This window comes from Myotis myotis, unplaced genomic scaffold (genome assembly GCF_014108235.1).
Source record: "Myotis myotis isolate mMyoMyo1 unplaced genomic scaffold, mMyoMyo1.p scaffold_m19_p_1, whole genome shotgun sequence".
NCBI lineage: Eukaryota > Metazoa > Chordata > Mammalia > Chiroptera > Vespertilionidae > Myotis > Myotis myotis.
In genome coordinates this window covers 149,215,633-149,276,903 of record NW_023416313.1, presented here as the reverse complement: position 1 = coordinate 149,276,903, position 61,271 = coordinate 149,215,633, and the positions used below count along the sequence as shown (strand labels likewise).

Below are 61,271 nucleotides of genomic sequence, written 5' to 3'. Positions count from 1 at the left end.
TTTTGACATTTAAGTCTTTTATCCAATTTGAGTTTATTCTTGTGAATGGTGTAAGTTGGTGGTCTAGTTTCATTTTTTTTTGCATGTACCTGTCCAATTTTCCCAAGAAAATTGAAGAAACTGTCTTTACTTCATTGCATGCTCTTGCCTCTTTTTTCAAATATTATTAGTGTAGTGGCTTGGGTTAATTTCTGGGTTCTCTGTCCTGTTCCATTGATCTATATGCCTGTTCTTGTACCTGTACCAGGCTGTTTACATTACAGTGGCTTTGTAGTGTAATTTGTTATCTGGTATTGTGATTCCTCCAACTTCGTTCTTTTTCAAGATTGCTGCAGCTATTGGTGGTCTTTTTTGGTTCCATACGAAATTTTGAAGTGTTTGTTCTAGATCTGTGAAATATGCCATTGGTATTTTAATAGGGGTTTCATTGAATCTGTATATTGCCTTGGGTAGTATGGATATTTTAATGATGTTGATTCTACCAACCCATGAACACGGTATATTCTTCCACTTGTTTATATATTCCTCTATCTCTTTTTTCAACATCCTGTACTTTTCCAAGTATTGGTCTTTTTACCTCCTTGTTTAAGTTTATTCTTAAATATCTTAATTTTCTTGTTGCAATGGTAAAATTAGAGTCTATTTTCTTTATTTCCACTGTGATTTTTTAAAAAAATTCCTGTCTCCTACTCCATTTGTGCTTTGCTATTTATTGTTTTTCTAATTCTTCTAGGTGTGAGTTTAGATGTTTATTTGAAATTTTCTTATTTTTTTGAAGTAGGCTTGTATTGCTATGAATTTTCCTCTTAGGACTACTTTTTCTATGTCCCATAGATTTGGGGTCATTGTGTGTTCATTTTCATTTGTCTTAAGGTATCTGTTTTTTTTATTTTGTTTGTTAATCCTCTCCTGAGAATATTTTTTCCACTGCTTTTTCGAAGGGAGGGAGGAAGGGGAAGAAATATTGTATTTCAATATGGTAATGATTCCTCAATCAAAGACTGATTATTATTTTTATTTAATAATTTGTTTTATTTAACAAATATTTAGTGAGCACATTGTCAGTTGCTGTTCTACATGCTGGGTGAAAATGCTGAAAAACATAGAACCATTCAATAATGACTCTACTTCTTTATCCTTCCTCTCATTTCACCCCAAATGTCTGTCTAACATTCATGGGTTATAGGCTGTCACACAGGATACATAAGAATATAAAAAATTGTATAAAGGATTGTATTAAAATGATCAAAATGTTATCTTCCCAGTTACAGAAATATCATGCTTTGTTAAAGAACTTCCATGTGAGGTGGTGCCCTAAGGACAAAATAAACCTTAAAGGTTATGACAGCTCTTGTTCAGATTTACAAGGGCCATGTGAAGACTTACATGTGCTTGGAACATATTGTTGACTTTGGAAGACTGAGAAACAGGCATCTCATTTTAGTCCCTGTCCACCAGGGGGTGCAGCATCCCAACACAAACATTTTTTGTGTGAAATGTAGGCTTTGATTTATCTTTTTACTGTGACTTCAAAATTTCTTCATATTAAGAGTCAAGAACATTATTTAGGTGACACTCTAGAGATGAACTCTTCTCTAGGCTTGGTCACTGTGGTACTCTTAGTGCTTGGTAAGTAACACAACTCTCAATACATGGACTCTTTCTTCTGTTATGTGAGCCAATTCTTTAACCATAATTTTATTTAAGAGCTTTATGCCCAACTTGAAGAGACACAGATCTCTTTTATTTTTCCCCAGGATAAACCCGTGGAGACTCGGTGACCCAGACAAAAGGTCAAGTGACCCTTTTGGAAAGAGCTTCCCTGACTGTGAGCTGCTCTTATGAAACCACAAGGTATCCCATTCTTTTCTGGTATGTTCAGTTTCCTGGAGAAGGTCCACAGCTCCTGAAAGCCACAAAGGCCAATGAGAAGGGAAGCAGCAAAGGATTTGAAGCCACATCCCATAAACAACTAAATACCAACCACTTGGAGAAAGGCTCAGTCTGCGAGTCAGATTCGGCCATGTACTACTGTGCACTGAGTGACGCAGTGACAAACTGCAGGGGGAGCTGAGCACAAACTCTGAGCAGCAACAAGGAGGCTGGCTATTGAGGGTCTCTGACTGTTTATCCACTATGGTGAATTTATTATTTAACATCAAATACACAGTACATTTAATTCAAATTTCTGACCTTTTAAGCAAATCAATAGAGTTGTTAGGATAATTAGATATCCATGCACAGTTATCTATGGGAGTATCTAAGACAAAGGGACACTTTTATTTGATAAACTAGAGGCCCCGTGCACAGATTCATGCACCAGTGGGGTCCTTGGCCTGGACTGTGCTCTCTCGCAATCCGGGACCCCTCGGGGGGATGTTGGACTGCTGGTTTCGGCCTTATCCCCACGGGCCAGGCCAAGGGACCCCACCGGTGCACAAATTCATGCACTGGGTCTCTAGTATGCATATAAGATCTTTGGTTAATCTCTTCCTGCTCTCCCCCTCCCCCTTTCTCTCTGAGATTCATCAGTCTGTTCCATGTTTCCATGCCTGTGTGTTCAGTGTCTGCCCCCTGGTGTTCATCGCGTGTAATAGCTACTGGTTGAATGGTTGAACAGTAGGATGGTCAGTCACTTAGGGTTTTTTATATATAGATAATGCACTAAAACATGGATATTAAAAACAGATAAATTGCTAAAATGTTTAAGATATTTTATATCTATTGGTATGACTCCAATTTTTTTTTACATACTAAATTTTCTTTTTTTTACTTTAACACACATTATGAAACATAGATGTTTATTTTCTTTTTTTATTGTCTAAAGTTTTACTTATGTCTCCCTTTTCCCCAATTGACCCCCTCCTCCAGCCATTCCTACCCTGGGCAAACCCCCACCGCCCCAGTGTCTGTGTCCATTGGTTATGCTATTATACATGCATACAAGTCCTTTGGTTGCTCTCTAACCCCCTAGATTTTCTTTTTTTTTTTAAAAAAATATTTTTATTGAAAGTATTACAGATACCCCCACCCCCATTTTACCCCATTGAGCTCCTCTACCCTGAACCAGCCCCTCCCAGGCCTTTACCACACTACTGTCTGTGTCCGTTGGCTAAGCATATATACATATACATTCCCTGGTTAATCTCTCCTTTCCTATCCTCTCACCCCTGCCTCCCCTCTGAAATTTTCCAAATTTCTTTTTGTGATATATATCACATAGTAGGATATTAAAATTGACCCTTTTAGTAAATAAATGTGAGGTTTATAAAGACAGTTAATGCCTCCCTTGATTCAACTTTCCACTAATTACTTGTGCACAGAATAATTATACGCAATTGATACTGAGTGTTTTCCACCTTCTCTTAATGTGTTTTTAGAGGGTTTAGAATGTACTTTTATAAATAGTTGATAAAAAATTCCAAGTTGTAAAATAATGAAGATTGAGGGACCACTGAAAAAAAATGTAAAAGTTGTTATTAACACTTGGCTTCTTTATTCTCTGCTATATCAAGTTATAGAATTTTCTTAATTTTATTTCATCCACTTCTTATTTTCTACGTGGTGTTTCAACTCTACCAGTTTTCCTTTATTTGTCTTCCCTTTTCTATCTGGTTATTCATTTAAAAGTACTTTTAGCATTCAATTAGAGTTGAATTTCAATATTATATTAGTGTCAGGTGTATGACACAGTGAACAAACATTTATAGAACTAATAAAGTGATCCCCCCAACAAGTCTAGTGCCCACCTGGCACCATACGGAGTATTCCAATATTGTTGACTATATTCTCTATGCTGAACTTTACATCCCTGTGATGATTTTGTAATTGTCAATTTGTACTTCTAATCCTTTTACTTTTTCCACCCATCCCCCAACCACCATCCCTTTGGCAACTATCTGTTTGTCCTCTGTTTGTTTGCTCATTTATTTCATTTTTTAGATTCCACATATAAGTAAAATCATATGTATTTGTCTTGCTCACTGACTCATTTCACTTAGCATAATGCTCTCTATGTCCACACAAGTTGAATATTAATTTTTTGAATCTCTTTCTTCCCTTCCCCCTCTGATCTCACCTATGTAGGAGTTAATGTAGTTCACTAACTTGGTGTTCTCTTGGATTCCCCCATGACTGTCTTCAGCAGAACTGACCCTTCTTTGGGATAGCTCTTTGGTGGGTGTGGTGGGTGAGGGAGGGGCCTCAGTTTTCACAAAAGGGGAAGAATCCCATCCTATCTTCTCAGTTTTGATGGTTATTTTCTTTTCTGATTGTCTCTTAAGTAATATGGCAAAATTTTTAATTTCAATTCAATCAAATAATCTCTTTTTTATATAATTTTGATTACTGATATATTTGGACTCATTTCTAATATTTTGTTTTTGCATTACATGCTCTTTTTTTTTCTTTTCTCTTGTAGTTTGTCTGCTATTGCATTGTTAACATATTCTTTTTTCTTTCTGTTGACTTAGGAAATGTAAAGTATCTCTGTTCTTAGGCCAGCATTAATATATATAAAAGTCTAAGCGACTGAATGACCGAATGACCGAATGACTGGTCAACTGGTTGCTATGATGTGCACTGACCACCAGGGGACAGACACTCAATGCACAGGATAAGACTCCCTCCTGTCTGGATTGGGCCTGCGGGGATCCGGCTGAAACCAGCTATCCGACATCCCCCAAGAAGTCCCAGACTGTGAGAGGGCACAGGATAGGCTGAGGGACCCCACTGCTGCACAAATCCATGCACTGGGCCTCTAGTCTTTAAATAAATGTGTATGTGTTATTCTACAACATTTTCCCCTACTATATCCCACTCCTAGTCCTTGGGTTACTTTTTCTCTTGCTGATTTATTATCTTTAGAATGACTCCAGTGGCTAGTTGAACAAATTACAAACCAGCTATATATAGAGCTGTCAAACTATGCAGTTTAGGAACTGGGTCATTCTTCTTGGGATTCTTCAAGTTTCTACATAACCCATTGAAACACTGATAATCTAGAAACACCATCTACCCTTCCTCATACACTATTCCATAAACTTCTCTTATAGAATGTGTCTTAAGAGAAATCACCAGCTTATACCTTCATTTATTGGAAACGTTGACTGCTACAGTCCTGCACTGTTTGTATTCACAATTTTGGAGAGATGACTGTGCCATCTCACTGGCCAGTGTGGGTGGAGTTTGCGGTTAAGATGAATGACAGAGCTGAGAGGTGATTGGGCCTCAGTGAGTCTGGTGAACACACTGAGTGCAGGAACAACATTTGCCTTGGTCCAGGACCCTGTACCCTCCAGGGCAGGGACAAAGGCACCGCAGCACCTTGGCAAGACGTCATGGGGAGACACGTGGGGGCTCTGCTGGGGCTTCTGTGGGCCCAGGTTTGCTGTGAGTCCCAGATGGGGAGGGGGGAGGGATCCACCGCTGTCAATAGAAGGGGGAAGGCAGAGCTGACACAGCTCCTACTCTGGTGTTTCTTGGGATATTTTACCGGTTTAGAAACTGTATCAGTCATCCCCAGCGACCTCATGTGTGTTTGTTTTTCTCTTTCCAAGCAGGGGTGACAGGGATGAAGGTGCAGCAGAGTCCTTCAGTCCTGAGCCTCCAGGAGGGAACCCGCTCTTCTCTGAGGTGCAATTTTTCTACCACAGTGACCAATGTGCAGTGGTTCCGACAGAATCCCGGGGGCGGCCTCATCAATCTATTTTATTTAGCTTCAGGGACAAAGCACAGTGGAAGGTTCAGCTCCACACTGAATTCTAAGGACCTGTACAGTACCCTGAGCTTCACAGCCTCCCAACGGGAGGACTCAGCCACCTACCTCTGTGCAGCGGATGCACAGTGCTGCCAGGGGATCTGCAGCCTGTACCCAAACTGCAGCTGGGCCTGCAGCCCCAACCTTTCCATGGGCAGGCATGTTGCCCCACAATAGCCTTGCACATCTTTGAGTTTTCAAATTTATGCTCCAAACCTCTTTTCTGTCCTAAAATTAGACTCTTCAGCTCTGTCATTCACCTTTTTGGGGCCTTATTTTTTCCCTGAAAACACTTTATAGGTAAAAAACTCTTATATGGAACCATTAAGATAACCGATAAAAATGCCAAATACAATGCAGGCAGAACATAAATGACATGTAAATTACTTTGCTGGAAAAGGCTTGGAAAAATGTAAGGTGGTCAAGAAGTAGGAAGAGCCTTGGCTGGTTGCTCAGTGGTTAGAGTGTCAGCAGTTGGATTCCTGGTCAAGGGTTGCAGGCTCCATCCCTGACCCTAGTGTGTGTGTCGGGGTGCATATGGGAGGCAACCAATTGATGAGTCTCGCTCACATCAACGTTTCTCTCTCTCTCCTGTCCCCTCCTCATTCCCCTCCACTCTTCCAAAAAAAAAAATAAATAAAAAAAATCAATGGCAAAAATATCCTCATATGAGGATTAAAAAAAAAAGAAGTATGAAGAGATTATTCTGCTTTTTCAGTTAACTGAAGATGGTTCTACTTTCAAGTAAAAAGGAAGAGAGACTGTGAAGTGTTTTTTAAAGTTTGTATTAAGCTTATTCACTCCTGGAAATATCAAATATAAAAAAAAATAATTTTATTGAGTGGCAAACACTCTATCTAGCTTATTGCATATATTATTTATTTAGTACAAATAGCACCCTGTAAATATGCACATTCTCATTTTATGTATGGATAAAGTGAGGGTTGTTGAGTATAGGTGACTTGCTTAAATTAACATTATTAATTAGTTCACGGGTAGGGTACCTAGGCCTGGCTGGTGATCAGGGCCAATCTGAGGGGCAACTAGCAGGGTGATCGTGGGGCCCTCGCTGGCACCCGCCTGGGCTGGCCTGGTGCTGCCAGCTCGCCTGCCCCGCCCCTCGCCACCATTGCAGGTCAGGGCCTGTGGGCTGGGGGCAGCTCCTGCATTGAGCGTCTGCCCCCTGGTGGTCAGTGCATATCATAGGGACCAGTCATTCCACTGGTCATTCTGCCGTTTGGTTGATTTGCATATTAGGTTATTATTATATAGGATAATTAAAGACGGGGTAACATGAGAACTTATACTTTGAGCTACCTGATATAGAACAGTCTTTAAAACCACCTATTTCAAGTGATTTTTTTTAATAAATTTGTACAATGTGTTTATATACATTACCAACAAAATATCATATTTAGATCATTTAAAATTAAATTTATTAGGGTGACATTGATTACTAACATTATATAAGTTTCAGGTTTGCAATTTTATAACACTGGTGCTTTTAAAGTTCCATCCACTTATGGGATGGAACATGTGTGTGAGCAAAGGAGGTACATGGGGCAGCAGGACACAAGACAGGAACACTTTCTGTTTATACTATTCCCTTAGCAGACACAGACAATATTTACTTTCTCCTGGATTTATTCTCACAGAGGTAATCATAAAATTCCAAGAAATTCAAATGGATGAGAAAGGGTTTTTTGTTTTTTTTTCAGCAAAAGATAATTCTGGAAACTCACAGGACTGAGGGACATTATCAATGTCTAGGGAAAAGAACATTGCAGTGGAGTTTGGGAGAAAAGTGGTAGAATATGGAATCTGATCCAGCAATAGCCAGGGAGGCAGGAATCCATGCTAGGAGAGTTGGCTTATACTTTAGAAGAAATTCCACTAAGGATATGAGTCAGTAATTGCATTTTAGGATATGCCATCCATTTGATCTGAGAAAAAGAAACCACCTCAAGAATAAACTTCATGTGTTTATATTTTATGAATCTGCAACTTTCATTTTTTTCTTGTGTAAGAGAGTGAATCACGGTGCTTTCCTGATTTCAAACATGTAATCCCAGGCCATTATTGAACAAACCCAACAGCTTCTGCCTCTTTACAACATATTAACAATGACTGAGTTGTGTTCAGGGATATAAATCTTAATCTCTACATTCTTCCTTAATCTCTGGTCTAAAAGTTGTCTCACTTATTGCTGCCTTCGCATGTATGAATCATAGGAAACAGGGTAAGAGAACATTTAACAGCAAGCTCAGTAGTTATGAATGTAACCACAAGAAGGCAGTGCACCTCTGCGGATGCAGAACATGTGGAGGGTGCATTTTAGTGGATTCTGAATGAACAGGCTTTGGCAGAAGCACAGTCTTTTCCTTATTGGCTGGGTAGAATGTGAGAAACCCCTATGATGGTCAGAGGAAAGGAGGGGTAACTTGATAACAGCAGTAGCTCCCCTGGCTGTGATTGCAGGTCCACAATTGATCCTGAGTAGGAAGAATGATGAAGACGTCCATTGGAGCTTTGTTCATGTTCTTGTGGCTGCAGCTGGACCGTGAGTTGAGGGTTTATGGGAAACAATATATTAGTGGATATTCTTTAGAAGCAACACTGGCTTTATTCAGGGTTCCTTAGTTACTGTAGAAAAAGAAAATGATAAAGTTTAATGATCTGGTCACTGTTCTCTTCTCTGACTCTTTCTTTCTGCATAGGGGTAAGCTATGGAGAGAAAGTGGATCAGCATCCTTCTACCCTGAGTGTCCAGGAGGGAAACACTGCTGTTATCAACTGTTCTTATTCAGACAGTGCCTCAAACTACTTTCCTTGGTATAAACAAGAACCTGGAAAAGGTCCCCAGTTCATTATAGACATTCGTTCAAATAAGGACAAAAACCAAGCTGGAAGACTCACCGTTTTTTTGAATAAGGCGGCCAAACATCTCTCCCTGCACATGGCAGCCACCCAACCTGGAGACTCAGCCATCTACTTCTGTGCAGCGGGTGCACATTGCTTCCCAGGCACCTGCATCCTGCACACAAACCTGCGAGTGGGGCAGTCCCCTCTGCCTGGGACAGACCTGCAAGCACAGCATTTGTGAAATTGTCTGCAAGTGGAATCTAATGTGTTGTATGTTAAAAACACATAATAGGAAGGTTAGTTTCAAGATGATCCAGGAAGTGTTAAAATATTTTGTTGAATGGCTATTGCATATGGATTCTTGAAAGGAGTTAGTAATGTTTTATGTTGAAATTGAGGCTTTAAAGATGAATTTACATTTGATATTTAGATACCACTCCTATATGAAACTTCTTACCATCATTATCATAATCCTTACTGTGGATGGACATTTAAGTATTTTATTTTAAAAATAGTATTTATTTATTTTATTTTATTTTTTTAAAATATATTTTTATTGATTTTTTTTTTTTTTTTTTTTTTTTTTTTACAGAGAGGAAGGGAGAGGGATAGAGAGTTAGAAACATCAATGAGAGAGAAACATTGATCAGCTGCCTCCTGCACATCTCCTACTGGGGATATGCCCGCAACCCAGGTACATGCCCTTGACCAGAATCGAACCTGGGACCTTTCAGTCCGCAGGCCGACGCTCTATCCACTGAGCCAAACCAGTTTCGGCTATTTTAAAACATTATATGCTAAACATTGAAAATATGTACAGTACAAAACCACAAAATTGATAATTCTGTAATGAGGTAAGATTAATATTATTTGGATCACTCTTTTCATCAATTTTTATTGTAATTAGTATCATTTTTTTTCACTATTATACCTTGAATAGTGCATTTCCATTTCATAAAGTATTTCAAACATCTGCTTTTTAATAGCTGTATGAGAGATTTTAATAACTTATAATTTTACTAGTGTCCTGGTGCATGAATTCATGCACATTGAAAGGAAATTAATTAGAAGAAATATTATAATATTGCTACTCATCCTTTTTCTGTAATAGAAGTGTCAGAGATGAAAGAAAATTAGTAAAATGTATATGAAAATAATATATAAATTGATTAACAAATAAACAATAACAACATGATATAACAATAACAAAGACATGATATAAAAACATGATATAAAACAACATTGATAAAAACAATGACTGATAAATTTATCAATGACTGATAAATTGATTAAACTTATTCTAACACTGAGGCCAGTGTCAGATGGGGACAAATCAATTCTTGGAATCAGAACAACCTCTCCTCCACAGATCCTGTTAATACTTCAGCTTTGATTATATTAGTTCACAATCTTTTGATAATAAACCTAGTACCATTACAAAGACCCCATTTACTATTAAGATTCCTCAGTAGCATGATGATTGTGCCTTTCAATTCTAATTTATGACACGGCATTTCACGAAGGAGTAATACTTTTAAGAAATTTGATGGGAAAGTTTTTCTTTCTGGCATCATCTGTTGAATCTAGTATTATTGTCGATTACACTATCCTCTCTGAGTCTTAGTGCAATATCCGTTCCCCAGCCTTTTTCACCATGTGGGAAGAGAACAGGATGCATCATTGCATCTAATGTAGGAAAAGGATGCTGATTTGTTTCATTTTAGTGGCATTCAGGTTATTGGGATCTGGTTTACAATGAATGAGCAAGTCCCTTTCAAAACGAGGTCCTCCATCTTCGTGACGGCAACTTTGGTTACACGGGGATAATTATATCTACCTGGATCACTATTATGATCATATTTAATTGCCATTGTTACTTCCGTGTGATGACACCACTTTCTTTCAGCTTCAGAATGTCAACAAAAATAACTAAATTCATAATCGACAATGACAGATCGAAACACATGCATGTGATTGGTGCCAGCAAAAGCTTTATATTTATTGCACATGTGCGAGTCAACTTAGCCTTTTATAGATATAGAATAAACTTGCTTAATTAGTCCTGCTTTCTAATTTAGCTAAACTTTTTCCAGCCCAGTGAAGCACCCCAACTTCTCTTTCAGGTAATTGTCAGCAACACAGCAGTAAATATCAACATGAAGCAGATTATTATTGCAGATCACGCAGGAAGAAAAAAAGGTAAAATATTTAATTGCAGCAGTGTTTGACTATATTCTGTGCAGTGAGAAAACCTGAAGTCATTTTCAAGGTCCACCATTTCTTACTTCTTTTCAGTCAGATCAAGTTTCTAAGCTTTCTAAATCTCTGTTTTCCAGCTAATGAAAAGAAAATGGGATTCCACTGAGTCTCCTGTCTACCTACTCCAGGACTTCTGTGAGGATCAAATGAGATGAGGCATGGGAAAACACTTCACAGACATATGGTTACAGTGTAAAGTGTTTCCACCTGAGGCTAGTCATCGCTAGGGAGAGGAAGCCAGGTATTGCTACTTGATGTCATTACCCGGACAGTCGGACACTCAGCATATTAGCCTTTTATATAGATAGCCTAGAGTCCTGGTGCACAATATTCCTGCATGGGTAAGGTCCCTAGGCCTGGCTGGTGATCAGGGCCAATCAGGTTCTTCCTTCCCCCAGCTGCTGGCTGCTGACTGTTGCCTGCCGGCAGGGGCCTTCCTTCGTTCTGTGCCACGCCCTGGTGGTCAGCACACATTAGCGAGCAGTTGAACTCCTGGTTGGTTGAACTCCCAAGGGGACAATTTGCATATTAGCCTTTTATTATAGGACTAGGGGCCCAGTGCACAAAAATTTGTGCACTCAGGGGGGTCCCTCAGCCCGGCCTGTGCCCTCTCACATTCTGGGACACCTTGGGGGATGTCCACCTGCTGGCTTAGACCCGCTCCCCAGGGGATTGGGCCTAAGTTGGCAGTCAGATATCCCTCTGGAAGCCTAGGAGCCCTCAGGGGATGTCCACTTACCAGCGGGGAACAAGCCTAAGCTGCAGTTGGACATCCTTAGCGCTGCTGAGGAGGCGGGAGAGGCTCCCGCCACCACCGCCATGCTGGCAGCCGTCAGCTTGGCTTGTGGCTGAGCAGAGCTCCCCCTGTGGGAGCGCACTGACCACCAGGGGGCAGCTCCTGCATTGAGCATCTGCCCCCTGGTGGTAAGTGTGTGTCATAGTGACCAGTCATTTCTAGTTGTTCTGCTGTTAGGGTCAATTTACCCTTTTATCATATAGGATAGAGGCCTGGTGCATGGGTGGGCACCAGCTGGTTTGCCCTGAAGGGTGTCCCGGATCAGGGTGGGGGTCCCACTGGGGTGCCTGGCCAGCCTGGGTGAGGGGCTGAGGGCTGTTTTCAGGTTGGCCACACCCCCTTAAGGATGGGGGTCCCACTGGGGAGCCTGGCCAGCCTGGGTGAGGGGATGAGGGCTGTTTGCAGGCTGGCCATACCCCCTGGCGACCGAAGTTCTCAGCTTCTCCTTTTTTTTTTTTTTTTTCCTGGGATTTATTTATCTTCTATAATTGAAACTTTGTAGCCTTCAGTGGAGCCCAGGTCCAGCCAGAGCAGGCGGGAAACTTGGCCTCCTCCATTGCTGGGGGCAACCCAAGCCTCCTGCTTGCTCCAGCTCTGTGGCCTCTGCCATCTTAGTTGGGTTAATTTGCATACTTGCTCCTGATTGGTGTGTGGGCGTGGCTTGTAGGTATATGTTTGCATTTACTCTCTCATAGAATTTAGAAGACAGAGTTGTGTATTATTCACTGCAGTAGCTTCAGTACCTAGAACAAACTTTTTCACATATTTGATAATCAGAAGATAGTTATTTAAGAAAGAAAAGTGAATTCTGGTGTTTATTCATCATTTTAATTCAAGGTTTGTGATAGAATAAATTTATGAGTTGATTCATGAATAACAAATATTTTTAATGTCTATCTTTGATTATTTAAGTATGCACTATATCTTTTCATTTATATATGACTTTCTCAATAAAGCTCTGTTGTTTTGAGATATTTAAATTTATTCTTAGACTTGTAATTTTTTGTTCCCATTATGACTTAAATCCTTCTTTCTGTGCTACGTAGGATTTTTTTTAATAGAAAGTTGGTTTATTGGTGGGTGTAAGGTGGGGAGCAGCACCGAGACTCTCACCAGTGCAGGGCCCGCCATTTGTCCAGGGGACCAAGACTAGAGATATATTTGACCCTATAGCCATCTGGGATGAGGTGCTTCTCAGCCACCATGTCTTCAAACTCATCCACATTAAAGTTAGTAAAGCCCCACTTCTTGGAGATGTGGATCTTCTGGTGGCCAGGGATCTTGAATTTGGCTCTGCGTAGGACCTCAGTCACATGCTCCTTGTTCTGCAGCTTGGTGTGGATGGACATAATGACTTGGCCAATGTGGACTCTGGCCACTGTGCCCTGGGCTTTCCAAAAGCACCCGCATACCTGCCTGGAGCCTGCCGACCCCAGCACAAGACAGCATCTTGTTGATGTGGATGCCGTGGAAGGGGTGCAGCCTCACTTGGATGTGAAAGTCATCTTTGCCACAACTTCTCACCACGTACTTGTTGGCACAGATTCACACGGCCCCCAAGGCTTCGGAGGAGAGCTGCTCATCTTCATCTGACACCATGTGGCTGCAGAGTGGGAACTCATCTACTTCTGCCTCTTCCGCCCCAGGACAAAGATGCGGATTTTGGCATCAGGGATACTGAGGCAGAAGCAAGAATTTGGGTATGGCTTGTTCTTACAATACCAGTAACACTGGGCAGGGCGGTGACCCATGGCAACACCAGGCTCTTCAGTGGCATACTGAAGGAAAAGAGCAGGATATTTTTTTTTATTTATTTATTGCTTAAAGTATTACAAAGGGTATTACATATATGTCCATTTTTTCCCCCCGCCCTAGACACTCCCCTAGCCTCCCCTATCCCCCAGTGTCTTATGTCCATTGGTTATGCTTATATGCATGCATACAAGTCCTTTAGTTGATCTCTTACCCCCCTACCTCCTGCCCCCCAACCCTTCCCGGCCTTCCTGCTGCAGTTTGACAATCTGTTTGAGGCAGCTCTGCCTCTGTATCTATTATTGTTCAAAAGTTTATAATGGTCTCTATTATCCATGAATGAGTGAGATCATGTGGTATTTTTCCTTTATTGACTGGCTTATTTCACTTAGCATAATGAAGAGCAGGATATTTTTGATATGTATTCATCAGCCACCTTATTATTAGTGTATTGCACAAAGGTATTGGACTAAATTTAAAGATAATTTGTTACAAATCTCCCTGCCTAATCTACATGTTTTGTTTTGACTGAATGAAACATTACTGACCACAATCTTCTCATTAAAAAAAAAGTTTTATTGATTTCAGAGGAAGGGAGAAAGAGAGATAAAAACATCAATATGAGAGAGAATCATCCATTGTCTGCCTCCCACATACCCCTACTGGGGATGGAGTCTGAAACTCAGGCATGTGCCATGACAGGGAATTGAACTGCAACCCCCTGGTTCATGGGTCCACACTCAACCATCCAACCACATCTGCCTGGCCACAATCTCCTTTAAAAATATTATTTTTTTTACTGTTATAAATAAGTCAGTGGGATGAAAGATATTGAATAAATAATTAATTCCCTAATTCTCCCACCCTGGTCAAGTGTACACTATTTTTAAAGAAGGATCTTGCCGGAGTCCAACCCCAGCAGGTCCAGGGGTCCCCAAAGGTGTGGATGGAGTCGGCGAAGAAGGAATGACACGGAGACGGAGTTCAGTTGATCAGCAGCCTAGCCAGGATCTCTAGCCAGGATCTCCAGCCAAGTTCTGGTCTGGATCTCCAGCGAAGTTCTGCTGTTTATTGTCTTGTTACATCCGTATTTATCCCAGTTGATTTTAATCCTGTCAATTTCTATTACAAAGGTTAGGGCGTTTCTTATCTCCATTCCAGGGAGTAAAGATTATGTAGCTTAAGCATGATTGTTTGTAGTGATTAACTACCCGCCTGGCACTTAGTTAAGGAGTTTCATCCCCTCCCTGACTTCAGGGAAAAATTCCTACCTGGGGAAACAACCTTTCTTGGAGAGGTGACCTTGGTTAAAACACACAGCGCTAAGGGGAGCAAACATATTAAGAACAGTATGCTATATACGCCAGGTCCCTTGAAACATATGCTGTGCAGATGTTTCTTTCCTGCAGCGACTGTGTCAAGCAGCAAGGATGGACCGGCTTCCGGCAGGATCTCTTACCCTTTGAGGGACCTGGAGAGTATTATGCTAAGTGAAATAAGCCAGTCAGAGAAAGATAGGTATCGCATGATCTCACTTATATGTGGAATCTAATGAACAAAATAAACTGATGAACAAAAATAATCCAGACAATGAAGCATATAACAGATTGATTATTTCAGAGGGAAGGGGAAAGGTTGGGAAGAGATTAATCAGAGAACTTATATGTATACTAGGGGCCCAGTGAACAAATTCATGCACCTTGAAAGGAACTGTGGGCTGTGAGGCTGTGGTGGGTACAAAGGTTGGTCTCCGCCAATCCTCCAAGCCCCAGCCTGGCCCCTCCCTCTGCAGCCTTGTTCCCCTGTCTGCCGGCAGGCCTGCTCCCGCCACTGCTGCTCCCATGCACTGACAGTGCAGAGTGATTGGGGCCGGCTCCAGTAGCGGGAGCAAGCGGGGCTGGCACTGTCAGCAGGTGCGAGTGGCTACTGGCCCCAGTCGCCTCTCAGGAACAGGGGGAGGTGGAGAAGCCCTCAGGGGCACTGAGCACTGGAAGTGGGTGTGAGCAGGGCCAGCGCTGGCAGCAGGTGCAAGTGCTGGTCAGGACTGCAGCATGCAGGAGCAAAGAATTTTCAGTAACCACCACAGGCTTGCCCCAATGACAGCAACCAGCACCCTGCCTTGGTCTGGTGCCCCCACTCACCTGCTCCACCACCCTGCTGCCATGTTCCATGCTCTGTTTCCTACTGCTGACTCCTGCCATGCTCTGCGCGTGCCCCCTGATGGTCAACGCACATCATAGCGACTGGTTCTTCTGTTGTTTGGTTGTTCTGCCGTTGGGTCTATTTGCATATTATGGTTTTATATATATAGATGTTATTTTATATTGTTTAATGAGTTGCTTTAATTTAGATTTGTTAGCTGAGTTAAGATACCCTCATTTACTTTATAAGATACCTACTATGTGACCTTTGTGTTCTTCCATCTTATTAACACTCTGGCATGGAAGAGCTCATTTCTATTATGTAGATTTACCTGCATCCCACCAGTCTTACTCATAAAATGATCAATAATTAGTGGCTCTAGGGGAACATTGTGAAGAAGCAGAGTGTGAAGTATATCTATCCACTCTTGCCATAAACTTTACCACTCTTCTAAAAGCATTTTTTTTTTGCCATCATGTGACTCATTTCTACATGTCCAGGCTCTCTTTGTTTAATGTTCCACAATTTTAAAAAATCTTCATTTTCTCCTATTTCCACCTCTCACCTCTAATGCCATTGTCTGTGTGCCATAAAATGTGAATGGTAATGGATGTTTATTAAGTAACCTTGTATTACTCACTCTTATATTTACATTTGGAAAGCAGATGTACATAGTAGAAATCTTTCTAAAAAGTGTCTTTATACATTTTTATTAAAATGTTGCCATTTAACATAAATTTTTTACAATTTTAATAATTTAAGTGTAAAATTGAGTGGTATTAAGTACTCTTACATTGTTGTTCAAGAAGCAGCACTATCTTACCTGTAGACCCCTATTAATCTTGAAAAACTGAAAATTTGTACTCCTGTATCTGTAACACTGCATTCCCCCCCCCCCCCCCCCCCCCCCCCCCAGTCCCTGGCAACTACCAGAGTTCTCATTCTATGAGTTTGAATATTTTATACCTCATAAAAGTGGAATTATGCAATATTGGTCATGTTGTACTTTATTTCACCTAGCATAATGTCTTGACAGTTCACCCATGTTGTAGCATGTGTCAGAATTTCTTTCCTTTGTAAGTTTGACTAATATCCCAATGTCTGTGTATACCACATTTTGTTTATCCATTCATCTGTTGATGGATATTGGGGTTGTTTCTACCTTTCAGTGGAAAAATGTATGTAAGTATATCACATTTTTTGAGTATATACTCAGAAGTAGAATTGCTGTATCATATGGCAATTCTTTAAAAATATTTAAGAAACGTTTACAATGGATAATCTGAAGAACTATGGTCTAGACCGGTGGTCGGCAAACTCATTAGTCAACAGAGCCAAATATCAACAGTATAACGATTAAAATTTCTTTTGAGAGCCAAATTTTTTAAACTTAAACTATATAGGTAGGTACATTGTTATTAACTTAATTAGGGTACTCCTAAGGCTTAGGAAGAGCCACACTCAAGGGGCCAAAAAGCCGCATGTGGCTCGCAACCCACAGTTTGCCGACCATGGGTCTAGACAGCTTTATCACAAGCAAATTTTAAGGAACAAAGAAAGAGTAGTCACTAGCCATGATGAAGTTTCATTTTTCTGGTGATTCATAAAAGTCTGAAGTAGTTTGTCAGCTTTTCTACATCTCATTGTTCAAGTCAGGTGCCTAATAATTGGTCTGTAAATGCAATAGGCAAAAGAAAGAAAGAAAAGACATACAGTTCAGCTCTGTCTGGGTAGCTCAGTTGGTTAGAACATTGTTCCCATATGCCAAGGTTGCGGGTTTGATCCCTGGTCATGGCTAATCCAGAATCAACCAATGAATGCAAAACAAGTGGATCAACAAGTCAGTGTTTCTCTTTCTTTCTCCCTCCCTTCATCTTTCTCTCTCTCTCAAATCAATATAGAAAGGGCATATAGTTCAAAAAGAAAGAAGTGAACCTACCTTAATTCACAGATAACATAATTTTCTAGTAGAAAATCCAAGGGAATCAACAAAAATGCTACTAGAACAAGTAAATAAGTTTAACAAAGTCAACTGTACACCTATTATATGATCCTATCATTCCATTCTCTGGTATTGACCATAGAGAAATGAAAAGGTACATTAAAAAATCTTATACACAAATGTTCATATCAGCTTTATTTGTTACAGGCCCAAACTGGGCCCAGGTGAATAGATAAATCGTTTTAATCTCTCTATGATGGACTACTTACTACTCAGCAACAAAAAGACTGAACCATTGATACTTATGAGACCATGGAAAAATTTCAAAATAATTATGATGAGAGAAAGAAACCAGACAAAAGAGTACGTATGATTCCATTTATGTAAAATCATAAAATATGCTAACTAATTTATAACAGAGGTGTTGCCTGCAAATGGGATGGGTGGTGAGAAGAAAATTGAGGGAAGAATTAAAAGGAGACATGGGGGAAGATCCAAGATTGTTGCCGATGGGACTGCAGGCTGCTAGATAGCGTGAGAGTGAGAGAATGAAAGGAGAGTGTGTGGACGTGCGGGGAGTGTCAGTATTTGTGAGCGAGGGACAGCTATACTCCAAGGGACTTTTGGGGACTGACAGAAAGGTGCCTCGTGACCGGGCAGCCACTACTGCAGCTGAAATCTCTCCCAGAGTGGTCGGCTCTGCTGCAGAGGCCAAACCATCTTGAAGGGGAGGTGGCTGTGATTGGGTACTGTGATCAGAACCTCAGTCTTACCTTCAACTGGGAAGATCTCGGATGCCACCCAGGACCTTACAATGACAATGCACAGGGACCAGTTATCTCAGCTGCGAATCCACAAGCTTGGAACTCCAACCTCCCTGACCTCGGGCGCCTAGGAGGTCTGCTCAGGGGGAGACAAATGCTTGAATTTGCAGACGGGCCCTGTGCCTTCTCACAGAGTAGAAGGAACAGCTGAATCAAAGAACACCCACCCAGAACTGGCGAATTAAACACAGCTGGCATTGCCTAAAGAAAGTCAATGCAGGACAGAGAGAGCTACATAACCAGAAACCCTGAGAGCTACATAACCAGAAATCATGAGGAGACAAAGAAACAGCCTGCATATGAAAGAAAAGAAGGAATCACCAGAAAAGGAAGTAAATGAAAAGGAGGCAAAATATATGACAGAGAAAGAATTCAGAGCAATGGTTATAAGGTTGCTGAAAAGGATGGAAGACAAATTCAACAATATGTGTAAGAACCAAGAAGAAATGAATAACCAAGAAGAAATTAAAAATGACATCACTGCAATAAAAAACTCAATAGAAAGCATCAACTGTAGACTAGAAGAAGTGGAGGACCGCATCAGTGAGCTAGAAGACAAGGTAGGAAAAAATACCCAAGCAGAGCAGCTTCTAGAAAAAAAATCTTAAAAAACAGGGAGAGCCTAAGGGAACTTTGGGACAAAATGAAATGAAACAACATTCACATAATAAGGGTGTCAGGAGGAGAGGAAACTGAGCCAGGAATTGAAAACCTGTTTGAAGAAATAATGAGAGAAAACTTCCCTGATATTAGGAAGAAAAAACTCACACAAGTCCAAGAAGCTCACAGAGTCTCAAACAAGATGAACCCCAAATGATCGACGCCAAGACACATTATATTTAAATTGGCAAACACCAATGACAAAGTAAGAATCTTCAAGGCTGCCAGAGAGAGACAGAAAGTTGCCTACGAAGGATCTCCCAACAGAAACACATCAGGCCAGAAGGGAATGGAATGAAATAGACAGTCATGCAAAGCAAGGGTCTGAATCCAAGAATACTGTACCCAGCAAGGCTATCAATCAAAACTGAGGGTGAAATCAGGAGCTTCACAGACAAAAAAGGACTATGGGAGTTTATTACCATCAAACCAGCAATGCAAGAAATGCTAAAGGGTCTGCTGTAAAAAAGAAGAAATAGGAAGGGAAGAAGGAACACAGGCATAAAGAATAAAAATGGCAACAAACAAGTGCCTATCCATAATAACTTTAAATGTTAATGGATAAAATGCCCCAATTGAAAGACATAGGGTAGCTGAGTGGATAAGAAAACATGACTCATATATATGCTGTCTATAGGAAACCCACCTTAGAACTAAGGACTCACACAAACTGATGGTGAAAGGATGGAAAAAGGTTTTTCAGGACAATGAAAATGAAAAAAAATGCTGGGGTAGCAATACTTATATTTGACAGATTTGACCCCAAAGTGTAGGCCATAACAAGAGATAAGGAAGGCCACTTTGTAATACTAAAGAACGGAATTCAACAAGAAGATATATAACTCTGGTAAACATATATGCATCCAATACAGGAGCACCCAAATACATAAAAAATCTCCTGGAGGATATCAAGGGAGAGATTGACAGCAGTGCAGTCATAGTAGGGGACTTTAATACCCCACTAACACGACTGGACAAATACTCTAAACAAAAAATCAGCCAAGAAACAGCAATCCTAAATGACTCACTATATCAGATGGAATTAATTGACATCTTCAGAACATTCCACCCGAAAGCCATAGAATATGCATTCTTCTCAAGTGCACATGGGTCATTTTCAAAGATAGACCACATACTGGGGCACAGGCAAAGTCTCTTCAAATTCAAGAAGAAAGAAATCATATAAAGCACCATCTCAGATCACAATGGCATAAAACTAGAAATCAAATACAATAAAAACAATAAAAAAATAAAACACCTGGAGGCTAAATAGCATGCTATTAAACAATGATTGGGCTAACAAAGAGATCAGAGAAGAAATAAAAAGCATTATGGCAACAAATGACAATGAAAACACAACAATCCAAAATCTATGGGACACAGCAAAAGCAGTCTTGAGAGGGAAATTCATAGCTCTGCAGACCTATCTCAAAAAACAAGAAAAGATGGTAATAAATTATGTAACCCTACAACTCAAAGAGTTAGAAAGAGAACAACAAGAAAAGCCCTGCATAAGTAGAAGGAAGGAAATAATAAAGATAAGAGTGGAGATAAATGACATAGAGACTGGAAAAAAAAAAAAAAACCCCAAAAACCCAACAATACAAAAGATCAGCAAAAACCAAGAGTTGGTTCTATGAAAGGATGAACAAGATTGATGAACCTCTAGCCAGGCTTACCAAAAAGCCAAGAGAGAGGACCCAAATAAACAAAATCATAAATGAAAGAGGTGAAGTAACAACCGGTCCCACAGAAATACAAACGGTTATGAAAAAATACTATGAACAACCCTATTCCAACAAAATGGACAACCTAGATGAAATGGACATATTCTTAGAAAAATACAACATTGCAAAACTTAATCAAGAAGAATCAAAAAACCTGAATAGGCCAATAACTACTGAAGAAATTGAGGCAGCGATCAAAAATCTCCCAGTAAACAAAAGCCCTGGTCCAGACGGCTTTACAGAGGAGTTCTACCAAGCATTCCAAGAAGAACTAAAACCTATCCTCCTCAGACTGCTTCAAAAAATTCAAGACGAAGGCACTCTTCCAAGCTCTTCCTATGAAGCAGCATTACCCTAATTCCAAACCAGATAAAGACACCACAAAAAAAGAGAACTACAGCCGAATATCCTTGATGAACATAGATGCTAAAATCCTCAACAAAATTCTAGCAAATCGGATTCAACATTATATTAGAAAGATCATACACCATGACCAAGTGGGATTTATTCCAGGGATGCAAGGGTGGTGCAAATCAATAAATGTGATACATCACATAAACTGAGAGACAAAAATCACATAATCATATCAATCAATGCAGAAAAAGCATTTGACAAAATCCAACACCCTTTCTTGATAAAAACTCTCAGCAAAGTGGGAATAGAGGAATCATACCTCAACATAATAAAAGTCTTATATGACAAACCTACAGCTGACATCATACTCAATGGGCAAAAAATAAACTAATTTCCCCTAAGAATGGGATCAAGACAGGGATGCACACTTTCACCACTCCTGTTCGATATAGTACTGGAAGTGCTAGCCATAGTGGTCAGATAAGAAGAAGAAATAAAAGGCATCCAAATTGGAAAACAAGAAGTAAAATTGTCCTTATTTGCAGATGACATGATACTATACATAGAAAATCCCACAGACTCCATCAAAAAACTACTGGACCTAATAAGTGAATTTGGCAAAGTAGCAGGCTACAAAATTAACACCCAGAAATCTATGGCCTTTGTATACACTAATAATGAACTCACAGTAGAGAAGCAAAAAAAGAAAACAATCCCATTTACCATTGCACCAAAAAAATTAAGATACCTAGGTATAAATTTAAATAAGGATGTAAAAGACCTGTACTTGGAAAACTACAGGACATTGAAAAAGGAGATAGAGGAAGACATGAACAAATGGAAGAATATACCATGTTCATGGATTGGTAGAATCAACATCATTTTTATTGGTAGAATAAAAATCATACCGCCCAAAGCAATCTATAAATTCAATGCAATCCCCATTAAAATACCAATGGTATACTTCAAAGACCTAGAACATACTCTCCAAAATTTAATCTGGAATTAAAAAAAAACCCCAAATAGCTGCAGCAATTTTGAGAAAGAATAACAATGTAGGAGGGATCACAATACCAGATATCAAATACCAGATATACTACAAAGCCACTGTTCCAAAATCTGCCTGATACTGGCACCAGAACAGACATATAGACCAGTGGAACAGAACAGAGAAACCAGAAATCAACACAAGCCATATGTATAATGAATATTTGACAAAGGAGGCAAGAGCATACAATGGAGAGAAGACAGTCTCTTCAACAAATGGTGTTGGGAAAACTGGACAGACACTTGCAAAAAAAATTGAAACTAGATCACCAACTTACACCATACACAAAAACAAACTCAAAATGGCTAAAGGACTTGAATGTAAGAAGGAAAACCATAAAAATCCTACAAGACTCCACAGACAGCAGAATTGCAGACATATGTCGTAGCAATATCTTTACAGACACAGATGTTAGGGCAAGAGAGACTACGGAGAAAATAAACAAATGGGACTACATCAAAATAAAAAGCTTCTGCACAGTAAAAACAAAAAACAAAGAAACAAAGAAACAAAGAAACAAAGAAACAAAGAAACAAAGAAACAAACAGCAACAAAACAACAAGAAAGCCCACTGCATGGGAAAACATATTTGCCAATGATATCTCTGGTAAGTGTTTAATATCCAACATCTACAGAGAGCTCATACAACTTAACAAAAGGTAGATAAACAATCCAATCAAAAAATGGGCAAAGGACCTAAATAGACACTTTTTGAAAGAGGGCATTCAGAAAGCCAAGAGACATATGAAAACATGCTCAAAGTCACTAATCGTCTGAGAGATGCAAATCAAAATGACAATGAGGTACCATCTCACACCTGTCAGAATGGCTATCATCAACAAATCAACAAAAGACAAGTGCTGGAGAGGATGTGGAGAAAAAGGAGCCCTCCTGCACTGCTGGTGGGAATGCAGACTGGTGCAGCCACTATGGAAGACAGTATGGAGTTTCCTCAAAAACTTAAAAATGGAACTCCCATTTGACCCAGTATTCCCACTTCTAGGACTATATCCCAAGAAACCAGAAACACCAATCAGAAAGGATATATGCACCCATATGTTCATAGCAGCACAACTCTCCATAGCGAAGATTTGGGAACAGCCTAAATGCTCAGCAGCAGATGAATGGATTAGAAAACTGTGGTACATCTACACAATGGAATACTGTGCTGCTGTAAAAAAGAAGGAATTCTTACCATTTGCAACATCATGGATGGACCTGGAGAGCATTATGCTAAGTGAAATAAGCCAGTCAATGAAAGAAAAATACCACATGATCTCACTCATCTATTTATATAAAAACCCTGGGTGTAACGTCACGTCTGAAGCTGGACCAACTGAAAGGAAGTCAGTCCTGCAGAGGTTGTCTTGGAAATGGTTGCGCCCTCCCCCAGCTGTTTCCTGGAGGGCCAGGTTTCAGGCAGGAACCTGCCCTTGGAGCGTGGAAGTACTGAGTCCTGGGTTGCCTTTCCAAGGGCTGTACCCTCCCTGAGCTATTTCCCGAGAGGCCTGAGGGAAGGACCCACCCTCAGAGCACTAGGAGTGCCCAGCACTAGTCAGTCCTGGGTTGCTGAGGCAGAAGCCACGGTGTGGTAGAACTCTGGGTCTGGCCCAACACGGGACGAGGCTGGCCTTCAAACCAGACCCTGACAGTAGGGAGGAGGCAGCTCCATTCCTCACAGAATCCGCTGTTGGATAGCTTGCTGTCAGTGGCCTGCCAGCCAGGAACCCCATTCACCTGCACCCCAGACCCTGACAGGAGGGAGGAGGGAGCTCCATTCTTCATGGAATCGACAGGTGGCTAGCTTGCTGTCAGGGACCTGCCAGCTCGGAATCCTATTCACCTGCATATCTGTATAAAGTTTTAATACATTATATTAGAGGTCGTGGTGGTATTGTTTTACTCACAGCACCTACAGGAATTGCTGCACATTTACTTCTCGGTGGAAGCACCTTTCATTCCCAATATAAATTACCCATTCCACTAAATGAAACTTTAATTTCTAGACTCGATATAAACAGTGAAATTGCTAAAACTATTTTAAAAGCCCAACATCTCATTATTGATGAATGCACCATGGCATCTAGTCATGCTATAAATGCCATAAACAGATTACTAAGAGAAATTTGAATGTTGTATTTGGTGGGAAAGTTCTCCTTCTTGGAGGGGATTTTTGACAATGTCTCAGTATTGTACCGCATGCTATGTGATCGGCCATAGTACAAACGAGTTTAAAGTACTGTAGTGTTTGGGGATGTTTCAGAAAGTTGTCTCTTACAACAAATATGAGATCAGAGGATTCTGCTTATAGTGGATGGTTAGTAAAACTTGGAGATGGCAAACTTAATAGCAGTTTTCATTTAGGAATGGATATTATTGAAATCCCCTGTGAAATGATTTGTAATGGATCTATTATTGAAGCTACCTTTGGAAACTATATCTATAGATAATATTAAAAATATATCTAAACGTGCAATTCTTTGTCCAAAAATGAGCACGTTCAAAAATTAAATGAAGAAATTTCGGATATACTCAATGGAGATTTTCACACATATTTGAGTGACAATTCCATTGATTCAACAGGTGATGCTGAAAAGGAAAATTTTCCCATCGAATTTCTTAATAGTATTACTCTTTCAGGAATGCTGTTTCATAAATTAAAATTGAAAGTGGGTGCAATCATCATGCTATTGAGAAATCTCAATAGTAAATGGGGTCTTTGTAATGGTACCAGATTTATTATCAAAAGATTACAACCTAACACTATCGAAGCTGAAGTATTAACAGGATCTGCAGAGGGAGAGGTTGTTCTGATTCCAAGAATTAATTTGTCCCCATCTGACACTGGCCTCCCATTTAAATTGATTCAACGATGGTTTACCATGATGCCAGCATTTGTGATGACTATTAATAAATCACAAGAACAAACTCTAGACAGAGTAGGCATGTTCCTACCTGAACCCACACAAGGTCAGTTATATGTTGCTTTCTCTCGAGTTTGAAGAGCATGTGACGTTAAAGTTCTAAATACTTCATCACAAGGGACATTAGTCAAGCACTCTGAAAGTGTTTTCACTCTTATTGTGGTGTACAGGGAGATATTAGAATAAGTTTAATCACTTTATCAGTCATTGTTTGCATCACTGTTGTTTTTATATCATGTTTCTGTTGTTTCGACATAATGTTTTTGTTGTTTTCATATCATGTTTTTGTTGTTTTTATATCATGCCTCTGTTGTTATATTCTTTTGTTACTGTTTATTTATTAATAAATTTATATAGTATTTTCATATACATTTTACTAATTTCCTTTCATCTCTCACACTTCTATTATAGAGAAAGGGCAAATAGCAATATTAAAATATTTCCTATACTTAGTTCCCTTTTAACGTGCACGAATTTTGTGCACCGGGCTACTAGTTAGGCTTATAAAGGCAAAACTCGCAAAGGCAGTAATTACATCCCTAGAGTTGGAATGAGAAGCTAGTTTTGCAAAAGCAGTTTGTTACAGAAGCTAAATTAAGCAAGTTAGTTATCTCTAAAGATTAATTATAGTTTTAGTTCTTGGAGCCACTGAGTCAATGGTAAACATTCCTGGAGCCACTGAGTCAATAGAAAAGGGACTAAAGGGATTAAAGCAATTAAAGCAATTTTTGTGGTTCTGGTTCTCAGGCACAGGAGAATAACCTTTGTAAAACCATAATGTGGGCTGGCAACATAATGGGGTGATTTATGTGAGTTTCCAGGTCTCAATCTGGAAACTGAGGTAACTGCCCTATTGTTAAAGCAAGCAGGTGTGTACAGAAGCCAGGATAGCAGGGTTAAAATTCAAACAGCAGTTTTTACCCGAGATGAATGTTACTATGCTTCATTGCTTCACTGGCATGGGGTTGGGAACCTTTGCTCCTCATGGGGGACCTTTGCAGCTACATATCTCTCCAGATTCTCAACTGCCGCACATGGGTATGGAACCAGCCCTTTGTGCATCTCTGCTTTTCTTACCAGTCTCCTTCTGTAAATCCTTGGTTATAAGACTTCTGTTCAGCTGGTCTTCAGTTGGGTATTCAGGTCGATTGATCTATAATTTAGTTATAAATCTGGTTTAGTACTGGGGGAGATGAGTGTAATAGCCACTACTCTGCAGCCACCTTAGATTCACTATACATTCTTAAGATCTAGTTAATTATCCCCATTACACGAAAACTTTAATAAATGTTTATGGATTTATTTCAAATTAAGGTAAAGAAAACAAGTAAGGAGCACAACATGAGTCTTACCAAAGTATTTTAAGGTATTAATTTTCATAAAATGATATTTTAAAAGTAATTTGGTTCATTTATTATCCCCATGCAATCTAGTTAGTTACTTTGTTTTCTGTCTGCATTTCCTTCATCAGGAAACATGGAGTGAATGGTGCTGGGGGTTGTGTGACTACTGAGTTAGCTGGTCTGAAGTCTTCTATATTGATGATTTTAGCCCACTAGGGGGCACTCTAGGCTTTTCATTAATGACTTATGGTCCCAGCAGGTTGAACAGTTAAGAGAAGAGGAAAATGAGCATATGAGCCAGTCAAATTATAGACAGCAAAGAGGATGAGTGGGGAGGAGGAAGAGACAGTGTTTGTGTGAAGTTCATCTTAGTTTTTCAGCTCTGCCACTTTATGTAAACATCAGAGAGCTGGAGTCCCTACTTTATAAATCCATTGGGATTCTCTGAGCAGAAATACAGGAGTAAGAATGTTACTGGTCATTGTGAGCATGGAAGCTCAACAGTAAATATCTCTGTAACCTGTTTTCATTTTTTAATTGTTAGGATTAATGTCCCAAAACCCACTAACCTGGAGAAGTATTGCATCATCAAATATACGACCTTTTTATATATCTCCATGAAAGTAAGTGCAACAAGAATTAAGAGAAGAAGATAGAGGAAAAAATGATGAACAAAAATAGCAGAAAAGGGAGAGGAAAATATTTAATTAATCAGTAAAGTGTGGTTGGATCAGAGTCATCTATGTGGTTCAACAGTGCCGGGAGCCGGTCCATCCTTGCTGTTTCAAGGGACCTGGCATATATGGCATACTGTTCTTAATATGTTTGCTCACCTTCTTGGCACTATGTGTTTTAACCAAGGTCTCTGAGAAAGGTTGTTTCCCCAGGTAGGGATTTTCCCCTGAAGTTAGGGAGGGAATAAAACCTCTTAACTAAGTGCCAGGTGGGTAATTAATCACTTTAACTACGAACAATCATGCTTAAGCTACTTAATCTTTACTCCCTGGAATGGAGATAAGAAACGCCCTAACCTTTGTAATAGAGATTGATAGGATTGAATCAACTGGTATAAATACAGATGTAACAAGACAGCAAGAGTCAGAACTTAGAATACAGAACTAAGAACACAGAACTAAGAAGACAGAACCTAGAGACAGAAGAACTTCGCTGGAGAGAACATGGCAAAAGATCCTGGACTGAACCTGACTACAGAAATTGGCAAGAGAACCTGACTAGAACCTGGTGACTGAACCTGGCTGGAGACAGAACCTGGCTGGAGAACCTGCTGGGGTTGGACCCCGGCACAACAGGGTGCTCAAGAGTTGGACAGGAGAAGGGGAGAGGTGGAAATTAAGTCAGAGTGGACATCACAAACATATCTAATTTATCACAAAGCCAATTGGACTTATTTTTTAGGTTGATGGTGACTATATGTTTTGTTTTCTAGAACTCTCCTGATTTCAAGAAAATCCTTTACTTTTGCAATACACAGTAAATGCTGAGATAGTATCCTTTATCAGAATTTTCATATAACTGAATTCTCTAATTCTTTGTCAAACTATGCAATTTGGAAACGAGGTAACTCTTCCTAGGACTCTTCAAGGTTATTTTTAACCTACTGAGAAATTGATTATATCAGAAACATCATACCCTCTTCCGCAAACACTAACCACAAACTTATCATACATAAGTGTTTTAAGGGAACAAAAAGTTTTATATCTTCATAAATTGTACATATTGCCTCTTAACCTCATGCACTATTTGTACACAGAATTTTGGAGAGATGACTGTGCCATCTCACTGGGCCAATGTGGGTGGAGTTTGCTGTTCAGATGAATGACAGAGCTGAGAGGTGATCGGTCCTCAGTGAGTCTGGTGAACACACTGAGTGCAGGAACAACATTTGCCTTGGTCCAGGACCCTGCACCCTCCAGATCAGGGGCAAAGGCACCACAGCAACTTGGCAAGACGTCATGGAGAGACACCTGGGGGCTCTGCTGGGGCTTCTGTGGGCCCAGGTTTGCTGTGAGTTCGGGTGTCCCAGATGGGGAGCTGGGGAGTGTTCCACAGCTGACAGTGGGGGCTGGGGGAAGGAAGAGCTGACACAGAAGCTCCTAGACAGTCCCATTTGGGTGTTTCTTGAGATATTTTACAGATCTAGAAACTGCATCATTCATCCCAGTGACATTATTTGTGTTTGTTTTTCTCTTTCCAAGCAGGGGTGAGAGGGATGAATGTGCAGCAGAGTCCTTCAGTCCTGAGCCTCCAGGAGGGAACCAGCTCTACTCTGAGGTGCAATTTTTCTAGTACTATGTATAAAGTGCAGTGGTTCCGACAGAATCCTGGGGGCGGCCTCATCATTCTATTTTACATGAGTTCAGGGACAAAGCACAATGGAAGATTAAGCTCCACAGTGGATTCTGTGAACCTGTACAGTACCCTGAGCATCACAGCCTCCCAACTGGAGGACTCAGCCACCTACCTCTGTGCAGCGGATGCACAGTGCTGCCAGGTGATCTGCAGCCTGTACCCAAACTGCAGCTGGGCCTGCAGCACCACCCCTTCCACGGGCAGGCATGTTGCCCCCACATTAGGCTTTGCACATCTTTGGGTTTTCAAATGTATGTTCCAAAACTTGTTTCTGTCCTAAAATAATACTCTTCAGCTCTGTCATTCACCTTTTTTTTTTTTTTGGCCTTATTTCTTCCCTGAAATCACTTTATAGGTAAAAAGCTCTAATATGGAACCACTAAAACAACTGATAAAGATATCAGTATCTAATTTCCTGTCAAAGCAGGTCCCCTTGCAAGCAGCACAGAAATGACATACAAATTAGTCTGCTGGAAAAGGTTTTGAAAAATACATGGTGGTGAATAAGCAGAAGAATATGAGTCAGTTCTTCAGTTAACTGCAGGTGGTTCTACTTTTAAGGCAAAAGGAAGGAGCCCGTGTAATGGTTTTTAAAGTTTTTATTAGACTTATTCTCCCAGAAATACCAAATATAAGAAAAATAATTTTATTGAATGATGTTCACTCAATCTAGATTATTACATATATTATCTATTTCAGTACTGAATAACACTGTAAATAAATACTCTCATTTCACACATGGATAAAGTGAGGGTTGTAGTGGATAAGTGACTGGTTTGAACTCAAATTATTAATAAATTTTTGAAGCTGGTACAACATGAGCGGTTATAATTTGTGCAACCTGTTATAGAACACTCTATTGCATCAATTATTTTGATCAATAAATTTGTACAGTGTGTTTATGTACATTACTAACAAAAGTATCCATTTAGGTCATTTCTTTTAATCTTCATCTGAGGACATGTTTTTATTCTCAGAAAGAGAGGAAAGGAGAGAGAAACATCAATGTGAGAGAGAAATATAATCAGTTGCCTCCCATATGTACCCTGACCTGGGATCGAACCTGCATCCTTTTGGTTTATGGGATGATGCTCCAACCAATTGAGCCACCTGGTCAGGGCAGTTTATTTCTTGTTTTTAATTACTCTTCTCAAGGTGACATTAGTTATTCACATTATATAAATTTTAGGTGTACAATTTTATAATAAAGTAGAGTCTTAGTGCATGAAATTCATGCATGGGGGTGCGGTCCCTCAGCCTGGCCTGCACCCTCTCACAATCCGGAACCCCTCAGAGGATGTCTGACTGCCTGTTTAGGCCCGATCCCACAGCAATCCCTAAACTGGCAGTCAGATATCCCTCTTGCCTGCTTGCCTGCCTGATCGCCCCTAACCACTCTGCCTGTCTATGTCATTGCCCCTAATCACTTCCTGCCTGTCTGATCGCCCATAACCACTCTGCCTGCCTGCCTGATGGCTCCTATTAACTCCCTGCCTGCCTGATCACCCCTAGGTGCTTGCCTGTCTGCCTGATCACCCCTAACAGTGTCTGCCTGCCTGCCTGATCACCCCTAACCACTTGCCTGCCTGATTACCCCTAACTGCTCACCTGCCTGCCTAATTGCCCCTGACTGCTCTCCTGCCTGCTTGATCACCCCTAACTGTCTCTGCCTGCCTGCCTGATTGCCCCTAAACACTGGCCTGCCTGCCTGATCACCCCTTACTGCTTGCCTACCTGCCTCATTGCCCCTATCCACCTCTGCCTCACCCCCCCCCCCCCTGCGGCTTCATCCGGAAGGTTGTCCGGAAGGACGTCCAGAATGACGTCCAGTAGGTTATTTGGCTGTCCGGTCTAATTAGCATTTTATGCTTTTATTATTAAAGATTATATATATATATATATATATATATATATATATATATATATATATATTCCAGCATATTAGCCATGGTGGTAGGGTACCTTTGATAAATATCTGCTTCAAGAAAGCCTAAGAATTACAATTGGGGGGAAAAACTGTCCTCAAAAAGGTTCCTGCCATTTTTTAGCAATTCAGGTTGTATTGCCTGCCTGTGTAAGACTCACTTTTAATCATGTTCACATCATTGGTCCCCCGTAGGTTTGTATCATCTGTATATTGCATTGTGTTATAAACTTCCAAAGCCTAATCTTCCTTCAACATCATATATTTGACTCCTTTACCCTCTTCATCCTCCCCACTCCCCATTTCCCTCTGGTCACTACCATACTGTTGTCTATTATATTGTGGTTTGCTTTATTTGTTGTTTTCTGTTTTATGTCCCACATATGAGTGAAGTCATATGGTTGTTGTCCTTTTCTGTCTGACTCAACTCATCTACATATATAAAAATCCAGCAACCAGACGCTGTAATGACTGGAATGACTGGTTGCCATGACACCCACTGTGGTCAGCAAACTGGCCCGATTATGGGTGGGCCTGGGGGCCAACCTCTGGTGGCCCCTCCCCCATCTGGCCCCTCCCCAATTTCCCCTACTTTAATTGGGGGTGGGGCCATCTGGCTAGCTTCCTGCAGGCCCTCCCCCCACTGGCCCCACCCCTAATGGGGCCCCAACACTGTGATCACCCTCAGCCCCTCCCCTGGCTCACCCCATCCCCAATTGCCCCCTTACCCCAATAGGGGGTGAGGACAGATCTTCAACCATCTGTGGCCCCTCTCCCTGGCCAGCCCCACCCCTGATGGGTCCCCAACATGCCATCGACCCACGGCCCCTCCCCTGAGCCAGCTTCACCCCCGATCCGTCCTCCCACTCTGATCAGGATCAGGGCCAGCTGACCAACTGCCCTTGGCCCCTCCCTGTGGCTGGCCCCACCCCCCGATCGCCCCCCACACCATTCGGGGGCAGGGCAGGCCAGTCAACACCCATGGCCCCTCCCCCTGGCCACTGGCCCCTAATTAGCCCCCCAACACCATTCGGGGGCTGGGCTTGCTGGCCCACTGCCCACAGCCCCTCCCCACAGCTGGCCCCACTCTCAATCAGCCCCCCACACCGCAATCAGGGGTGGGTCCCACTGGCTAATCGCCTGTGGAACCCCCTCTGGCCAGCCTTGCCCTGATTAGGCCCTGATTGGGGCTGGCTGGCTGGCCAATTTCCTGCCATCTCCTCCCAACAGGGCCAGCCCAATCCATCCTGATTGGGGCCAGGCAGGCCAGAGACCACCCACGCATGAATTTGTGCACTGAGCCTCTAGTTTAGAACGATACTGTCACCATCCATCTGTGTTGTCCCATATGGCAGTATTTCATCATTTCTATGGCCCCAAAGCATTTCACTGTACATGATTACCACAAATTCTTTCTCCAATCACCCATCAAAGGAACTTAGGTTGTTTTCATGTCTTGGCTATTGTGAGTAATGCTGAAGTGAACATAGGGGTACATGCCTGTTTATGAAAAAATATTTTAAGAAATTTCAGGTAGTTACCCGGAAGAGGGATTCCTAGGTCTTATGTTAGCTCTGTTCTAAATACTTTGTGGAGTCTTCATAATGTTTTCTATAGAGGCTGCATCAATTTATATCCCCAGCAGCAGTGTACAAGGGTTCCATTTAGGGCATTTCTAAGCAGCTCCTTGTATAGAAGATCTTATGGAAAGATCAAAATGGAAATTTTCATTTTGTTTTATTAAAATACATCACCAATTCTTGCATTGTGGATAAAATTTTACTCATAATTTTGCTACAGCACTCACATTTTGGGAAAGGGAGCAGAAAGCTTGCAGGATTAAACTAAAATATCCCTTATCTGTTACAGCCAGTGATAAAGACTTCTGGCCACCAAACCTGAAGTTTAAACTTGCATGTGGAATAATTCAATGCAAATTGAATTTCAAACTGTACCATCTGGCATAGATAGGAATGACTGGGACCCTGAAAATTAACATGAAGATGTAAGGGCAGACTTCAGTGAAGCTGGAAACTGTGACCCATGTGGTAGCAGAAGGGACCCTGCCCTTGGTTTAAGGCTCTGTTATCACTGTCTTGAAATTCTTAATAATTTTATCTTTGTACTGGTGCTTTTAAAGTTCCATCCACATATGGGATGGAAAAGGTGTGTGAGCAAAGGAGATACATGGGGCAGCAGGACACAAGTCACAGCAGGGAGTGTCTGAGCTAAGCAGTTGTCAGAGCCACCTGTTTGGCCTCTGCATGCTCTCACCATCCGGGGCTTTGACATGCAGCAAAGGGGAGCAGTAAACTTTGTTGGTCAATGACTACAAAATGAAAGTGTATACATGGAGGGAAGGTGGGGAGGGTGACTAGGAGGTAATCAATCAAAGACCTTGTATGTATATACACGCATAAACCATGGACACAAACAATAAGGTGCTGAAGGCCTGGGGCAGGGGGCAGTGGCTGGATGGAGGAGGTCAATGGGGAAAAAAGAGGACATATGCAAAACTTTCAACAAAAAGAATTATTTTTGAAAAAGTGTATATAAGGACACTTCAATAAAGCATTTTGGAAGTTCCTTACAACACTGAGTACAGTCTTACCATATAACCCATTAATGGTGTTCCTGGGTTTTACCCAAAGGAGTTGAAAAGTTATGTCCACACAAAAACTTACCCATCAGTGTTTTTAGCCCTTTATTCTAAGTTGCCAAAACTTGACAGCCTCCAATATGTCCATCAATAGATGAATGGGTAAATGAATGGTGGTCCATCCAAAAGAAATGAACTATCAAGCCATGAAAAAACAAGGAAAAGTAAAATGTATACAGATAGTCCTCAGGTTACGTCGGACTCAATGTACATTGTTTAGTGGTTACGTCGCCATTGCCCATTTATTTATTTAAAAAAAAGTTCCATTATTTAGACGTATATACATATGTGCTTTATGTCTTTTATTATTTATTTAACACAAGTAAAGGTCAGAATTGTTATCTTTCTTTTAAATTTTTTTACTGTTTCACTTCATTTCTGCTGTGTATGTGCTCCATGTGAGTGACGTAGGTCCTTATGTAGGTGGGTTCTGACTTACGGTGAAAATTGCGTTATGTTGTGCCATAGGAATGGATCTCTAATGTAACCTGAGGACCTATTGTATTACTAAATAAAGAAGCCAACTGGAAAAGGCAATGTACTATATGATTTCAACCACATGACATTCTGGAAAAGTCAAAACTATGGTGACAGTAAAAAGACCAGTGGTTGCCAGGGGCTGAGGGAAGCTGGAGGGATGACTAGGCAGAGCACAGATAATATGCAGGTTGGTGAAATTAGTCTCTGTGATGCAATAATGATGGATACATGTAATTATACTCTAGAGGCCCAGTGCACGAAATGCGTGCACAGGTAGGGTCCCTAGTGGCTGCAAGCTACTAGTGGGGGCCTCCCTTCCCCCAGTTTGCCAGTGGGACAGCCCCCAGTTGAACTCCCAGTTGAATTCCATGTTGAGGGGATAATTTGCATATTAGGCTTTTATTATATAGGATTTGTGTAAATCCACAGAAGGTACAACACAAAGAGTAAACCCCATGATGGTACACTATGAACTTTGGTGATCATAATGCGTCAATGTAGGCTTATCAATTGTTAGAAATGTACCACTCTTGTGGGGAATTTCATAATGGGGGATGCTATATGTATGTGGGGGGAGGAGGTACATTGGAAAAATCTGTACCTTTTTCTTAATTTTTCTCTGACCCTAATGACTGGGGGAAGAAAAAAAAGTCTCCACCCACTGTTGGAAGCTTCTGCCCCAGCTTGCAGTTGTCCTATAGCAGAAGCTGCATCATACCTTTATCTGTGGCCTTCCCTTAGGTCTTAAGGATCCTGACACTTTACTGTGGACATCGGACTTGGTGGAACCGCAATCATGATGGTGGGAAGAGCAGCAAGATGCTGTAGCACATCGACTACCGCATGCACTGCAACCTGCAGGACAGATGCATCTTCATCAGCACCTTTAAGGCCTTTGACAAGCACATGAACTTGATCCTCTGTAATTGTGATGAGTTCAGGAAGATCCAGCCAAAGAATGCGAAGCAGCGCAAGAGAGAAGAGAAGCGGGTTTTGGGTCTGGTGTTGCTGCGCGGGAGAACCTGACGTCCATGGCTGTGGAGGAATCTCCCCGCAAAGATACTAGGATCGCTCCTGTACCCCTTGCAGGAGCTGCAGCAGGCCCTGGGGTTGGCAGGGGGGCTGACAGAGGAGTACCAGGTGGTGCTCCTATTCTGCAGGCTCCTGCGGGATTAGCAGGCCCTGTCCGCGGGTTTTGGGGAACCTCCCACAGGTAAGGGTTCCACAGGGACGAAGCCCAGTTGCAGCTTCCCTGTTGAGGCCACTGCCAGCATTGCTGGAGCCCCAACTCAGTAGCACCAGGTTGAGCAGCTCCCTCCTGCAGGCATTATGACTCCTCCACCTGGTATGAGACCACCCATGGGCCCACCAATTGGGCTTCTCCCAACTCAAGGGACACCGATAGGCATGCCTCCTCCATGAATGAGGCCCCCTCCTCTCTTTCCCCTCTTTGCCTCCTCCCCCCCATCAGAGGTCCATCTCCCCCAGGAATGCATCCACCAAGACCCTAGGATACTGTTGTCCTTAGCCTCTCTTTTCCTGCAATGCATCTCCTGAAACTGTGTAGAGTGTTTGTGAGCTTCTGTCCTCTCTTTGCTGCATTAATATTCGCTAATAAATGAATAGAGCAACAACAAACACCCCAAAACACATTAAACTCATACTTACATGAAACTGATTTGCATGAAGAGTTAAAGCATTTCAGAAAACTGGACCCACTAAAAACATTACCTAATGGCACCTTTTCCATTCTTTATTTTATTTTTAATTGAATTTATTGGGGTTACATTGGTCAAAAAAAGTATATAGGTTTTAAGTGTACAGTTCTACAATGCATCATCTGCACATTGCATTATGACTTATCATCCAAAGCCTAGTCTCCTTCCATCACCGTTTATCTCCCCATTTACTGTATTCCACCTGCTCCCAACCCTCATCCCTCTGGTAATTACTGTACTGTTGTCTGTGTCCTGAGATTTTTTTTTTCTTAATCCTTTCACCTGTTTCATCCAGTCCTCCTCCCCTCTGATAGCTGTCTGTCTGTTTTCTGTATCTATGAGTCTGCTTCTATTTTGTTTGTTTATTTTGTTCACTAGATTCCACATATAAGTGAAATCATATGGTATTTGTCTTTCTTTGACTATCTTATTTCACTTAGCATAATACTCTCTAGGTCCATCTAGACTGTTGCAATGGTAAGATTTCCTTCTTTATGGCTGAGTAATATATATATATATATACCACAGCTTTTGTATCCACTCATTTACTGATGGGCACTTAGGCTACTTCCAAATATTAGCTATTGTAAATAACACTGTAATGAACATAGGGTGCATATATTCTTTCAAGTCAGTGTTTTGGGTTTCTTTGGTTATATTCCAAGAAGTGGAATCACTGGGTCATAATGTAGTCCCATTTTTAAATTTTTGAGGAAGCTCCATACTGTTTTCCAAAGTGGCTGCACCAATCTGCATTCCCAGAAACAGTGCATGATGGTTCCCTTTTCTCTACATCATTGCCAACACTTGTCAGCTGTAGGTTTATTGATGATAGCCATTTTGACAGATGTGAGACCATAAAAATTCTAGAAGAAAACACAAGCAGTAAAATCACAGACATTTCTTGCAGCCATATTTTCTAACTGATATAGTTCCTTGGGCAAGGGAAACAAAAGAAAAATAAATAAAGGAGACTACATCAAGCTAAAAAGTTTTTCCACAGCAAAGAAAACCATCAGCAAAATGAAAAGACAACACATTTAATGAGAGAACATGTTCACCATGATACATATGATAAGGCCTGGCTGGGAATTTTGAACAGACAAATTAACTTTGCAAAGAAAAATGGCAGATGGCATAATGCAATTGGGTTGTTTTAGAAAGTGTTTATTGCTTTGCATATTAATAAGCTCATTCTCCTCCTCTAGGTTGTCCTAGTTGTGGATGTTTAAAAAAAATTTTTTTCCCTACAGGTTCTATGTGATATGTTATAGATATACACAGAAGAAATAAGTTTCCAGAAGAACATCCTGTTTACCCCTGATTAGCCATGAAACCACATTTTTCTCACTGTGTGTGAAGATTTTTACACTTGGTGTTAAAGTCCCATCTTACTATGGATATCTAGATCCATCACTGATCTTATAGGAGAAATGAAAACACAAATAGAAACTTACCCTGAGGATCTTGTCTGTCACTGAACAGGCCCCAGTGTTGGTTAGGGGAAACCCCAGACTCACTCGGTTAAATGTGAATGTGAAAATCGTCTTAGGGTTCCATGATGCAGTACAATTTCTCAACACTCACACACCCTCTGCATTACATGCAACCAGTCTTCAATAAATATTTCTCTGTTAAATAGCATGAAAGGAATCTCAGAGTTTTAAGAGCCCTTAAATATCTGCTAGTCCAACCTGATTTTATAACAAAAACTAAATCTAAGATGCCAATAGAAAACAATTAGATATTACATGAACTGGGAATAGAAGGAAATTGGACTTTCTCATTTTCTCTTCAGCAATATTTTCCTTGCTTCCTTCTTAAAGTATTATATTTCTGAGCAAAAAGGAACTGTCTAATGTAAGCCCAGCTACTGCTGTCTGGTTCTGGAAAGGCCATGATCAATCATTTGGCCATTGGAATAGAGAATTCCAATTATTGTAAACATTTGACACATTGGACAGGAAAGGAGACTAAAGTTGAACCACTGTTACTGTATCAGTAACAGACCTTCACTCACTGGCTTCTGTAAGAGGAAGCCAAAGGTGATGGTGCCATCCTCAACACACACAGATGTATTTCTAAGAACTTTCCTGGAAGTAGTTAATATATTTGTTATCCCAAGTGAACATTCTTTGAAGACAGAATATGAGTATAATGAACACAACTCACATATTGTCAACAAAAACGATAGTTGGAATTTGAAAATTCAGGTAGGCGGCAGTTCATGAAGGTGCCAGGTAAAGGTTTTTCAGGCCAACATTTTGGTGATGGGTAAAACAGTATTCTATGGATTAACCATGGAGCTGATAATTTTGTCCCAGGCCTCAGATATATCTGTGCTACAATTCACACATGAAACACTTGTTTTCATATGAATGGTCATATTTACACCATCACCATCAGATCTGTATGCCATAACTATGAAAAGGACAAATATTGACTTTACGTCTCCAAAAAGAAGGAAATGTGCCCAGAGAAAGATTTGAGAAATTTTATCTTATGGAGAATAAAAGACCCTCAAAATCCAGAAGTGTTACATACTTAAAAACACACATTTTACAGATACATTTATATTTATATATTCAGTTGATTTTTTTTTTTTTACCATAGCTGTCTTTAAATCTTTAAGGGTCTGAGAGGTGGAAGAGAGATCAGATTTATTCTTTGTAATCTCAGAAGAACAGTGAGTTCAAATAATCAGAAAGGAGCTCCCACTTCTGGATGTGAGGTAGTCTTGGTTTCTCAGGGACCATTTAGGGTCAGTTCCTGTTTGTACTGTTTCCTTACCAGACACGGGCAATCAAGAAGTAAAAGTGGGTAAGAAAGGGTTTTTGGCAGAGAAAGATAATTCTGGAAACTCACAGGACTGAAGGACTTTATCAACGTCTTAGGGAAAGAACAGTGTAGTGGAGTTTGTGAGAAAAATGAGAGAGTGTGGAATCTGAGACAGCGATGGCCAGAGAGGCAGGATCCATGCCAGGAGAACTGGATTATACTTTAGATAAAATTCTACTAAGGATATGAGTTAGTAATTGTATTTTAGGACAGGTTATCCATCTTGATAAGAAAATTAAATCATGCCAAGAATAAACTTACATGTAGTTTTATTTTCTCAGAAGCTGTACTTTATTTTTTTAATACTTTGAGGAATATAAGACACACAGCATTAAAATAGATTTCTTATAAAATTTATTTATTGATTTGAGAGAGAGAGAGAAACATTGATTTGTTGTCCCACTTACTTATGCATTCATTGGTTGGTTTTTGCATGTGACCTGCCCAGGGATCAGACTCACAATGTTGGTTACTGAGTTAAAGCTCTAACCAACTGAGCTACTCAGCCAGGGCCTCGAATAGGTTTCCTAATGTGTGTCAGATTTCTCACTGCAATTTAAGCCAACCTGTGGGTCAAATTGTTTCCTATGGTTGAAATATTAATAACGCATGGAAGATATCCCCTGCTCCCTTATCAAGGAGATTCAATCCTTTACTTTTAATCACAATCGTCTTAATTGAGGAAAGATTCCTATATTCACTTTGGTACTATCAGTTCTCTGGGAATAGCAAGGTCACAGGCAAAATCAGCTTAGAGGAGCAGGCTTTGAGATAGAAGGTACTTGAAATATCCAATGATCTTCTCCCTCAAACTCTAATCGTTTCCTTACATGTTCCTTTTAGAAAGAGCTTTTCTTCATAGAAGAGAAATGAGGCTGGAAGGTTTAGCTAAAGAGGAAGGGATTTTAAATTTAAAAATTTTTTGAATTTCAGATTGTATTCAATATTATTTTGTATTAGATTTAGAAGTATAGCACAGGGCTTAGGAAATTATATACTTTATAGAGTGTCTTTCATGCTGCTTCAAGGGCCCACCTGGTCCCACGCATAGTTATCACGATATTATTGACTATATTCTATATGCTGTAATCTACATTGTTGTGACTAATCTATAACTACCATTTTTATACTGCTTAACCCCTTCACCTTTTTCACCTAGCCTACAACTGTGTGTCTGAATCTATGGGTCTGTTTCTATTTTGTTTGTTTCTCTTGTTCATTAGATTCTACATGTAAGTGAAATCATATAGTATTTGTCTTTCTCTGTCTGACTTATTTCCCTTGGCATTATACACTCTAGGTCAGGGGTCCTCAAACTTTTTAAACAGGGGGCCAGTTCACTGTCCCTCAGACTGTTGGAGGGCTGGACTATAGTTTTAAAAAAACTATGAACAAATTCCTATGCACACTGCACATATATTATTTTGAAGTAAAAAAACAAAAACAAAACGGGAACAAATACAATATTTGTATTTGCATGTGGCCCGTGGGCCGTAGTTTGAGGACCCCTGCTCTAGGTCGATCCATACTGTCATAAAAGTAAGATTTAATTAATTTTTAAGGCTGAGTTGTTTTCCATTGTGTTTGTGTATGACAGCTTGAAGAGGAAGATTTTATATATATTTTTTTGCTTAAGAGAGTGAACCATTGAGTTTCCAGATTTCAAAGATATAAACCCAGGCCATTGTAGAATAAATACCAACAGCATCTGACTCTTTCCAAAATATTAACAATGACTCAGTAGTGTGCAGAGTTACAAACCTTGATCTCTATATTCTTCTGTATTCTCTGTTCTGACTTAATTTATTTGACCAATTGCTGTTTTGAGTCCCTCGAGGCACAGGGTAAGAGAATATTTAACAGCAAGCTCAGTAGTTGTGAATGTAACCACAAGATGGCAGTGCACCTGTGCTGATGCAGAACATGTGGAGGGCGCATTTTAGTGGATTCTGAATGAACAGGCTTTGGCAGAAGCACAGTCTTTTTCTTATTGGCTGGGTAGAATGTGAGAAACCCCTATGATGGTCAGAGGAAAAGAGGGGTAACTTGATAATAGCAGTAGCTCCCCTGGCTGTGATTGCAGGTCCACAATTGCTCCTGAGTAGGAAGAATGATGAAGACGTCCATTGGAGCTTTGTTCATGTTCTTGTGGCTGCAGCTGGACCGTGAGTTGAGGGTTTCTGGGAAACAATATATTAGTGGATATTCTTTAGAAGCAACACTGGCTTGTTTCAGGGTTCCTTAGTTACTGGATAAAAAGAAAATGATAAAGTTTCTTACATGAGAAAATAAAGAATTGTGATTAAAAAAAAAAGAAAATGATAAAGTTTAATGATCTGGTCACTGTTCTCCTTTCTCTGACTTTTTCTTTCTGCATAGGGGTCAGCCACGGAGAGAAAGTGGATCAGCATCCTTCTACCTTGAATATCCAGGAGGGAAACACTGCTGTTATCAACTGTTCTTATTCCAACAGTGGCTCTATCTACTTTCCTTGGTATAAGCAAGAACCTGGAAAAGGTCCCCAGTTCATTATAGACATTCGTTCAAATAAGGACAAAAACCAAGCTGAAAGACTCACTGTTTTCTTGAATAAGGCGGCCAAACATCTCTCCCTGCACATCACAGCCACCCAACCTGGAGACTCAGCTGTCTACTTCTGTGCAGCGAGTACACATTGCTTCCCAGGCACCTGCATCCTGTACACAAACCTGCGAGGGGGCAGCCCCCTCTGCCTGGGACAGACCTGCATTTGTCTTATTGCTTATTTGCAAGTGGAAAATAGTGTGTTGGTATAAAAACACTTAATAAGAGGTCAGTTTCAAGATGACCCAGAAAGGGTTATAACATATGGTTGGATGTTTGTTGCTTAATGGATTCTTGAAGTGAATTAGTAATGTTTAAGTTTGAAACTTAGGCTTTAAAGATGACTGTATATTTGCCATTCAAAATCCTGTCCTATAAGATACCCCTTAGCATTAATATAACAATGTTTATTATGATTGGTTTTAATTATTGTGTTTTGAAAACAGCATTTATTATTTTCTTCTGATTAAAATTATTACATGCCAATTATAGAAAATATGTGTAATAGAAAAAATGTGAACTTGATAATTATGTAAGCAGATAATATTGCCTAACAGGTTACATTTCCATCAATTTTTGGTGTAATTAGAATCATGATTTTTTACTGAATTGTATATCTTGAATTGAGCATTTCCATTTCATCAAGCCTTCTCTTGCAGCACCTGCTATTTAATAGTTCTGTGAGAAATTTTAGTAAATTACAGATTTATATTAATTTTCTTCTACATTTGTGGCAAAATGGGAGTTTTTTCAATGTGTTCTGACCACTTTATTATTAAAAAAATGTGACTTTTTTTCAGAGCCTGGTGATGGTATGTACTATTTGTGGGTTTGAGGAAATCAGGATAGACATGATTTAAGAAAGTGAGCTTCTGTTTAAACACACAAAGCAATTCTCTTTTACAAAATTCTGTACATATTTGTTCACATTTATGTTATTCTCATAGAATTTAAAAGATTGAGTTGTATATTATTCACTGCTATAGCTTCAGTACTCAGCACTAACTTTCCCACATAGTTGATAATCAGTAGATGTTTGTTAAAGATTGGTGAGTTCTGGTATTTACTCATATTTTTAATTTAAGCTTTGTGATAGAATTAAATTTATATGTTGATTTGTGAGGATCAGAACTCCTAATGTGTGTATTTGATGATTTCATTATGTAAGAAGATATAGTTTCTTTCTATCTATACATGTCTTTCTCAATAAAACTTTGTTATTTTAAGACAATTAAATCTATTCCTTGACTTGTAATTTTTTGCTCCCATTATGATTCAAATCTTTCTGGGCTATATAGGAAAATTTTTATAAGTATTTATTAGCTACCTTACTATTATTAGTGGAGTGCACAAAGGCATTAGATGAATGGATAATTTACAGATAGCTTGTGACAAATATCCTTGCCTCATCTTCATGTTTCGACTGAATAAACTTTACTAACCACAACCTTTTTCATTTTTTTAAAAAAAGTCAATTCTTTTAATGTTATGGATAAATAAATGGAATGAAAAATGTTGCATGAATCATTAATTTCCCAATTATCCCACCTGTGGCCCTGGGTAGGTTATTTTCAAGATCTCTTATATTCTCCCTAGCGAATTGGTGACTGGTATGGTGAGATAATTGCTCTTGGGAGAGTTACGGTTGTCCTTAATTAATTGTTTTTTTCTTATAAGGAAATGCATCACATTAAACCAGATGCATAACATGTGAACACGAAAGGCCAGTATTGTAGCCCAACACCTCAATGACTTCCATTATTTCCTCACTATAACCACGAGCTCCAGTCCAGTAAAAGCAAGGTGCCTGTTGATTGGTCCATTTCCTGGAAGACAGGGAGAGGGATGTATGATGCATGGCTTTTGTTTTATGGGTTTATTCTTCCTTAACCAAATTAGAAGTGAGGGAGAGAGGGCACAATTACTATGGACCTAACTGTTTTTATCACATATACATGGGAATTGCTTTATGAAAGAAGAAATCCTCTGGTCAGAGATGCAGGGTCAGTACATACTGAGGCTCATTCAGACTTTAAACCTTCACTGCAGCATCGGTTTCCTCCCTTTGCTGAACAATTCACTGCAAACATGATGGCCTTTTTCCATCCTGCAAAACCAGACTGTGTGCTGACAGCTTCCCTATTGCTTGCTTTCCCCCGGGTGGTGCTGACTGCTCAGATGGTGTGGCTTCACCCAGTCCCGCACAGTGGGGCCCTTTCTGAGCCCACAAACTAGCCATCTGTAGAGGCTGACTCTTGTTGCCTTCCTGTGTGCACTGGTAGCCGGCCACCAAGTGGAACGGTGTTTGGGTGAGGCACTGAGCATTGGGGGTGCTCATGGACCAGTTGTGGGAATCTGCAGGCAAGGTGTCCCCAGCATCTCGTGTGCAGGGTCCTGATGTTCTCTGTCTGTGCTGCAGTTAATGGGATCTGTGTCCCTTTAATGCCCACTGAGAGCCCTGGATGCTGTTCCAGGTGCTTCCCACTTCCCAGCTGGGCAGCTCACCTCAGTATATGGATGGGGCAAGAATGAGGCGAGTCTCTTTGGCAGCTTCCCCTAAAGTTGGGAGAGCAGGGCTCACTCACATAATCTCACTTTCCCCTGTGGGAAAAATCAAATGCCCAGAAGATTTCTATTGGCACTGCACCATGCTACACAGGGGAAGGCGTGACCAGCGAAAAATGAAATCGTTCCTCCTACCCTTTAATATGCTACCAATCTCAGATATTTTTGTTCTCAGAATGTTCTCACACAGTATAACTTCTGTGCTAGATTCCTGAACTTCTCCACAGGCACTCTACTTAGTGTATAATTGTGAAAATTGTTTGTTTGTTTTGGAGGGTAGAAGGGGGTAGGAAGATGGTAGAAAATTCCCATTTAACTATTTTGATTTCAATATTTAAAAAAATTTTAAATCCTCACCCCAGGATATGATTTTATTGATTTGAGAGAGATGGAGAGATAGATAGATAGAGAGAAACATCAACCAGTTACCTTCGTAGGGGCCCCAACTTGGATCAAACCTGCAACCTAGGAATGTGCCAGAGAGGAGGGTGGTTGCAGACCCAGGTGAAAAAAAAAAGAATGGATTAAGAAGTACAAATTGTCCCTAACCGGTTTTGCTCAGCGGATAGAGAGTAGGCCTGAGGACTGAAGGGTGCCAGGTTTGATTCTGGTCAAGGGCATGTACCCCGGTTGCGGGCACATCCCCAGTAGGGGGCATGCAAGAGGCAGCTGAATCAATGTTTCTCTCTCATCCATGTTTCTACTCTGTATCTCTCTCCCTCTCCCTTCCTCTCTGTAAAAAATCAATAAAATATATTAAAAAGAAGTACAAATTGATAGTTATAAAATAGTCATTAGGATGTAAAGTACAGCATAAAGAATATAGTAAAAAATATTGTAATAACTATGTATGGTATCAGGTTGGTACTGAAAATATCAGAGAGAACACTTTGTAAAGTATATGATTGTCTAACCACTACTATACACCTGAAATAAAAACAAAATAATATTGGACATAAAGGGTAATTGAAAAATAAAATTAAAAAAGAGTTGGTTAATGCAAAAGGCAGTGTGGGTTGGGTGAGACTCTCAGCCAGTGCATAGAAAGTTCGACGTGACCCACAGCAACGTCTGCACCAGAAACCCTGTTTCCTGTTCTGGGGCAGCAGCAGCACACAGCTCAGCATTTCTTCTCTCCGTCTGTCAGCACCTCACCTTGCAGAGCCCTAACACTGAAGAAGAAAAAGAAGATCTCTTCCACCAAGTGGGAGAACTTGAACATGTCGGTGTCCGGTCTTCTGAGGGTGGTCATAACTTCCATGTGGCTAGGTAAGGATGCCCCAGTGGGAATGGGTCTTCTGTGACATAACAAATGGGGGCGGGGGGGGGCAGTCAGTCTTTTATGAGTCCCCTGGGAAGGAAAGCTGGCTGAGATTAAAAATAATTCTTTCTGTGTGGTACATCTACACAATAGAAGACTACTCCACTATATAAAAGAACACACTTTTACCATTTGCAACAGCATGAATGGAACTGGAGAGCATTATGCTAAGTGAAATAAGCCAGTCAGAGAAAGATAAATATCACCTGATCTCACTCGTATGTGGGATATAATGATCAACAAAATTTGATGATCAAAAATAGATCTTGAGACAAATGGTAGGGGAGGTGTGTGTATGTGTGTGTGTGTGTGGGGGGCAGTTAGAAAGGACTTGTATGCATGCATATTAGCATAACCAATGGACACAGACACTGGGGCGGTGGGGGCTTGCCAGGGATGGGAATGGCTGGTGGGGGGTGGAGTGTGAGGGTTAATTGGTGAAAAAGGAGACATATATATATATATAAATATATTTTTTTTCTGTCCCACATCACTTATCCCATAAGCTTCTGTTTGTATTTTCTTCTTTCAGGGTTCAGTATTGCCCAGAAGGTAACTCAAGGCCAACAAGCAATACTGGTGCAGGAGAACGAGGCTGTGAGCCTGGATTGCACATATGACACCAGTGATACAAGTTATAGTCTATTCTGGTACAAGCAGCTCAGCAGTGGGGCGATGATTTTCCTCATTCGTCAGGACTCTTACAACCAGCAAAATGCCACAGGAGGCCGCTACTCACTGAATTTTCAGAAAGCAAAGAGTTCTGCCAACCTTGTCATCTCAGCTTCACAGCTGGAGGACTCAGCAGTGTATTTCTGTGCCCTGAGTGAGCCCACAGTGAGAGGCGTGTTAGAAGGAGGCGTACCAAAACCCAGGACTCTGCTTCATGCATCCACCTGCTGTAGGGACCAAGGCGGGGAATTGTAATCACAGACAGGAAGCAACAAGGGCTGTGACAGCACAGGTGTAGGTAGGGTTAGAGGGAAAACACTCTATGAAAATACCTCTCTAGGTTCATGGAACATGTGTAGAGTTATCATTCATCAAAAACATCCATATCTTTGAAAATTTGGGTTTAAATTGTTTATTGGATATAAAGAAGAGCCGCAATAAATAACTTACCTTTGGTGACAGATTGAGCTAGAAGAATTGACTAAGGAAATTCAGAAACATCTGACTCAAATCAGTAAAACTATGTAAAATTGTCAGATTTTCCCTATCAGTTTGTTCAATAAATATTTATTGAGTATATTTTCTTTTAAAGGCATTGTTTTTAATAACTAAGGCTATGAAATTTTTCTGTTTTTCTCTTTTTTACGTTATGGTCTTTTATATTGTTTACTGAGTTAGTTTAAGTTATATTTGTTAGCTGAGGTAAGGTACCCTCATTTACTTTCTAAGGTGCCTACTATGTGACAAACTTTGTGTTCTTCCATCTTATTAATACTCTAGCATGGAAGAGCTCATTTCAGATTTACCTGTCTTCCAGCGGTCTTACTCATAAAATGATCAATAATTAGTGGCTCTAGGGAAACCTTGTGAAGAAGCAGACTGTGAATTATTTTTTTCTACTCTTGTCCTTAACTTTACCACCATTCTAAAAGCTTTTTGCCATCATGTTGCACAGTTGCACACTTCCTTGCCCTCTTTCTTTGTTTTATCAGTGCTCCACAATCCAAAATCCTCATTCTCTAATATTTCCTCCTTCTATGTCTAACCCCATTGTCTTAGTGCCTTATAGTTTGATTGGTAATGGGTATTTCATAAGTGACCTTGTATTGTACTCACTCTTATATTTACACTAGAGGCCCAGTGCATGAATTCGTGCATGAGGGGGGGGGGTATGGCTGGCCTGCCTAAATCGGGCTGATCAGGCTGGGTTGGCTGGTGGGAGGGGCCGGGGGCAGTTTGCAGGCCGGCCCTGCCCCTGATCGGGATGGGGTAGCTGACCAGGGGCAGGTCCAGCTTGGCGGAGGGGCTGTAAGCTGTTGGCTGGCCAACCTTGTCCCCTGGTGGAACTCCAGGTCAAGGGGACAATTTACATATTAGCCTTTTTATTATATAAAATTTGGAAAGCAGATGTGCACAGTAGAAATCAGAAAAGGAGTGTTTTTTAAATATTTAAGTTATTAACATTTTGCCATTTTAATGTACATTTTTACTATTTTAGGTTTACAATTGAGTGATATCAAGTACGCTTACATAGCTGATCAAGAAGCACAACTATCTTATCTCTAGAACTCTATTCATCTTGATAAACTGAAAATTTCTACTCCTTAAACAGTAACACTTGATTCCCCCTATCCCTCCAGGCCCCGGCAACTACCCCTTGAGTTCTCATTCTATGAATTTCACTATTTCAGATGCCTCATGAAAGTGGACTAGTGCACTATTGGTCATATTGTAACTTATTGCATCTAGTATTATATCCTAGTATAATGTTCACCCATGTTGCAGCATGGGTCAGAATTTCTTTCCTTTTTAAGCCTAATATTCCAGTGTATGTATATACCACATTTTGTTTATCCATTCATCTGTTGATGGGCATTTGTGTTTCTTCCAACTTTTGGTGGAAAAATGTATATACATATATCAACACTTAGGGTATAAAATTATTTTTAGAAATTTATACTGGATAATTTGAAGAACTATGGTCTAGGCTGCTTTATTACAAGCAGGTTGAAAGGAACAGAAGAAGAGAGTGATAACTAGCCATGTATGAAGTTTCCATTTCCTGTAGATTCACAAAAGCCTGGAAGAGTTTGACACCTTTGCTACAGTGCATTGCTCGAGTCAAGTGTCTACTACTTGGTCTAAAAGGAATTGTCAAGACACAGCCTAGTGGTCTGCCCCTGAATTGCAGTTTGTGTCCTTGTTTTTTCTTCTCTTTTTTTGTGTGTGAAAAAGCCAAACCTGCAATTATTTAATTCTTTGTTGTTAGTTCCTTTTGCATAAATGAAGAACCTGTTAACATACTGTCTTAAGATAATTCAAAGGCTGAAGAATAATTTTTCTACCCTCTAAGCTTTCTCTCAAATGTTCTCTGAAAATAATTAGTGGTGAATAAAACCAAGAAACAGGTTGGTCCCCAGCTGGTGGCTGGATTGACCCCGTGTTCTTCGGTGGCGTAGGCACACATGGCATTCAGGGATGTGGCTGTGGATTTCACCCAGGAAGAGTGGATGCTGCTGAGCCCTGCTCAGAGGTCCCTGTACAGGGAGGTGATGCTGGAACACTACAGCAACCTGGTCTCACTGGGAATTCCATTTTCTAAACCAAAGTTCATCACCCAGCTGGAGCAAGGGAAGGAAACCTGGAGAGAGGAGAGAAAATGCCCACCAGCCACTTGTCCAGGAAAACCAAAGCCAGAGCTCCACCTCTGTGCTTTCTGCCCTCCGGGTTTCTCTAGTCAGAAGTTCCATGTGCAGCACATGCTGTGTAGTAATCCCCCCTCGTTCTTCCCATGCTTGTGTGCAGAAAATCACATGTAGCCGGGGGATCTGTGCCAGGGGGGCCAGAAAAAGCAGCAACAAACCTCTGATCCAAGTTGCTGGAGTGATAAAGCAGAAGGTCAAGAAAGAAAAGGCCTTAAGCCTTCATTTGGAAAGACAAAGAAAAAAGCGTTAACAGCATTATCCAAGCCACCCCAAAGGCAGTCAGTCAGCTCTAGGAATGGCATCAGAGGGGTGGAAACAGAGGCCACCGCTGCTCAGGCGGAGAATTCTGAGGAAACAGACAAATTATTGAAGAGGATAGAAGTCTTAGGATTTGGAACAGTCAATTGTGGAGAATGTGGACTGGGCTTCAGCAAGATGACAAACCTGCTTAGTCACCAGAGGATACACTCAGGGGAGAAGCCATATGTGTGTGGGGTGTGTGAGAAGGGCTTTAATCTAAAGAAAAGCCTTGCCAGGCACCAGAAGGCACACTCGGGGGAGAAGCCTGTTGTGTGCAGAGAGTGTGGATGAGGATTTAACTGGAGGTCAACACTCATCATACATGAGAGGGCACACTCAGGTGAAAAGCCTTACATGTGCAGTGAATGTGGGCGAGGCTTTAGTCAGAAGTCAAACCTCATCATACACCAGAGGACACACTCGGGGGAGAAGCCCTATGTGTGCTGGGAGTGTGGGAAAGGCTTTAGCCAGAAGTCAGCTGTCGTTAGACACCAGAGGACACACTTAGAGGAGAAGACCACCGTGTGCAGTGATTGCGGACTAGGCTTCAGTGATAGGTCACACCTCATCTCACACCAGAGGACATACTCAGGGGAGAAACCTTATGTCTGCAAGGAATGTGGGTGCTGCTTTAGGCAGAGGATGACCCTTGTCAACCACCAGAGGACACACTCAAAGGAAAAGCCTTATGTGTGTGGAGTGTGTGAGCACAGCTTTAGCCAGAATTCAACCCTCATCTCACATAGGCGGACGCACAACGGGGAGAAGCCTTATGTGTGTGGGGTTTGTGGGCGAGGCTTTAGCCTGAAGTCACACCTCAACAGACACCAGAACATACACTCAGGGGATAAGCCCATCATGTGCAAGGATTGTGGGCGAGGCTTCAGCCAGCAATCAAATCTCATCAGACACCAGAGGACACACTCAGGGAAAAAGCCATATGTGTGCAGAGAGTGTGGGCGGAGCTTTAGTCACCAGGCAGGTCTCATCAGGCACAAGAGGAAGCACTCGAGGGAGAAGCCTTACATGTGCAAGCAGTGCGGACTAGGCTTTAGCAAAAAGTCAGCTTTAATCACCCATAAATGGGCACATTCAAAAGAGAAGCCCTGTGTATGCAGAGTATGTGGCCAAGGCTTTATCCAAAAGTCATACCTCATCTTACATCAGATGACACACCAGGAGGAGAAGCCTTAGGTGTGCAAGACATGTGGGTGAGGCTCACCTCAGCAGACACAGGAGAATGAAATCTCTCCACCACAAGCTGCCACTCCAGACTGACAGACCTATTGAGCAATCTTCCGACCTGTTACACTCTCTTTAAGAGTGAAAGTGCTGGTGAGGACTAAATACTCAACATTTTTACACTTTGATGAAATGGGATAGAAAAATGCATTCCATAAGTGGTCAAAGGACATTTGGCTTCATTTACTTTCTTCACACTAAGTCTTCATGTTTTGTGGCCCTCTATTCTAATAAACGTTGCTTCTTTACAACTCTCTAAAAAAACACAAAAAACGCCCAAGAAACAGATTTTTGCTATCAGAGGAAACTGTATTAAAAACTGCTTTCTAAGCAATTGGGAACTTTGTCTCATTATTTGTTAAATGGAAGAGTTATATTTTTTAAAATATCTTGTCATGACAATTTATCAATAATGTATACAAAGAGATTGATAATCAACAGTTGATCAATTAATGAGAGTAATCTCGGTAGGTACAGAAAAAGCATTTGACAAATCCAGCCTCTGTTCCCCATTACAAATTCCAAGTGAATCTGGAATCTAAGGAAATTTCTCCAACTTCATAAAAGGCCTCTACAAAAAACCTATATCAAATGTCATACTTGATGGTGAAAGTCTGAATGCTTCCCACTAAGTTTAAGAATTTTGGCTCATACCTCTTGTATTTAATATTGTACTAGCTCTTTTAGCCGGTGCAATAAGGCAAGAGAAAACAATAAAAGACATACAATTTGAAAAGGGTGCAGCAAACCTATCTTAGTTCACAGACATCATAATTGTCCAGTAGAAAATCTAATGGTATCTACAAACATGCTACTAAAACAAACAAGTTAAACAAAGTCAAATGTACACCTATCATATGATCTAGTCATTCTACACTCAGGTATTGACCACAGTGAAATGAAAGCATATGTTTAAAAATAATCGTATACACAAATGTTCATAGTAGATTTATTTGTAACAACCCCAAATAGTGGCTAATGAAAATGTAAATCAATAGGTGAATAAACAAACAAATTGTTTTATCTTTATACTAGAGGCCCAGTGCATGAAATTTGTGCACCAGGGGAGGGGGTGCACCCTCAGCCTGGCCTACACCCTCTCGCAATCTGGGAACCCTTGGGCAGGTAGGCAGGCGGAGTGGTTAGGGGCGATCAGGCATGCAGACTCCCTCCTCCTAAGAGTGGATTCTGTGAGGAATGAGGCTCCCTTCTCCCTCTTGTCATGGTCCAGTTTGAAGGCAGGCCACTCCCCCGAAAGCACAAGACCCAGAATTCTGAAGCACCTTCGCGGCCAGGGGCCCATAGAGCCTTCTTACCTCCGTGCCTCGGTGGCCCAGAGTTAAAGACACTTCTCACCACCAATGCACCTCGAAGGCCCCGGGCTCACAGGCCATTCTCACCACTGCCATGTCCCAGATGCCCAGAGCCCACAGACCCTTCCCACCTGCGTGCCTCTTTGGCCAAGAGCCCAATGTTCAATCATCTGTCCTGGTCGTGATGGCCCTAGGCTATTATTAGTGTAGATGATGGAATACCTATTACTCAGCAACAAAATGGAATAAAACATTGCTACTCATGAGACCATGGAAGAATTTCAAAATAATTATGCTGAGAGAAAGAAGCCAGGCAAAAGAGTACAAATAATTCCATTTATACAAAATTATAAAATATGCAAACTAAAATGTGACAGAGCTGCGGCCTGAAAACAGGAATAGGTAGTGGGAGCAAGGTTGCAGGAAGGATTACAAAGAGACATGGGGAAACTTTGGGGGAGATGCGTATGTACATTATCTTGATTGTGGTAATGGATCCACAAGTATCTAGAAAGGAATCCTATCTAATAAAAGGCTAATATGCAAATTGACTGAACAGTGGAAAAAACGGTTGCTATGATGCACACTGACCACCAGGGGGCAGATACTCAATGCAGGAGCTACCTCCTGGTGGTCAGTGTGCTCCCACAGGGGGAGCGCTGCTCAGCCAGAAGCCAGGCTCCCACACTGGGAGTGGGCCTAAGACATCAGTCAGACATCCCCCAAGGGCTCCTAGACTGCAAGAGGGCACAGGCTGGGCTGAGGACCCCCACCCCAAGTGCATGAATTTCGTGCACCAGGCCTCTAGTAATCTTATAAAATTGTTTACATTAAATAGGTGCAATTTGTTTTTATGAAAATCATGCATTTAAAAAGCCATTAAAATAAAAATGTAACAACTATCTCCCCTTAATGTTGTTTGTTTTCTTGTGTGATACAAAATGCAAAATAAATCTCCTATAGGTTCTCATTTGCTTTAAAATATGTTTTTTTTAAAAGTATACATAACAACTTTCTATACCCATGTGCTGTGCACTTTACTTTCAACCCAACATCTTCTCAACTTATTTTGTTTTTCTCCTTGTATATCAGAATAGAAGTTTGTGGCTGCTTTTTCAAATTCCTGTCAATAATTTTGTGGCAGGTTCTGACATTATATCTTAGAAGGTGGAGAAGAATTTATGTATCTGGGTCTGAATTTCTTTTTTTTTAATTTTATTTTTTATTTTTTTAATATATTTTTTATTGATTAAGATATTACATATGTGTCCTTATCCCCATGTTACCCCCTACCCCCCCACCCCCCGCTCATGCCCTCACCCCCCGTTGTCTGTGTCCATTGGTTAGGCCTATATGCTTGCATATAAGTCCTTTGGTTGATCTTTCCCCCTTACACCCACCCTCCCCTACCTTCCCTCCAAGGCCCGACAATCCAATCAATGCCTCTCCATCTCTGGATCAGTCCTTGTTCATCAGTTTATGTTGTATATTATATTCCACAAATGAGTGAGATCATGTGGTATTTATCCTTCTCTGACTGGCTTATTTCACTTAGCATAATGCTCTCCAGTTCCATCCATGCTGTGGCAAATGGTAAGAGTTCCTTTTTCTTCTTCCTCTTCTTAAAGAATACCTTTCAGCATTTCATATAATGCTGGTTTGGTGATGATGAACTCCTTTAGCTTTTTCTTATCTATGAAGCTCTTTTTCTGACCTTCAATTCTGAATGATAGCTTTGCTGGATAAAGTCATCTTGGTTGTAGGTTCTTGCTATTCATCACTTTGAATATTTCTTGCCAGTCTCTTCTGGCCTGCATGGTTTCTGTTGAGAAATCAGCTGACAGTCGTATGGGTACTCCCTTGTAGGTAACTGACTTTTTTTCTCTTGCTGCTTTTAAGATTCTCTCTTTGTCTTTTGCTCTTGGCATTTTAATTATGATGTGTCTTGGTGTGGTCCTCTTTGGATTCCTTTTGTTTGGGGTTCTCTGAGCTTACTGGACTTGGAAGTCTATTTCTTTCACCAGGTAGGAGAAGTTTTCTGTCATTATTTCTTCAAATAGGTTTTCAACATCTTCCCCTCTCTCTTCTTCTGGCACCCCTATAATTCTGATGTTGGTACTCTTGAAGTTGTTCCAGAGGCTCCTTACACTATCTTCATATTTTTGGATTCTTTTTTCTTTTTGCTTCTTCGGTTGGGTATTTTTTGTTTCTTCGTATTTCAAATCTTTGATTTGATTCTTGGGATCCTCTTGTCTGCTGTTGGATCTCTGTATATTATTCTTTATTTCAGTCAGTGTATGCTTAATTTCTAGTTGGTCTTTTTTCATATCCTCCAGGGTCTCACTAAATTTATCGGCGGTTTCCATTAAATTCTTGAAAAACCTTATAAACGTGGTTTTGAACTCTATATCCAGTCTTTTGCTTTCCTCCATTTCTGTCATTTGTGACCTGTTTCTTTGTCTCCGCATTTTTTATGCTTCCCTGTGTTGGTAGAGTGGTTTTGTGTTCTAGGTGTACTGTAGGGCCCAGTGGCTCAGCCTTCCCAGCTACCTGAGGTGGACACTCTTGGTGCAACCCCTTATGGGCTTTGTGCAGTCTTGTTATAGTTATGCCTTGATTGTTGTAGGTATCACTGGGAGGAATTGACCTCCAGGCCAATTGGCAGTGAGAATCAGCTGTGTCTGCAGTGGGAGAACTTCTGTGCTGAAGACACCCTTCTGGGGCAAGACTTGCTTCAGTGGGGCTTTGGTGCTCACTGAGTCTGCCCCCTGAGTGTGTCCCTTATGGATCTGAGGAGTTGTAATCTGGATGGTCCCACTCTGACCACTGGGTACACTGGCTTTTGGATCTAAGGAGGTGCTAATTTAGTCTCTGCCTGAGGTTATCCAGCAGGAGCTACGAAAAGATCTGCAGATTCCCCTTCCTTTTTTGGAGTTTGGAGGTGTCCATATGAGGCCCAGCTGTGAAGCAATGCAAGCTTCTGTGGGGCCTTGGGCCTTCTCTTGGAAGTTCTGGGTCTGTCTGGCCCAGCTGTAATTTGTTAGGTAATTTTCAGGTTCCAAAGGGCCAGGGTATTCATATGCAAAAGCCTCTGCCGCAGCCTGAGTGGGGCGGGGTCTCAAGGGATCAACAGGGCGGAGCAAGCAGCTATGGCTGATCCTTGGCCCTGCCCTAGGGGCCGCGTGTCTCGGTGTCCTGGTAATTTAATTGCTGCAAGCACCTCTGAGGGAAAGCTGCCCTCAAGTTCCGAGTTCTGCCTGCTGCCAGACAGTCCAGTTTCTCCCCGTATGAGTCCTGGGTCCCCAGAGACTTCCCGGAACTGGAGTTCAGAGCAGTCGGGAGCTTGTGACTCCCTCTGGATTCAAAAAGACCGCCGCATCCTCAGGTACCAGCCCCTTTCCGCGCGCGCCCGCTCGAGCCTCCGTACCTTTGCACTTTACTTCCGCAGCTCCTGAGTCTCAGAGTGCTTTTCTCTTTCCTTTTAGAAGGAAAGTTGTAGAATTTCCACTCAGCCAGCCTTCCTGTAGTTCTGGATGATGTCCGTTTTGTCTTTTTGTTGTATTTTTGAAGTTGTTGTAGGAGGCCGCAATTTCGGTGTTTACCTATGCGGCCATCTTGGTTTCTCTCTCTGAATTTCTTTTTAAAAATTGATCAATGATTGATGTGTGTGTGTTTGTGTGTGTGTGTGTGTGTGTGTGTGTGTGAGAGAGAGAGAGAGAGAGAGTGAGAGATCAATTTGATTTTCCACTAATTTATGCATTCATTGGTTAATCCTTGTATGTGCCTTGACAAGGATGGGATCTGCAACCATATTTCATTAGGAGGGTGCTCTAACCAACTGATTACCAGGCAGGGTTGGGCCTGAATTGCTTAAGTCCACATCTGGGAGACTGGTCACATGTTCACTCAGACGACTCATCAAGTCTCTTGATCTGAATCTGTGTAGAGAGAATTCCAGGAAACAGCTTGAACTAAGCTTCCATCTACATGTCTACAGATAAAAGTTTGCATGGCCTTGCAGAAAGATGTGGTTTTCTCTAGAACTTTATCCTAATAACCCTCAGAGGTTTTTTGTTTTGTTTTATAAAATGAATGGTCATAAATAGAGAACTAAAACAGCGCTTGCTTTTGCTGCTATCAAAATAAAAATGACTAGTTTATTTATTTGTTTAAAATATGTTTTTATTGATTTCAGAGAGAGGAAGAGAGAAGGAGAAGTACAAACATCTATGAAGGAAAAATATTGATTTACTGCCTACTGCATGCCTCCTACTGGGGATGGAGCCCAAAACTTGGGCATGTGTCCTGACTGGGGATTGAACCTCCTGGTGCATGGGGCAAGGCTCAACCAACTGAGCCACACTGGCCGGGCAAAAATGACTAGTTTTAAAAAACTCGTGTAGTCATAGGTACATTACCCCATGCTGATCCCAGAGCTTTTTCTCTGTCTTTGAGAACCACTTTGGTCTAGGACAGTTACCACAAATGAAATCTTATAAATAGGTATCAGACTGGCTGTAGCAAAACCACCCACGGGAGCTTTAAAATGTTCATATTAGTGGCTTTCAGTCCTGGAAACGTTTCATGAAGTTATTGTGGAGATCCCAGAATCTGCCATTTAAAATCACTCACACATTGATTGTATTATCAGCTGTTGGATGAATATCAGCTGGTATATCTCCCATAATTTGATAGCTGATGAAGAAGAGAGTTCTAACTTATGTTCCAGGCTATTGATACAAATCCTCAGCTCCTGGTCTACCTGTAGGGGGACATTATTTGATTAAAGTTATGTCCACAAAATGTGGCAGATAGTTGGTAATAGAAAGCATTTTTAAAAATTTATTTTATTTTTTATTGTTGAGAGTATTACAGATGTCCTCCAATCCCCACCCTCCTTAGTCCCCCTCCTCTAAGCCCCCGCCTCAGCCCAGGCTTCCCCACACTATTGTCTGTGTCTGTTCGTTATGCATAGATGTACAAAAGTTCTTCGGTTAACCTCTTCCATCCATCTGCCCCTCAAAACCTCTCAGAGATACGTCAGCCTGTTCCATGAATCCAAGCTTCCGGCTTGTTTTGTTAGTCAGTTTGTTATGCTCATTAGACTCCACAAATAAGTGAGATCATGTGATATTAGTCTTTCTCTGACTGGCTTATTTCATTCAGCATAATATTCTCCAGGTCCATCCATGCTGTCACAAAGGGTAAAAAATCCTTTTTTTATAGCCCCATAGTATTCCATGGTGCAAATGTATCACAACTTTTTATCCACTGATCCACTGATGGGCACTTGGGCTGTTTCTAGATTTTAGCCATTGTAAATTATGCTGCTATGAACAAAGGGGTGCATATATTCTTTCTGATTGATGTTTCTGGTTTCTTAGATTATATTCCCAGAAGTGGGATCCCTGGTCAAATGGCAGTTCCATTTTTAATTTTTTGAGGAAACTCCATACTGTTTTCCACAGTGGCTGGACCAGTCTGCATTCCCACCAGCAGTGCACTAGGGTTCCCTTTTTACTCCATCCTCATCAGCACTTGTTGTTTGTTGATTTATTGATGGTAGCCATTCTGGCAGGTGTGAGGTAATACCTCATAGTAGTTTTAATTTACATCTCTCTGCTGACTAGTGACTTTGAGCATTTTTTTTTTCAATATGTCTATTGGTCGTCTGTATGTCTTCTTTGAAGAAGTATGTATTCAGGTCTGTTGCACATTTTTTAATTGGATTGTTTGTCTTTTGTTATGTTGTATGATTTCAAAATTGGAGGGATCACAATTCTGGATATCAAATTATAATACAAAGCTTTTGTAATCAAAACAGCCTGGTACTGGCACTAGAACAGGCATATAAACCAATGGAACAGAACAGGGACCCCAGAAATAGACCCACACCAATATGATCAATTAATATTTCACAAAGGAGGCAAGAGAACACATAATAAAGACAGTCTCCTCAATAAACGGTGTTGCAAAAATTGGACAGGTCCATGCAAAAAATGAAAATAGGTCACCAACTTATACACAAGAATAAACTCAAACTGGATAAAAGACTTAAATGTAAAACACAGAACTATAACAATCCTAGAAGAAAACAGAGGGAGTAAAACTGCAGACATCTCACATAGCAGAAATTTTGTCGATGCATTTCCTAGGGTAAGAGAAACAAAGGGAAAAATAAATAAACGGGGCTACATCAAGTTAAAAAGCTTCTGCACAGCAAAAGAAACCACCCTCAAAATGCAAAGGGAACCCAGTGTAGGGGAAAACATATTCACCAAGGTTACACCTGATAAGGGGTTAATTTCCAAAGTAGAAAGCCTTTTTTATGCTAGATCTGCATTAAGACTATAGGGTTTGTACTTCTGGCCTGACTCACATTGCTTAGTTATCTTATTTTGGAATGAACAAAACAGTAGGAGATTAAGATATTGATCTGAGATCACTCTTTATTGATGATCTAACTTCAATTATGATGTTTCTTCTGTCTAGGATTCATACTTAAAAAATGATTCTGAAATTCATTTGATTTTTTCTCCTGAAATTTTTTATTAAAAAGAAAACATATCTTACAATTGTTTATATTTTAAGACTGAGGAAATATTGTATGTGATGTAGTAGTGAATTTTCAATGAAAGACTGCTTATTTCAGTTCAATTTAGCAAATATTTAGTAGGCACTTAATAAATGTCAGTCATTGTTCTATATTGGGGTACAGTACTGAAAAGTGAAGACTCACTCAATAAAGACTTTGTATTACTTCCTCTGATTTCAACCCCAAATCCTTTCTGATTCAGTGGATTCTAGGCAGGCCCACAACAGGTACTTGAGAATATATAGCACTGTATTAAAATGCTCAAAAAAAAATTGCTATCTTCCAACTGCAGGAATACCCTGCATGCGCTGTTAAAGTACTTGCATGTCAGGTATTGTCTTAAGAACAACAACAAAAAAGACCTGAGAGCTTCGGATAGTCACTGTTTAGATTTCTAAACGCAGCTGAGAACTGACATGTGCCTCAGTGTCACAGATGAGAACCTTGGTATTTGGGTGGTAACCTAAGAAACATTGCAATCCCTGTCCGCCAGGGGGTGCAGCTTCCCAACACAAACACATTTCCTGTGTGAAATACAGGCTCACCAGTATATTTATCATTTCACTGTGACTTCAGCATTTCTTCATGTTAAGAGTCAAGAACATTATTTAGATGATGCTGTAGAGATGAACTCTTCTCTGGGCTTAGTGGCTGTGGTGCTCTTAGTGCTTGGTAAGTAACACACCTCTTAAAATATGGAATATTTCTTCTATTATGTCAGGAAATACTTTAACTTTAATTTTATTGAAGAGCTCCATGCCCAAGGTGACAGAGTTCTCTTTTATTTTTCCTCAGGACGAATCCATGGAGACTCGGTGACCCAGACAAAAGGCCAAGTGACCCTCTCAGAAGGGGCTCCCCTGACTGTGAATTGTTCCTATGAGACCGTACCTCTATTCTTTTCTGGTATGTTCAGTATCCTGGAGAAGGTCCACAGCTCCTCCTGAAAGCCACAAGGGTCAACGAGAAGGGAAGCAGCAAAGGATTTGTAGCCACATACCAAAAACAACCAAATGCCTTCCACTTGGAGAAAGCCTCAGTCCACCAGTCAGATTCTGCAATGTACTACTGTGCACTGGGTGACACAGTGACAGACACTGCAGGGGGAGCTGAGCACAAACTCTGAACAAGGAGCCTGGCTGCTGAGTGTCTGTGACTGTTCGATCCACTGTGGATTTTATTATAAAATATCAAATTTAAAGTACATTTAATAAAAATTTCCAATATTGTATGCACATTAATAGAGTTGTTTGGATAATTAGACTTCCACATGTACAGGGACATCTAAGACAAAGGAAGGCTTTCATTTAGGAAATAATGCACTAAAACCTGGAAATGAAAATTATTTAAATGTTTAATATATATTATACGTATTGATATGGCTCTACATTTCTTTTTATGATACAGTTAATATAATAGGATATTAAAAAAATGGCCCTCCTAATAAGTAAGTGTGAGGTTTATAAGCAAGACAGTTAAAACCTGCCTTGATTCAACTTTTTACTAAGTCTTTGAGCACAAAATTATTACACAGTTTTTTAAAATATGTTTTTTATTGATTTCAGAGAGGAAGGGAGAAGGAGAGAGAGCTAGAAACATCAATGATGAAAGAGAATCTTTGATCAGCTGCCTCCTGCACACCCCCTACCGGGGATCAAGCCCACAACCCGGGCATGTGTCTTTGACCAGAATAGAACCTGAGACCTTTCAGTCCACAGGCCGACACTTTATCCACTGAGCCAAACCAGCTAGGGGCTACACACAGTTTTGATGATGAGCATTTTCTATCTTCTTTTAATATGTTTTTAGAGGGTTTAGAAAGCGTTCATAAAAGATTGTGAATTGTAAAAGAATGAAGGTTGAGGGACACCTGATAAAAATGTAAAAGTTGTTATTAACAGTTGGCTTCCTTATGCTCTGCTATATAAGGTATAGAATTATCTTAGTTTTAGTTTCATCCCTTTCTGTAAACCTTAGTTTCTCCTTAATGCTTCATCTCTGCCAGTTTTCCTTTTTTTCTTCCTATCTGAATATTAATTTTTAAACTTCCGTCTCTTTTCTTAGATCCTACCTTGTAGGAGTTAACTTAGTTCCCTAACTTGGTGTTCTCTGGGAGCCCCCTAGACTGTCCCTTCAGCAGCATTGACCTTCTTTTGGGGTATCTCTTTGGTGGGTGTGGTGGATTCAGTGGGTGGGTGGGTGGAGCTTCAGTCTTTGTGCTCAGGGCAGCAGGATGAGTCAGATCCTATGTGCTCAGCTTTCTTGGTTGTTTTCTTTTAGGATTTTCTCTTATATGACATGTAGCAAGATTTAAAAATTTTGATTCAATCAAATAATTGCGTTTTATATGTGTTTTGATTACTGATATATTTGGACTTATTTCTAATATTTTGCTTTTGCTGCACATGCTCTTGGTGTTTTCTTTTTTAACTGTCTTCTGTCGCATTGAAAATTTTTTTTCTCTCTGCTGCTTTGAAAAATGTGACATATTTTCTCTCCAGTATCATTAAATTATTTGTGTGTGTGTGTGTGTGTGTGTGTGTGTGTGTGTGTGTGTTATTCTTTAATATTTCCCCCTGCTATATCACACTCCTTGTCCTTCAGAGGACTTTTTCTCTTGCTGACTTACTATAGAATGACCTCAGTTGCTGGTGAATAAATGACCTACTAGCGGCATTATAGGACAATAATTTCAGATAAAGTTTATCAATATCAAATCAGCTGATAAATTATAGTTCCAATGCAAATTAAGAAGAATAGAATAGAAAAACATCCCACATGATAATCAGAACAGTATTCATCCCATTCTCCATCAGAGCCTTTGCCCCTTATCTTCCCTCTGCCTGGAGTGATTTTCACCTACTATTCTCATAGACTGTTCCTTCACTCTTCCTAGTCTTTGCTTCTAGAGAAACATGTGTGCATGTGAATGAAGACAAATGTTCAAAAAGGTTTGTTGTAGTGTTGTATTTTATAGATAAAAACCCAACATATTAACTGTTTATTCATAGGAGAAGAACTATGTAGACAGTAGTATAGCCATAGTATGGGATATAATTCAGCAGAAGGACCTATGTGTGTTAACATAAGACTGAAACTTATTATTGAGGTTATAAAACTAGTTACAGAAAGGTATGCACAATATGTCTATTTGCATTATGATAAAGTATAAATTAAATACTATACTATATATTTTCTATTGATTTAAACCTATAGTACAAAACCCCCAAACCATCTACTGCAAATTGATCAGGATCAAGAAAGATTTAGAGGAATAAGTGATGGAAGAGTGAGAATTTGGAGTGATATTCAAAGGGGATTTTAGTCTATATGTAATGTTTTATTACTTTTAATAATTCATATTCATGAATTCCTCTTATTGTTGAAATTAATAGTCATTGCTCTTATAAAAGTTTATTCATATTCTTTATTCTTCTCACCAATAAAGGAGAAAAGAAGAAAATAACATCTTCAGATTTTGATCAAACACCCCAAGTATAAGCAGTTTTCTTCCTCTGGGATCATATAAGTTTTAGTTTTCACTCCTCTTAGGCTCCTACTCTGGTTGTATTATAGTTATGTATTTTTTTTGTCT

General features: G+C 40.6%; 4 pseudogenes and 2 gene segments (V, D, J or C); 5 read left to right on the top strand and 1 right to left on the bottom strand.

Annotated features, from left to right (window-relative positions):
- Positions 1–12,980: 12,980 nt before the first annotated feature.
- On the bottom strand, positions 12,981–13,426 carry LOC118664128 (annotated as a pseudogene).
- Positions 13,427–34,634: 21,208 nt separating this feature from the next.
- Positions 34,635–35,335, top strand: LOC118664117 (annotated as a pseudogene).
- Positions 35,336–40,430: 5,095 nt separating this feature from the next.
- Positions 40,431–41,258, top strand: LOC118664106. The segment is given in 2 exon segments: positions 40,431–40,545; positions 40,760–41,258. Coding segments are annotated over 2 exon segments (471 nt in total).
- Positions 41,259–44,628: 3,370 nt separating this feature from the next.
- On the top strand, positions 44,629–46,024 carry LOC118664094. The segment is given in 2 exon segments: positions 44,629–44,797; positions 45,382–46,024. Coding segments are annotated over 2 exon segments (444 nt in total).
- A 1,949-nt stretch (positions 46,025–47,973) lies between these two features.
- On the top strand, positions 47,974–49,981 carry LOC118664083 (annotated as a pseudogene).
- An 8,285-nt stretch (positions 49,982–58,266) lies between these two features.
- On the top strand, positions 58,267–58,833 carry LOC118664072 (annotated as a pseudogene).
- Positions 58,834–61,271: the final 2,438 nt, after the last annotated feature.